The sequence below is a fragment of the Vulpes vulpes genome, chromosome 7 (assembly GCF_048418805.1).
Source record: "Vulpes vulpes isolate BD-2025 chromosome 7, VulVul3, whole genome shotgun sequence".
In the NCBI taxonomy this organism is placed as follows: domain Eukaryota; kingdom Metazoa; phylum Chordata; class Mammalia; order Carnivora; family Canidae; genus Vulpes; species Vulpes vulpes.
In genome coordinates this window covers 59,738,376-59,810,464 of record NC_132786.1, presented here as the reverse complement: position 1 = coordinate 59,810,464, position 72,089 = coordinate 59,738,376, and the positions used below count along the sequence as shown (strand labels likewise).

The following is a 72,089-nucleotide window of genomic DNA, read 5'->3' as shown; positions in this document are numbered from 1 at the left end:
ACGTTAGGGAATCAGCAGCACAAACTAAGTAAGTTGTTGATAAACAGAGACACTCATAAGACAAGAGTGTGGACTGGTCCATTGGTGAGAACGTGTGGCCAGGGAGTGTGAGGAGGCAGCCTCGATCTACCGTAGGAGTCCAAGGTTTGCTAATCCGACATTGGCCGGGCTTCACAGAACATGACCACCACCAACAATGACCCTCAACCGTACATCACAATTCACTAGAATTGCATATTTTGTTAGGGGGACAAAAGACAAAGACCAAGAAGACATCATACGTGTGCAGGTTACTTGATAAACCAAGCAACCTCAGAAGTCCAGCCATGGGTGTACCTTTGCTGACTTCCAGCGTGGAAACAGAAAAGAATCACACATTCTGTTTTTGCTCCTGCCAATTGGCTGCACATGGTTTAGGGATGAGAAATTCAGAACAGATTTGGCAATTTTATACATACTTCCTGCTGACACCAATCACAGCACCTTTTCATGTTTAGTTGCAAATAGATCTTCAGATAAATAATTGGTACATAGTCATGCTAAAGAAATTGTATTTATCTTCAAGCATTATTCACCCTACTTATTGGCTCTCAATATTCAACTCTGTGACCTGAATTGTATATCACACTTTTTCAGACTGAGATTTGGAATATTTTTTAAAAGAATGTATCTACCAGATCGCCACGGCTATCTACTAGAGCTAAGTCTCTTTTGAGGGCTAATATGAAGACTGCTTTCTGGAACTCGGAGGTTAACTGAGCAGGTGGCCTGGAAGGTCAGATAACTAATTACCAAGACCAAGTGCCCAAGGATCACAGACTCCTAGGAAAACACCGATAGAGGGTTCTCTGACATGTACTTTACGGCTTAGTACTCTAAAAAAGTTGACCGCGTTTCATTATGGATGTTTGCCTGTATATCTAGCCTTTGTGGAGATTATTGACGAATTTGGGAGCCGGAGAGACAGAAGAAGTCTTGGTTTAAAAAATCTTGGGCACTAGAAGTAATGTAGAAGTTTCTCAAAGTTGAAGAGAAAGGATGAGCTCTGAGATCATGAAGGCTTCTAGGAGGCCTTAGATCAGGGCGTGGGGGGCAGAGGGAGGATCCACAGAAGGTCCACGGTTTTGTTCTTGAATCCAATACATTTTAAATCTAGTTGGAAAGGACCTTGGATGAATGCCAGCAAGGACGAGCTTCACCCTGTGGGCTATGAGTGCTGATCAGAGTCCAGAGTTTAAAAAGGAGATAGTGGGTATGAGCATCCCTGAGATCAGTCTTGAACTCCTACAGGAACCTAATGATCTCTCTTGAAGGCGTTAAGATCTTACAACTAACTCTTACATTTTCCAGTTGGCAGACGGCCTATCTTCCTGCCGTCACCTACTGACATCACACATCAATGATCCTAACTCCCATGCAGCCTGCCTGACCCCCGAACAATGAGAAGGTGCAATGGATTAATGCCCGCCCTGCTCCTGGACGGCCTCGCTCTGGTAAACACAAACTTTCTCCAAAACGGACTGGAGGTGCAGGTCATTCTTGTCACTGCTAAATTAGGTATTAAAAAAAAAAAAATGAGGAGGTAATCAATCTGCACCAGGGACTGTTGGGTAAGGTCAGTTTCTTCAAGTCCTAATGCCTTAATTAATCGTATCTCGTACTACAAAGGAGAAGAAAAACTACCATTCTTCAAAAAACATAGACAAATTCAGTAACATTCGTTTATTTGAATAAAATTTTTTATGAACTATTCTTAAGTAAACTAAACTTTTATGCTGAAGCCATTCTTAAGGTGTGAAAACAAAGTTTGCATAAATAACCTCTGTTTTACAGGGAAAAAAATACATATATAATAATTAACCAAAAGTTCTATAGCTGGTGGGTGTCAGGGCTTATGCTTGCACGGGTCTATGTCATCGTATTATTTTTGGAGGTGTTTAATGTGCTTGTTTTCAACTCCTGGTTTTGAGCCAGGTATTAGTGGGGGAAGGAGTGTGGCGGGCCACGCGCGAGATGTTCAGGAGACTTGAGGTGTTGTGAGAAGTGCCAGTTGACAACCAGCCCTGAATGACACCCACAGACCTGCAGACACTTGCCCCATTTCAGCACTGGGGATTTTCTTAGCTCCCATTGCAGAACACCTTTTGATAAGAGAACTGCATCCATATCTCACGACTCCTGCATCGCCAGATCATGATGCGTTAGTGCAATGACATGATGTCGTCGAAGAGCTAGAGGGAGAAAAGCCTGAGAATGTTCATCGCAACAATGTAGGCCACAGGCAGGGCCTTTCAACCTCCAAATGCAGTGCCGTCTACGAGGCACCTGAGTATCTCCCTGCAGCCACAAGCATACCTGGATTTCCTGGGTTTGCATCAGCTACCTGGAGTAGGATTTTACCCTCCGCACCCCTAGAGCTGTAGGATTTCTAAGGCCGCCCTTCTGCATGGAAGCATCTCCCCTGAGGTCCTGAGGATGGCATTGCTGAGGGCAGACACCTTCTCCCTGCCACCCCTCCAGCACTCCAGCGCTACCTTCCCCGGAGCACGCCTCCGTCCACACCTGGGTGCCCGACAGGTGTCTGGAGGTGACTCATTCTCTGGAGAACGTTTGCCTCCAGGATGTTTGGGAAAGTCCATTTAAACGAGGCCTCACAAAGTCAGCCTTAATAACCTTGAGGGTATAAATATAGTTTTGTGAAGCACAAAGCTCCGCAGAATTGGATCCTCAACCTGGAGAGAGGCTTGCACACAGATGAGGAGAAGGGACCTCGTGCTAGCCGAGCAAGCCGTTTCAACGGTAATTTTGCCATAATAGGGTCCTTGTGGAAAAGCCTAGGAGAGACTTTGCGTAGCTCTAAGGCCGTAGAGCAGTGTTGAAGAGGATAGAAAGAGGTTTTTAATTAATGTGATGGCAGAAAGCTGTGGTGGGCCTTTTCTTATTCGAATACCCATCTTTGTTTAAGCTGTCGTATTTCACTTTTTGCTAATTGAGAATGGTCATTTTATGCCACAGAATATAAGAATCCTGGTACATCAATAAGGAAAATGTATTGGCTAAAGGCTTCCTGTTACATGAAAGCCGGGAGAGAGAACTGGGATGACGAGAAACATCTAGCAATTTGATTATAGTTATGTGACTTAGAAAGGAAGCAATAATTACTGATTCTGCCCATTTAACACAAATAAAAATCAGGAAGACATTCATGACATTGAGATGTTTCTATAAGAAATTTATTTTTCAGTTGGGGGATAGCTAAGACACTGATATGTCAACTCACATTTCTCTTCTTGTTTTCAGAATTAAGACCCTTTGCCATTTGGGTTTGGTTGTGTCCCACCAAAAATGGACCTGTGGGAATCCTAACCCCCCAGCAACTGAGGATGTGATCTAATAGGCAACAGGGTCTTTACAAAGATAATCAAGTTAAACATGTGGTCTTTGGGGTGATCCGCCACTGACAGGAGTGAAATCCTTAACAAGAGGGGCATGAGGACATAGGCCTGCACAAAAGGACCATGACGGGACAAACGGCACGGGGTGATGGGGCCGCAAGGCAGAGGTGGCTGGGCTTCGCGTAGCTAGGACGGGAGGAAGGAGCCCCTTCCTCAGGGAGTTTCAGGCTCTTCGCCCATCAGCCCTCTGGTCCCAGACGCCCAGCCTCAGAAGTGCGAGACAACACGTTTCTATTCCAAGCCGCCGGTTTGTACTCGCTAACGAGCACAGGGGCACTTAGGATGACCTAGACATGCGTCTTCGTTATGAAAATCATGTATAAAGTCATAGGAGAGTCCTAAAAGCAAGACAACAGGCCCAAAATAGAGTTGCTCAAGCTAAGCCCTATGTCATCAAACCAAGACGTAGTCCTAGTTAGGCCCTCCCCAAAACGGAGCCGTAAGCCAGCCAAGCAGGATCTCCTGATCATAGCCATGGGGGACCACGAGGATGGCCGGCGGCCGCCCCATGAAGGAAATGACCTTGTAGGAACCTGCCCCCGCTCTGCCTGGGACGCCTTCCCCGTCCCCTGGGAAAGTCCTTCCTTCCCTCCATATGCTAGATTAGATGCTGCCTGGTTTGAAGCCATTTTCGCCAAAACGAACTCTTAAAAACGTAGAGCTGTTCTAGCGCCAGGGAGAGAAAGGAAGGGGCAAGGAGCAAGCAGGCGGAGGTCCCAGGCGCCCCAGGACTTCACCTTTCCTGCAGGCACCGCAGGGGCTGCCCTTGCCTCGCCCAACTCCGAGCTCAGCAGCTCTGGTGTGAAAGCTTCCAGACTTCACCTGAGCATCCGTTTTTCTGGATGGGGTCGGACTGACGGGTCCTGGGGTCAGACGGGGTCTGCCTTTAGCTGGGCTGGGTCCAGCGTGGGCCTCACGTGACTCAACGGTGCTTTGTTTTAAGGCTGCACGTGCACGTTAACGTTAGCAAGGATAGTCTTGAATTACAGGGGCCCCCGGGGAGAACTTCCAAGCTGAGAACATGCATCCTTTAGGAGCTGTCCTAGAGCAGATTGGGCCTCAGCTGGGCATAGCCATCAAGGGGACGAGAAAATTAGTTTTCTTCCTCTACCATTTCTGGGGGGGCCAGGATGGGACCTGTGAGGACACTGGCTCCAGAGCCTGCAGACAGGAACCAGGTTTTTTCCCGACACCATTTATTGAAGAGACTGTCTTTCTTCCAATGGATAGTCTTTCCTCCTTTATTGAATATTAGTTGACCATAAAGTTCAGGGTCCAGTTCCGGGTTCTCTATTCTGTTCCATTAATCTATGTGTCTGTCTTTGTGCCAGTACCACACTGTCTTGATGACCTCAGCTTTGTAGTACAACCGGAAATCTGGCATTCTGATGCCCCCAGATATGGTTTTCTTTTTCAATATTCCCCTGGCTATTCGGGGTCTTTTCTGATTCCACACAAATCTTAAGAGGATTTGTTCCATCTCTCTGAAGACAGTCCAAGGTATTTTGTTAGGGATTGCATTGAATGTGTACATTGCCCTGGGTAACATGGACATTTCCACAATATTATTTCTTCCGATCCATGAGCATGGATTATTTTTCCATCTCTTTTGTCTTCCTCAATTTCTTTCAGAAGTGTTCTGTAGTTTTTAGGGTTTACATCCTTTACTTCTTTGGTTAGATTTGTTCCTAGGTATCTTATGCTTTGGGTGCAATTGTCAATGGGATTGATTCCTTATTTTCTCTTTCTTCAGTCTCATTGTTAGTGTATAGAAATGGCACAGATTTCTGGGCTTTGATTTAGTATCCTGCCACACTGCTGAATTGCTGTATGAGTCCTAGCAATCTTGGGTTACTCAGGTTGTACTACAAAGCTGTGCTCATCAAGACAGTGTGGTCCTGGCACAAAAACAGACACATAGATCGATGGAACAGAATAGAGAATCCAGAAGTGGGTCCTCAACTCTATGGTCAACTAATATTCGACAAAGCAGGAAAGACTATGCACTGGAAAAAGGACAGTCTCTTCAATAAATGGTTCTGGGAACATTGGACAGCCACGTGCAGAAGAATGAAACTAGACCACTCTCTCACACCAGACACAATGATAAACTCAAAATGGATGAAAGATCTAAATATGAGACAAGATTCCATCAAAATCCTAGAGAACACAGGCAACACCCCTCTTGAACTTGGTCACAGCAACTTCTTGCAAGACACATCCATGAAGACAAGGGAAACAAAAGCAAAAATGAATTATTGGGACTTCATAAGGATAAAAAGCTTCTGCACAGCAAAGGATACAGTCAACAAAACTAGAAGATAACCTACAGAATGGGAGAAGATATTTGCAAATGACACGCCAGTTAAAGGGCTAGTTTCCAAGATCTATAAAGAGCTTATTAAACTCAACAGCAAAGACACAAACAATCCAATCATGAAATGCGCAACAGACATGAAGAGAAATCTCACAGAGGAAGACATAGACATGGCCAACACGCACATGAGAAAATGCTCCGCATCACTGGCCATCAGGGAAATAAAAATTTGTGCACGTCGGATGCTGGGCTCGGACATGCTTCTTATTTTAATTAACATCTTTATTAAGATGTGATCGAGAGAGAAACACAGCCATTTTTAACGTGCGTGGTGGGTGAGCTTGGGTGGGTGACTATGCGGGACAAAGTACCAGCACCATCAAGGGAAAGAGCAGCCCCGTGGCCCCAAGGGTTTCCTCCTGCCACCGTGGGGGGAGCACAGCCTCGAGGGCGGGCAGGGCTGTCCAGCTCTCTGAGCAGCAGCAGCGCAAGCAGGAGATCCTCCAGGACGGCGTCCTCCGAGGCCGCTGCCCGCCTCTGCCGTGGGTGCCCACTGGCAAAGTCCGGGCTGTCTGATGCCACCTGTCTGCTGTCGCCTCCGTGAACAGGGCTGCGGGTTCTGTGCCCCCCTCCAGCCTCGAGGTAAAGACCTGCACCTCTCACTAGCTTCACCTTGGTTACCCTCCCGCCGTCCTGCATGGGAGCCAAGGTCCCCAAAAAACGTGTCCCGACTCCTGTGCATGCGGCCTCAGCCCCGCCTCCCCGAGCAGGTAAGTGCTGGTGCTTTGAGCGAGCTCTTTCCCGTCGCCTCGCACGAGGCCCTATTTCACAGATAGGAACGCGCTGGGTCTGTGCAACTGTGCGATGTGTGCGGGTGTGTGCGGGATGTGGGGAGGAGACTGTAACGATGCTCACACACACAACCAGAAACCAGACCACAGCGGGATGTCAGTCAACCCTCTAGATGCCTGAGTCTATGCGGATCATACACAGGTCCCGTGACTGTGCACGGAGGTGACACGCCTGGGCTTCAGCACACGTGCTCCCCAGGATGCCCAACACGCAGCAGTCCCTCGAGAAGTGCTCCTGGTTGACACACATATGGGCTCCCCAACAGATAGACAGCTTCCCGGGGCCGGGATCATTCAGTTTACTTCCACGTAGTATCTCAGGTCGCGTTGGTGGCCTAGAACTAAGGTCCCGACGGATATTCATAAAACTTCCCAAGGGACGCCACGGGTCACCATCGCTTTTTGAGCGTGACGGAAACCTCCGGCTTGTCCATTAAGAACTCTGCACTGGCCTCAATCCCTCACAACAAAAATAGCTTCTTCACGGCATCCACGGAGGTCCCCCCTCCGCTCGGCTGCCCCCAGGAGGCAGGTCCCCTCCCTGGGGCTTCACGCAGGTGGCTCCTCTGTGCCAGGGCCTGGGGTGGTCCTCGACCTGCGACTCCCTGCCACACAGGGAGGGTCTGAGCACTCTGATCAGCGCAGAGGCCCATTGCTACCCTTTCCCGTCTATCCTTTTCCTTCCGTTACCTTTATTTTTGCACATAGTAGTCATTGCCCTGCAACGTTCTATAAACTACAATTTTACAATCTGCTACTTGTCTCCCCAAAGAGAACAAAGTGTCCGTTTCCTTTACTGCTCTCGTCCCGGATTCAGAAAATGCATCTACTCTACAGTGCAGAACAGATATCTCAACAAATATTGGACAAATAGCAAGATGGGTAACCATGCTAAGGACCCCAGGGGCCGGTCGCCCCGCAGTGTGCAGCCTGCATCAGCTAGAAGGTCAATAGAAGGGTCAGAGGACCCAAGGAAGGAGCCCGCGTTTTTCTTTTCTTTTCTTTTCTTTTTTTTTTTTTTTTGCTTTTTTCTTCTAATGAAAATAAATTAACATTCTTCTAGTTAAAATGAACTTCTCATATTTCTCAAGATCAGCTTTCTGTGGATGATCAAGAACTTTTTTCTTCCCCAATTCATATTTAGAGGGTTTTTTATTATTATTTAATGTATTTTCTAAACATTTGAAAAATGTAATGTTTGCATTTTTTTTTATAGCAAGATGAAATTACGCCTCTGACAGATTGCAACAGATTTCACCTTGAGGCCATGTGGGCTTTAAGGACGTTGGGGCTGAGGCATTGTTTCTGCACTTCGCTCAGAAGGAAATCTTGGGAGAGAAATCAGATGTAACAAAAGCACATCAGCGGCATAGATTGGCTCATGCAACCGTTTCATTATTATGAATGATTTTTCGAAAAAAAAAATGTATATTCACTTTATGGCTTCTTTCAGAAAACAAAGGTACTAAATGTGTGTATTTCTGATGGCTGAAATAAAGAAACAGAAGGGATGATCCCCTGTGTCTCCAAAATCAACCACCAGCATTCGGACGCAACGTGACCCCTTCTGACACCTGCAGGAAAGGAAGCAAGTTCAGTTCTCATCCTCCCCATGATACGGTCGCCATCCATCGTGCTTGGACATCCCTCTCCTTTCATGGGTTGCGTGCAAGAGGTATTTCTCTCTGCATTTGACTGATCCCCTCTTTATGGTTTTAATGCTGTATGTAAAGAACTCTTCTTGTTTTAGGTCTCTGACCAAATGTTATTTAAAAATCGTATTCATGAAGCCATTTTAGTGACATGCATGACTATTCACCTACCCCTGAAGGAGAGGAGGAGGATGTAACCACTGCAGGAAAACGAATTTCACTTCAGAAGGAAGCCCGAGAAGGGATCTCTCAAACGTCCAATGTCCATCAAATTGTCGGCAGCGATTCGCTCTAGATTGAAATATTTTACATGAGTTCTATGCATGTTTACTTCTTTGCCGATGTTCTGTCCTATGCTTCTTTCCTATAAATTGCACCGTGTGATACACAGTTGAAAAAGAACAAGAAACAAACCAGAAAGGGAAGAGAGGACAGGTGAGGCATTTCTGCAAACACCTGCTTTGTTGGTATGAAAGAGCGTTTCGGAAGGCGCCAAACAAAAGATGGGCAAGAGGAGACACTGCCCTTCCGGCCGCCTGGGCTCTGGCTGCAAGAGGCACAGACGCAAAGTGGCCCCTGGTGGTTCCCACAGAAGCCTTCAGCACCTTCCATCTCTCCTGGTCCTCGGCGACGTGTCCTTGATGCTCCTCAATCAAGAAGTGAAGGCTGTACCTCCTGCAGCGTTGCTGGGACAGAGGGCTCGTGATTCTCTGGAAAAGAAATGTTATGAGATGCTGTCTGGCTCCTGGGCCTACTACAGAGATGGTGATGCGGGTGGCACCTGGTCCCTGGGATCCTAGCACTTGGCCTGAAAGCCAGAGAAAAGATGTCCCAGTGTCCCAAGGCCACCCCCGTGTGAGGAGAGCAAGGGTCTATAAAGGCATGAAGGCCATTCTTGAGTCCCTCCAGCCCACGTGCCCCTGGAGGGGTCCGGGACCCCAACATCTGGGCTTTCTTTGGGCCCAAGACCCTAGGCATTGTGGGTTTGAAGCAAGCCACCCTGCTGCAGCCCCCCGGCTTCCTGACACGGAGTCTGTGAGCACGACTAGTGTTGCTGTTCCATTGTCCCGACCCCGGGGTGGTGCATCACACAGAAATACACGCTGAGCACGTAAGTCAAGCTGGATTAAGGAAAAAGGAATTCATTGATTGATCTCAGTCACTTATCCTGAAGCTTCATTCCGGTGCATCCTCTCCACAGCCAAATGCCTCCAATTCCCTCGCGCCTCGGGTCCTCTTAGGGCTTTCTGTTTTATTGAGTCACTTCTGTACCTCAGATGTGAAGAACTGTTCTCCCTCGTGCCCACCACAGCATCCAGTTCATTACAAATGACTTTCCATTTTGCATTCTGACTTTCCACCGGATTCTATTCTCTCCGTTTCGACACACCGTCAACAGACTCTTAACGACCTTCATCCCTGGATGCGTCTACTCTGCCACCCCTGTCTTGGCTTCCTCGCCACGCTTGCCATAGTCCTCATCACGATGAAGACCTCATCATCTTGCATTTCCTCGTACTCCTCAGTCGCCCCGCTCCATCCCCGCATGGGTACTGACATCCTTGGCAGGACTCACATGCCCTAAATGGAATCGAGCCATCTGTTCAGCCTTGTCTCAGCCTACTCTTGGTGCTGGCTTTGCTCTCATGGGACAGTCCCATGGCCCTTCTATTTCTTGAATGAGTTACACCGTTTCCTACCATGGGGTCTGCATGCATGCTGCTCCCTATGGAGCGCTCCCTTGCCCCTTCCCATAATGGGCTCTTTGACCTGGTTACCTAGAAGTAATCTTTCAAGTCTCAGCTTCTGCTATTTGCTTGGAGACTTCCCCAAAACCATCTCCCTGAGTTTAAAGGAGAACAAAGTAATATTTTATTCACCGAAGACAAAACTTACTGTAACAGGAGAAATAGACCTTATTTTACGAAAGAAGGCTTTTCTTAGGAAAAAACAAAACTGCACTGACATATACATTAACGCACAAAGGAATGCAGTTATTTTGAAGTCGGAGAGAAAATAAGCAGCCGGATTTTGATTGGCTTGCAAGAGGAGGAATGTCTTTCATCAATACTTAACAGCCCACGTGGACCAGACCCCTTTTCTTTGAATCTGATAAATGCTGCTGAAGAAGTTGTTTGGATGAAACTCCTAAAGTAGAAATAGGAACATATGCAAATCTCCTGTGGCACTCAGTTGCGACAGCGCCTTGCCGTGTGGACACTGTCCTACTTCCGCCGCGGGCGCTGACTCCTGCCATCTTGTTCCTCTGCACCAGGAGATGACAGGTGGGCAGCTCTCCTGGGCTGCCGGGCTACCTGCCGCCACAGTGAGCAGGAGACTCAGCGCCATTGAGCTACAACTTCAGGACCAGGGTACCTGACATTTAGTCTAGATCCTGAGCATTCGTGTGGCAAAATGACCTTTCGTGTGCCCAATTCGGGGTTTGCATTTTCATATATATCATTTAATCATTGCAAAAATCTGGGAGAAAGGGGATATGGACCTTATGCGTTAGAGCCACTTGGATCCATTCTGTTATTCGGCAAGTGCTTATCAACCGGCCCTCGTGTTCACGTAAAGCGCAGGAGACAGAAGGGTGCACGTGATTCCTTCGCTGAATTTACAACAATCCAACAAGAACAATTAAGAATATCCATCAAGATGAGCCTCCTAGGTGCTTAAATATAGGGATCTGGAGGAGACATCGTTACATGTGGTTTAAGAGGTTTCTAGTATCAATTGATATGTCAAAGGACATAAATATGAAAATCTTAAAGGATGATATGATTTTAACTAGTAGATTACTTCATCGGTGGTGCTGGAGGATGCTCTCTGGTCCCAGGTCCTTGTTGCCCTTGCCTCGTGTATCTCTTATTCTGTCTGGGTCCGCCCCAGAGTGGGCACTCCCTTGCTTTGGAACCCTGGTGGTGACATGCAGAACAGTTTCTGAATTTCTGTTCACAGTCATGAGTGGCAGGTATTTTTTTTTTTACTATATTATTACTATTATTTTTTGCTTCCCTGAAGTACAAAAGTATCTTGACTGCTTGTCTTATTTATCACCCAAAGAAAGAAACATGGATGTCTCATCTTTGTTTAGTTTTTCACATTTGTTTAAACTCTGGGTGTCTTTTTCAACTCTGTGATGTTTTCCACCCAAATGAGGTAAGAAACGTAACGAGATAGCATTGCACGAACACCAGGCGTGCCTGGCTCCTTCCCCTGCCTGCGTGTGGCCACCTCCCCTGCCTGCGTGTGGCCACCTCCCCGACAATCCCGGGAGCACTGCTGTTTAACCAGAATCATGGGAGAGCGCCCTCAGTGCTCCAGAACCCACATTCTGTGATTTTGTGTGATTTCCCTCGGAGAGAGTCATGGTGTTCTCACAGGATGGTCCAGCCCACAGGGCACACCTCCTTAAATCCAGTGTTGCCCACCGTAACCTTACACGGATTCCCTTTCTGGTGGTCCACAGGAACATAGAAAGGCAAGCTTGACCTCTCTGGGAACTCAAATGCACTCTCTTTACATGCAAGCAGGATGCAGACCATCCTAGGGCACAGAATTTCACTTCGTCTGGGTGACTTTTGGGATGCTTGACCTAGCCTGAGCACTGTGTAACGCATCAATCCTTCGGGTTAGACACAGAGATGGGACCTGTGTGTATGTAGTTACTGTCTCATTCAACATCTTAATTTACCAGATTTTTATCATTGTGTGTGTGTGAAAGGCTTTTTGCTAAATGCCGCGGTGGGTCAGAGGGCAATCGGCAATCTGTCACCCTTCCATGCACTCGCTTTTTGTGAGTAGAAACGTGTATGTTTTGATGTACTTTGTTTGCAATACACAGGTCTCCCTTTTTCCAAGTCGGGTTTAAACGTGGATGAAAGATGGTTTCTCCTTGAAAGAGCTTAAAGGTGTCTTGCCCACGGGCAGGAGAGGTGAGAGCCACACTTCTTGGGGGGTCACGGGCTGGGATCAGGAGGACCTCCTGGAAGAAGCACAATCTGAATGGGCTTTTGGCCTGGGAAACAGAGAGAGAAGGAGGCCTCCCATCCATCCAAGCCCCAAACCAGCCACTTATCTCTCCACGTCTCCATGTGTAGACATGAGCCCCTGGACACAACAGTTCCCAGAAGTGCCGGGGAAATGAAAGAGAATCCAAATAGTGCCTAGTGCTGTCGCTGTGAGATCAAAGGAAATGTGCTTGGAGGAAGCAGGGTGCTCCCGATGGGGATGAGAGGTGCTTCCTGGGTGAGCCAGTGGAGAACCCCAGGTTGTGCCCCGCATCCAGCAAGAGGAGCATATTCCTAAGTGGTAGACTGGGGGCCAAGGTCTCACGTGCATCAGCGTCTGTCTCTTTCTCATTTTTTTTCTTTAAGATTTTATTTATTTATTCATGGGAGACAGAGAGAGAGAGAGAGAGAGAGGCAGAGACAGAGGCAGAGGGAGAAGCAGGCTCCATGCAGGGAGCCCCACGTGGGACTCAATCCCGGGTGTCCAGGATCAGGCCCTGGGCTGAAGGCAGAGCTAACTGCTGAGCCACCCGGGCTGCGCTCTTTTTCAGATTTTAATCAAATTAATATAATACATTGTTTTCAATCCCTTAGTTTGTCGGGACTTGGACTGTCGAGCAACATTTAAAAGTAACCGTGTGCCATTCACAAGAAGGTGGAAGCAACTCAAGTGTCCGCCCACAGGTGAATGGATAAACAAAACATGGTCTATCCCTACCATGGAAGCTCAGACAGCTAGAATTGGATAAAATGGTCTATTTGGTGTTGTTTATATTTTGCCTTATTAAAAAATCTCCACCCCCATGATGCAATGTTTAACATGGACAACAAGGTAGTTATTCTTCTCCTACATCCTCAAAATGTGCTGGTTGATAGACACCGGGATAAAATTAGGGACCTCCAAAGGTGCTTTGTCTCCCATTTGATAAAGGTTATAAAAAAGAGGGGAGAAAAGACCCATCCATGAGTGTTCCCCCAAACTTTCCTGACTTACCATTTGAGAATTTATTTTCCTCTGTGCATAGATTTGTTCTAGGCCATTCTGGGGCTTTTATTTTGCTTATGTGATAAAGTCCTCTTCTTTGGTGATGAGTTAACAGTGGCATTTCTCTCGAGGCTGCTACACCTCCCTTTCTTTATATAATAGGAGAAGCAAGTGTTTGCAGAAGGAACCCATTTCTAGTGAATTTAGGTAAAGATACAAATATGAAAGCTTTGAATGCAGATTCTAGTTTTACCAAAAGTCTGAACACAATAGAGAATCCAGAAGTGGACCCTCAACTTTATGGTAAACTAATATTCGACAAAGGAGGAAAGACTAGCCACTGGAAAAAAGACAGTCTCTTCAATGAATGGTGCTGGGAAAATTGGACATCCACTCTCTTGCACCATACACAAAGATGAACACAAAATGGATGAAAGATCTCAATGTGAGACAAGATTCCATCAAAATCCTAGAGGAGAACAGAGGCAACACCCTTTTCGAACTTGGCCACAGCAAATTTTTGCAAGATACACCCACGAAGGCAAGAGAAACAAAAGGAAAAATGAACTATTGGGACTTCATCAAGATAAGAGGCTTCTGCACAGCAAAGGATAGAGTCAACTTAACTAAAAGACAACCTGCAGAATGGGAGAAGATATTTGCAAATGACACATCAGATAAAGGTCTAGTATCCAAGATCTATAAAGGACTTAGTAAACTCAACATTAAGAAACAAACAATCCAATCATGAAATGGGCAAAAGACATGAAGAAAAATCTCACAGAGGAAGACATGGACATGGCCAACATGCACATGAGAAAATGCTCCGCATCACTGGCCATCAGGGAAATACAAATCAAAACCACAATGAGATCCCACCTCACACCAGTGAGAATGGGGAAAATTCACAAGGCAGGAAACCGCAAATGTTGGAGAGGATGCAGAGAAGGGGAACCCTCTTACACTGTTGGTGGGAATGTGAACTGGTGCAGCCACTCTGGAAAACTGTGTGGAGGTTCCTCAAAGAGTTAAAAATAGACCTGCCCTACAACCCAGCAATTGCACTGCTGGGGATTTGTCCCAAGATACAGATGCAGTGAAATGCCTGGACAGCTGCACCCCGATGTTTCTAGCAGCAATGTCCACAATAGCCACACTGTGGAAGGAGCCTCGGTGTCCATCGACAGATGATGGTTAGAGAAGCTGTGGCCTATGTATACACTGGGATATTCCTCAGCCATTAGAAACGACAAATACCCACCGTTTGCCTGGATGTGAATGTACCTGGAGCGTATTATGCTTAGTGAAATAAGTCAGAGGACAAACAGCATGTGGTCTCATTCATTTGGGGAACATAGAAAAAAATCGTGGAAGGGAATAAAGGGGAAAGGAGAGAAAATGAGTGGAAAATATCAGGGATGGAGACAGAACATGAGAGGCTCCTAACTCTGGGAAATGAACTAGGGGTGGTGGAAGGGGAGGTGGGCAGGGGGTGGGGGTGAATGGGTGACGGGCACTGATGGGGGCACTTGATGGCATGAGAACTGGGTGTTATTCTATATGTTGGCAAATTGAACACCAATAAAAAATAAATTTATATAAAAAAAGTCTGAAAAAAATCCCTCTCAACCCATCTTTGCCTTTATTATCAGACGAAGAGGTAAAAGACACACAACAACAACAAAAACAAAAATAACAACAAAAAGCAAAAAGAACAACAACAACAACAAAAAACGCCTCTTTATTCCCTGAAACATAGAGTAATTCAAGTTTGAAAACCACTTTTCGTGCAAGGATAAGACCCTGGACATAATTCTAAATCACACTTAAACTAACGTGAAGGACAGTGGCCAGTACCGAGGAGGGGGATGTGTTTCTTGTTGCAAACGTCACCCTTTGCCATTGGAGGGAAGAAGCGTGTGTGCACGATCGGGGAAGCACGGCCTGCGCTTCCTGCCCACGTTCGGTCTGTCCTCCCGTCAAACGCCTACATATCAGCTCGCAAGTCAGCGAGGAGCCACGAGGGCGGTGAGCTACAGCAGGAGAACGCACGCAGAAATGGAGTAAATAAGTGTCCAATGCTTTATACTCATCATCCTCTGCCATCCTCGCAGGGATTTCCCAAGGCGGATCGTCTTAGACAAGGTAAAGCCGAGCTCGTCTCACGGGCGGCCAAGCACCAGAGCCCCTGGTTGAACCTAGGTGGGACGGAGCCCAGAGAAAGTCCCCGTCTAGCATCTTCCCAAGAGACCAGCATCGTGGGACGGCCATGGGGCCCCTGGAGGGATCCTGCGCTCGCGCTCCTGATCTCCTACACCCTCGTGCCGAGGTGCGGGCGTGGGCGACAGCTGCCCTGGGCCAGAGACCAGCCTCGAGCCGTGATCTCTTGCTGCCTCCACCGGGACTAATACAGCAGGATGAACAGTACAAAGATGGGGACATTTTATCCCTAAAGAGAACTTCTCAAAATTTGTATTTGTAATATCTGTTCTCTTGCCATGTTGTCATTCCAATTCCATGCTGACGCCTGGGAGTGGTGTGACCTGGGCTTGTATCCACACACCCCTGCCACCATGTCTGAGTAGCTGCTGGTAGGCTGGGGGGGGGGGGCGTTGGGTTCTCCCACGATGTCCTCTTTATAAGGTTGATGTGCGTGGAGAAGCTCGATGTTTGGAAAGGATACACATCCCATCCTGAGTGTGCATTTGACTCCTAGAGGCGCGTGTGAGAGTCGGGCCTTCCTCTCTGGGTTCGTGTGAACCGAGGAGGGAAGCGGGGGGCTTTCTTGGTAAGAAGCTGGGGTGACCACCAGAAATCAGTGGGTCCACAGAACACTCCTCGGGCAGGACGTCCATTAAAACAGGGTCTTGTGGAAACATCACCTCTCTCTTTCCGGAAGACTTCCCGGCCTGGACCTTGCTGCCCTCCTGTTCACTGTTCTCCCATCACCGAGGCTCCCGTGGGAGTGGGCTTCCTCTTGCACTGCAGTCCCCTTGGGACAGACGTACCGAATGCCAAGATGCCTACAACTAAAGACACGACTTTCCATCTGTCATCCCCGTCCGTCCACCGCCGGAAATGGACCCCTCATCAGGCGCTATGAATGCTCAGAGGGCAAAACTCATGACCCGGCTGTGGTCCCACAGTCGTGGAAAATGTGCCCTAAGCTGTGAGAATTACCAGAAGGCTTGTGTTTCTGTTTTCTTTCATTGTGTATTTTGTTTTGCTCTTCTCTGAACCCAGACATTGGGGACATTGTGGCACTTTATCAAACGTGCTATCACTAAATCTAACATTTCAACATTCTTATGTTCTCAAACCTTCCAATAAGATGGTGAAAGATCTCTCAAAGTATGGATTTTCAGATGGTAAATACACAGAATCTTCAAGACTCAAAGAGAAATGCATGTTTACAATTTGCGGTTTTGATGGGAAGTGGTGTTTTCTCATTTGCTTCTCATCATGCCGTTGCATTGCAAATGACATAATGAACCTGAATCACAGCACCGGCGCTGTACTGATAGGATGCGACGGAATCATAGAAAGACGGTCCCCTGTTGCAAGGAAGTGTCACGACTTCGCTGCACCTGGAGATGGCAGTTGGCAATTTGCAACCTCTTCCCGAGTTGAAGATGTTTAACAGATAAGCCAGGATCGCTTCCCGAGGTGAGCTCCCAGGTGGAGAAAATACTTGGCTTCCCATTCCTTCGAGAGGGAGGAAATGGCAAGAAAAGGAAACTCTGAGAGACAGAGAGAGAGAGAAAAAATCAAAAGCTAAATGACACCCGAGAATGGATGTTGAGTCCTTAGGAGCCCAAATATCAGCATTGTCTCATTACCCATATGAAAGGGGACATGAAGCGGAATTATCGCAGCTGCACAGGCTCTTCCAGGCAGCATCCTGGGCTGGTGGTACCTTCATTCAGCCGAGGAAGGAGCTGCCGTCCTGAGAAGGAGCTGTGCCTGCCACTGGGAGGACGGGGATGTGGGGACAAGGCGTCATCCTCAAGGGCTCACCCGGGAGAAGAGCGAGAGCACTGAGCATCCCCTCAGCTGGGGGGATGAGCGCTGAGGAAGGTGCTACAGGAGCTCCTGCAGTTGAGGAGGCTCCTGGGGGCCCCGGGTGTGAGCACCAAGGGTCCGCACAAGTGACACGGAGAGGGGGTGAAGCGCAGAGAGCAGTTGCAATAGGCTCGGAGGGGGGACCGCAGGCCAGGCCCGTGGCCGGGACGCCGTGGTGGGGAGGTAGCTGGCGGGGGCCGCGGGGACCCTCAGGGTGCTGCTGGGGCTTGAACCAGCTTCTGAGAACCAGGGGAGCCGGAGGGGCAGCAGAACCAGCACATCCTGGTCCTCGGGGGCAATCCCGGCGAGTGGCCTTCGAGACGGCCTTCCTTTAACATCCCTCGGTTAATGACATCGCAGCAAGAACCGTGGATAATCCGCCGAGGAGAAATGAGCGTGACGTGGGTCCCGCCTTCGATCTCCAGGGTAGGTCGGCGGGGACTGCGGGCGACTCGGGGCAGCCGCCCAGGGAGGCGCACACGTGGGAGCTCCCTGGGGCGAGGAGGGGCCCAACGCCCTGAGCTTGGGCGCCAGTGGGGCTCAGCCCAGGGACGTGCCCGGGCCACTCGGGAGAGGAGCGCGTTGGGCCGCGCCTCCTGGAGCGTCAGGCCGCTCTCTGCACGTGTGTCCACCTGGGTCTGCTGCACCTGCCGGGGCCCACGATGCCAAGTGACCCTGTGGCCACCACGGCCACTCGCCGTCCAGAAATGGAGCCGCAGCTCAAAAAGCCGCTGTGGGACGAAGGACATGGAGGCGTAGACAGTGCAGTTTTCAATGATGAGCTGCGGGCACCTGCTGGCGCGGCTGCATCGGGGCCTTTCCCGGGACATTGGGCCCCTCAGCACCAGGAGCTGGGGAGCCCAGGGGCTCAGTGAGGAAGCGTCCGCCTTCGGTCAGGCCATGACCTCAGGGTCCTGGGTTCAAGCCCCGCGTCTGGATCAGCAGATGGTCTGCTTCTCCCTCTGCCCTCCCGCCCCCTGTTCATGCTTGGTCTCTGCCAAGTAAATATATAAAATCTTAAAAGAAGCTTTTTATTCCTTTTAAGCAAGTTTTAACTGCGCGGATAGCCGCAACCCTTGCTGCAGGGTTGTGCCCTCAGCGCACATCAGCCTGTCACGGGCTCACTGCCACCTCCTGCGGATGTCCCGACTGCAGCACCATCCCAGCTCCTCCTGCTCAAACTCTCTGCCCCGCAGACAGTGCTAGAGCAGAGCAAGGGCGCAGGCCTCTAAGCGGGCCAAGCGGGACCCTTCCTGCTGCTTCTTCAGCTCCTAGGGGGTGGGGACATTTGTATGTCACACCCCACATTATTGCTTGATTGTTTCCTAATTAAAAAAAAAAAAGGCCCCGGGCCCCGGGTGCGCTGGGCGGAGGAGCTGCACCTGTCACACCCGCGGGGGACCCAGCTTTCACATCGGACCCTCAGGTACCTGTGCTCAGCGAGGCCCCACCCACATCCCCGGGGTCACCAGTGTCCTGTCCCCGGGCGACACTGATTCCATCTGTGGCTGCAGCTCACGGAGAGACTCGTCTCTCTGGCCTCTTATTCCCTTTGCCTTCAGGCCAAGGAGACTGCACGTGGCCTGACACGCCTTCCTGGTCGTGTGTGCCCATCAGAGCCAAATGTTGGGGGGCAGGTGACAGGGAGCCCCAGGCCCCCAGGGGAACTGTGGGTGATGGTTCTCCAGGCCGTTCTCCAGGGCGTCAGCCTTCATCTGCACCGTAACTAACTGAGTTGCACACCCTGCCCTGTTCCTCAGACCCACGTGCTCGCTCCACTCACTTTTTCTTCATTGACTCAAGAGCCCGAGGAGCTCTTCCCTGGCCTGCACATGTGCCTGGGCCGTCCGCACACCCTGGCTCCTGCCTCTGACTTGCCACGCTCTTCAGTGAGTCTTGATAAATGTGATTAATAAGACCAGATTCACCGATACTTTCTTCTGTGGTTAGTACTTTCCAACCCTTCTGTAGGATGCTCCGTATCTCAGCTAATGGGCATATTTTGCTGTGCAAAAATCTAGACCTTTCTTGTTTCGTCTCCACACTTAGACCTACAGACTAGTTGCACGGAATCTCTATGTGCGGTGAGAGAGGTCGTGATGATCTTGTTCCTTGGTGTTGGCGATGACGTCGTACTGCTTTAATCAAACAGCACCTTCCTCCCCGTGCGGCGTTGGGTCACCTTGTGATAAGGGGAGGGTCCTTACGCAGGCACGTTCTCTGATTGTGTTTCCATTGGCCTATGTCAGGATCTTCAAACTTGAGGAACACCTGGAGGGCTTGTTACAACCGTTTCTGACTCAGGGTCTTGGGGGATCCAGGAGGCGGGGATGCTAACCACCTCCTTGGCCAGGGGCAGGCTCACTTGGGGAACCACGGACCAATGTGTCTATCCTTGCTCAAATCACTCTCTTAATGTCTTTACATTTATAAATCTGGATATCCGGTGCTTACATCCCACGTGTTTTGTCCTTGTAGATCACCTTGGCTATTCTCAGCCCTAATAATTTTCAAATAAAATTTAAAATCAGATCGTCAATCCCTGCAAAAAGCACCCTGCTGTGACCACTAATGTACCACAGGGAGCCAGTGAATATATTGGATATTAGATCACATCTAATCTTTCAGCCCATTAACATGACATTCTCTCTCACTACATTCGATTCAGTCCTACAATTTTTCTTGCTATGATTTATCGCTTTCTGTGTAGAGGTCTTTTACGTACTTTGTTAGTGTTATTCTATTTTAAAATAAGTTTTTTTTTTATTCAAAACCTTATTTAAAAGGTTAAAAAATTAAACCTTTATTAAACCTTTATTAAACCCTATTAAAAATGAAACCTCTAATTTTACCTTAGAATTTTAAAAAGTGATTTTTATTCATTTTTATTTTTTAGTTTATTTATTTGAAATTCGACAGAACTTCGTTCCTCACTGAAGCACCAAAGAGTATGTATCTGGCCCAGTATTTCCCAAAGCATGTTCTGCAGAATATAATTAATGGAATTCTAATAAGCGGTTGAGGAAAATGGAACCTATGGTCCATTAGTTTGAAAAAGGCTGATTTAAACAAGATGGTCTGATGTATTCCGTGATGGACTTCCTGAAGTCTTTAAAACACAATAAACTGTGTATCACCAAGAAATGTCTGCCTTTCTTCAAAGCATTGATCGTGTAACCTCCTTTGTGTAAGGAAACGACGTACAAGACTAGCAAACAAAGGAACGACAATTCGGGGAACGGTTGTCTCAGGTCACCTCAGGTATGGATCTGCCTGTTAATTTAAGATAATTTCTATGACGCTAAGTATTCCTGCTTCGTCTAAGAGTTTGTTGGTTGGTTGGTCTGTAGTAATGAGACGGCATTAAATGCCATCGCAAAAGGGCACCAAAATCTATCGAGTTTGCCAGGTATTGATTCCTCTCTAACCCACTGATGACAACGTGTTACACTAGTAATTTTCACAACATTATACCATCTTTAAGTCCAGGAATAAATTCTATATTTTTTAAATGAAGAGTTCTAAGACTCTTTTTTAAATTAAGTATATTTTCTTTTTCCTGTTTTCTGCTATATTCAAAAGAATAGCCTTCTGTGCATCAAGCTCGTATCTAGTTCACTTTTTGAACCAATGAGTTAACAAGTAATTGTTTAATTGTAGATTCTTCAGAGTTTCCCCATATAAATTTCACGTATTTGCAGGGGGTGGGGCATTATTTTCTTTCTTCCTTTCAGTCTTAGAATTTTATGTCTCATTTTTGTCTTATTTTAACAGCTTAGGCCTTCCAGGCTAATGGTCATGAGAAGCGGCAATAACAAATACCCATTTCAACCGTTTCTCGATTATTTTCTTTCCCAAAGTAGCTGTACCGTGTTACATTATTGGTTTTCAAATGGACAAGTAAACTTGCATTCCTGGAATAAACTCAATTTGTCGGAATCTATGATTAATTTTCTGTATTTATTGAGTGGGTTTGTTAATGCTTTGTTTGGGATTTCTGATTCTGTGTCTATCAGAGGGATTCACTTGCAATTTTGCTTTCTTATAATGATTTTGTCAGATTTGGATTTCAAAATTATCCTGATTACATATAGTGAGTCAGAAAAATATTCTCACTTTCTGTTTTCTGGAAAACTTGCTTGGGATTGTTATTGTTCCTTTCTTAAATGTTTTGTAACATTACTGCTGAAGCCTTCTGGAACTAAGAAAAATTTTCTTTTGTGATTAGGATCTTAATTACACATGCAAGCTTCTTAGCAGCTCTCTAATTTGGGTAGAAATCTTTCAGAGGTTGGGAAGGTGGGACAAAACATTAGAGAGTGAGTATATGCAATGCAGAGCAGAAATTTGAGGACCAGAGAGGAGAGAACACCTGGCTGTAGGGAGGCCCAGCAGCTGGGGGTGACGTTCAACACCTGTCTAGTGTGAGGCACTTGTCTGGCGATGTTAACTGGGGAGCACGATGGCCTCTCAAACGTGACCTCGGCAACCTCAGAGCACAGTCACATTTCCTACATGGCAGCTCAGGTCTTCCCAAAGAGGGTTCCATCAACCACAGCAAGGTCACACGGCGTCCAGAGTCAAAGGGAGAGAGGGACGGGCAGCATGTGTCTTAAGCATCCTCAAAGGCCTGCCATACCGGTTCCCCACAACCGCTCTGTGGGTGCCATGCCTCTACTGTTTTCACTGGCTCATGCCCCCACTGCTGAAGGCCCTTGTCCCTTGCGTCTGCCAAGACATTTCTCCTCCCATTCCTTGAACACAGCATTTCCTTCACCTACTCCCTCCTGGGGGCTCAGCTTAAATGCTTTGTCCACAGAAAGATCTTTCCTGGGAGCACCTGAGTGTCTCAGTCAGTTAAGTCCTAGATAACTGAAGACTAAATCTAGTTAACTAACTCTAGATCTCAGCTCAGGTCTAGATCTCAGGGTAGTGAGTTCAAGTCCCACTTTGGGCTCCACGCTGTACATGGGGCCTACTTAAAAAAAATTATTTCCTGATTGGCACACAAGTCCCTTTGCCTTCATTTACCCCCACTGTGATGACCTCTTACAGCTGTATTCTATGTGTCCTTAGAATTTATTAGACTTCAAGAAGGCAGCCCCGGTGGCACAGCAATTTAGCACCGCCTGCAGCCCAGGGCGGGATCCTGGAGACCCCGGATCGAGTCCCACGTCGGGCTCCCTGCATGGAGCCTGCTTCTCCCTCTTCCTGTGTCTCTGCCTCTCTCTCTCTCTCTCTCTCTCTCTCTCTGTCTCTATGAATAAATAAATTTTAAAAAATCTTATAAAAATTAAATAAAATAAAAAATAAAAAAAAATAAAAGGCTTGAAGTTATAATATCATGAGCACATTTACCTGGATATTGTCTACCTCCCTCACTATCCTAGAAGATCCTTAAGTGCACAAATCTTAATTTTTTTCCCACTATAGTCTAACTAATTCCTGCATATAGTTGTTTCTAACAAGTATTTGCTTATATATGAATCTTATTCTCTCACCATGAGTTGGACTTCCAGAACTCTGTGAACCCTGTAAGCCATTCACCTGTGTGTCCCCCTAGGCACACATATGTGCAGGTGCATATGCACATACAACATCTCATCCTTACTTCACACAGTAAGCTCTGTCTTGGTGTGTTTTTTTTTAAATTAATTGAAAGGAATGGCATACTATGAGTAATAGAAAACAAAATGTTATTACCTCTAGGTTTAGTTGTATTTACTTTTTTGAGACCTATGACTAAATATGGAATCATTTGACTAAATGAGCTGTCATATTGGACATAATCTGAGCTTGGAACCCTTTTATCATCTTTCTCTATAACATGAATTTTGTAAATGCTCAATCAAAAATGCAAAAAAATTCAATTCACAAACATAAAAAAACCACATCATGTCCAGGTGGATTGCATTTAAGTTAAAGTAAGCTGAGAAGCAGGTCTATGTTATATGTGTATGTAACGTGTCCTATGTGCTGTGCAGGGCAGCTCGGCTCTCCATGTGGCCGGTAACTCATATCCTGCCATCTTCTACAATCGGTGACACAGCAACAAATAAAGCCCTATCATCTTGATAGTATTAAAATCATATTAACAGTCTGAATTTTAATTGACCTCTGGATTTCAAGTGGTTGAAATCTTTCCCCAAATAAGCAGCATGGTGTTCGTGGCCAGCCTGCGATGTCCCCAGGGGTGGTACATCTAATTCTCAAACCGACGTTTCTCTGGAAGACCCCTTCCACCGTCACTCATCTAAAGGAACTTAGAACATGAGTAGCTGCGCTCTTCATATCCTGTAGTGGATTTAATTTTTTAAATATTTTATTTATTTATTTCAGAGACAGAGAAAGCATGAGGAACAGCAGAGGGAGAGGGAGAAGTAGAGTCCTTGCTGAGCAGGGAGCCCAATGTGGGGGCCGATCCCAGGACCCTGAGATCATGACCTGAGTCAAAGGCAGATGCTTCGCCTACTGAAGGTGCCTCCTGCAGCGGATTTTAGAAGGGAAATCGAAGTTAATGCCTTATCTGCCTGATTCGTGTGGTTAGAGGAGGAGACAAAGGGGCTGCAGATGCTGATGGCTCCTTTAACACCCACACGCACACTTTCTTGGAAATAAGGCACCTACATCTCACAGTTGTTGGCTTTCCTCCTTCCCTCACTGTTCTGTCTGAGCAATAGCAACAGAAGTGCTATGGGCTGCTCCTCTCAGCATAAACGAACGTGTGCCCCATATCATGTTACATGCAATCTAGTATTTTACTACACACCTCAAGCTCACAAGCTAAAAGTGCTGCATCAAAAAATAGTAATGGCAACTGGCAGAAAGTTGGCTTACCAATTATTTTAACAATATTCAAGTAAAATTTCTTATTTTCGTCAAATCTCTGGTCTCAGTACATGGCCGCAACACTATCCGACCTGAGAACTTAAGTACATAAGTATCGATAATCGTTGAGCATTGAAAATTATTAAAAACGAAAACATGTTACTTTGGATGTCTGTTTTGAATTGTCTGCAGTTTTGGTTGGATTAAGAGGCAAAAGCTGCATTACTTTCCCACAGAGCAAGGCTAACTATTAAAAAATTGTCATTATGTCTGGTTAATAAGAGTGACAACAGTTGGTTTATAGAGATACAGCATGAGGGAAAGCAAAGATTTATTAAGATAATTCTTCCCACTTAGTAGCAGCATCATACTCATTTAAACTCAAGCAATTCTGAGATACAGTTGAAGAAGAGGAAAAAAAAAATTATGACTGTGATGTCATGAGACCTCAGATCCTCCCCACTGTCCCACCTGTGGAGCCGGCCAGGTATTCCCAGCCCTGCATTGGCGCAGCCACAGAGGTTGCATGATCAGGATGGATGCTGACAAACCCGGCCTGAGTGGTCCGTATGCTGCACATGAGGGCAGCACCTCGCCTGGGAGCCCATCTACTCTTTGCTTTGAGACTTATGTTACCATGATCCCCATTTTACAGATGAAGAAGCTAATTGCCAATGGCAAGTAATTTGCATGAAATCATAGAGATACAAGGTGGCTGAGATATGCTAAAAACCTAGGGCATTTGACTCAAAGTCTGTGTTCTGTTTCTCAGCAGCCTGGCTGCCTGCAGTTCTGTGCAAGACCCGTGCTGGTGATACAACTCACTGTGCATCGAGAACACAGCCCAGACAGATGATCAACTGCATGTGAAGCCCAATCAAGAGGCAAAACGTTGGGTTATTCCTGGAAGGCGGGGTGTACTGTTTCTTCAGGCCACATTTGCAATAGTTCATAGAAGGGGTTAGGACTTGGAAGGGGTGTCTGCCTCTGAGAATTTGCCCTAAATGCTGGAAACTCCGGAACTCTGACGCCAGGGGCGCGGCTGCAATGCAGACACCCCTCCCTGGCCTTCCAACCCCTTTCCACAAGCCATATTTATTGAACTGAATTGTGAATACACATGCTCCCTGAAACCTCAAAAAAAAACCCCAGAAAATCATATCATGCTTCCACAAGAACTTTAAAAAGAGGATTCTATGAAGGTTGAGGAGAAAACTAAACATCCTTTTACAATATGATCCAACAATCATGCTCATTAGTATTTAGCGAAATGAATGAAAAGCTGTCAATGCAAAAACCTGCACGAAGATGTTTATAGCAGCTTTATTCACAATCGCCAAAATCTACAAATAACCAAGATGCCAATCAGGAGGTAAATGGATAAATAAGCTGTGGTCCAACTGCACAATGGGATATGACCCATCACTGAAGAGAAATGGGCTCCGAAGCCATGAGAAGACATGAAGAATGTTAAATGCACATCACTAAGTGAACGAAGCCCATCTGAAAAGCCTACATGCTTTATGATTCCACTTCTATGGCATTCTGGAAAAAGTAAAAATATGGAGACAGGAAAAGGATCCGTGGTTGTGGGGAGCCACGGAGAGGGAAGGGTGAATAGAGAGCACAGATGATGTGGATCGAATCACCCCACCACACACCTTGAACTTACACAGTGTCTTATGTCAGTACCATCCCAAAGAATTAAAAAAAAAAAAAAAAGAAAGAAAAAATATCCCAGTGAATTTTGGGGAAAAAAAAGACTCAAAGATCCATTGATAAAGGACAAAAAAAAATTTTTAAGGAAAAAAATTTTAAATATCCTTAAACCTTGATATTTAGAAGATTCTCACCTTAAGAAATATACTAGAGCAGAAGACTTCCGATTACAGGTAATCCTGGTAAAGGGACCACCATAAACGACTAGAAAGGTGAGTGGTACACGTGGGGGATGGCCTTTCCCAGCCATGGACCACAGACAACTCGGCTCGGCGGTCCTTTGAAGAGGAGACGAGAAGGATAGGAGCCCCCAGGCCCCCGGCTCTCTGCGGGGGCACGTTCCAAGCTACCACTGGAGGAACGGGGGCTAACTGATGTTAGGGTGCAGCGTGGAGTTCCGGAGTGAGGGAGTGGGAAGGTCCAGCAATCTGCATCTGGGGCTCCCGGGGTGTTTGCTGAGTGTGAAGATGCTCCCTCGCAGACTGACCTCCACGTGGGAGCACGGAGGCGAGCAGGGAGCCACGCGTTGGGAGCCTGCGCAGGCCTGGAATCCTCTGCGTTCCTTCGGTCAGAACGCTGAATTGCACCTGCATGTTCCAGCAGTGGACGCCCTGCAGCTTCTGTCCCACAGAAGCAGACCCTGGCTGTGCCGGTCTTTCCAGAATTCAGGGTGCCACTGTCCTTTGTCATCCCGGTTCTTGGATGGGTAAGGAGAGATACTGAGTCTTAGTTTGACCTTTTTTTTTCTTGTTACAAGGATGTGGGTGACAAACCTCCAAGCTCTTAAAACTCATGAGCTGAATCTGCAAGTCCTTTACTGCTTTTGATCAAAAAAATGCTTTCTGCAAAATACTGTTCGCTGAGCATTTGTCTTGACTCCGTCTCGTTGCCTCCTGTGAGACCAGTGGTACATATCTCCTTACAAAAAGTCTTCTTCAATTATTTTTCTCTGATTGCTTCTAGGAGATTCTTGTCTGTGTTTTGCAATTTAATATGATTTATCATCTGAATGCAGATTTCCAGAGCGACCAAATAATGCCAAGAATTAGCAAAGTAATGGCTGTTGCTTTTTTGTTTTGTTTTTGATGGGGACTTTGATACTTTCCAAGCTTTAGAGAAAGACTGTGCCAGTCGTTAGGAATAATGATATTTTTAATGGTTGTCATTTCATTTTTATTTCCTGGCATGTACAGGTCTCATTCCTTCTATTCTGGTGATTTAGTTTGCCTTGAGGGAGTCATCCCTACCCCGTGCCACACAATCCTGATGGAGTAGCCACTGCAGATACCCCTCGTTTACCTGGAAAGGGGTTGGCCCCGGCTCAAATGATCAGCCCATCTCCCCCTGACATTGAACTCCAGAATGAAGTCATTCTCGACTAAAACTGTGTGTCCTCGATTTATTCCACTGTTCTGTCTGACAAGGACGTTCATTACATACTCCTCTCTGGATTCCCAGAGCTGTTTTGTTTCCAGACCTGTCCAGGGTTTATATGCTCAGCGTTTTTGTGGTCGTGGTCGGTACTTGGAGCTATCGTTCCAGTAAATTACATTATCCTCTTTTTAGCTCATAACCTATTCTGGTGTTCAGGGCATCAGAATAATATCTCCTCTTGAGAGCCTGGTCCCTGCTGTTTAATAGTTATGGGTGTTCATCCATGACTCTTATGTGACATGGGTCTCAGGATCCTCGTGAGGGTTTCATGGCCTTCACCCCTTCACTGATGATCTCTGTCACACATTGTTCTTTTATCATATAGAACAATAAAAAAAATGTCGTCCCCAGTTTTCGAGTTCATCTTCCAGTGGGATTCATAAACATGTACACAGTTTGTTCTCCAAACTATCCAAGTGAAAACTTGAAAAATGACTGACTACACACTTAGCCCGTTCAGTCGCTGGCTTCTCCTGAACCTTTGTCTCCTGGGATTTTAGATACGCCACTGGATTTCCTTCATGTCAGTTTGACAACGTTTTGTCCATTTCATTCCCAACTCCACGGTGGATTCTTGTCCCTACCACATGATCCCCCCACATAAACACACGCAGTATTGGAGGCTGAGAAGACTTGGGCACAAGTTCCATCTGCGCTCTGGCTCAGGAATTCCCCTAGACCTGTTCTTGCCACCATTTAGAATTTTACAATTTAACAAATCCAATCATCCGTTTACTCTGATCACTAGCACAGCAGGTTTCACATCTTGGCTCACCATCCTGTTCCATGACATGGATGAGGAACCTCAGGTAGAGTTACTTTGAGACTGATGCAGGACTTTGATTTGGTAACTGCCCACAAACACTCCTGGTCTCCACCACAGGCTGGTTTCCCAGGTCCGTATGTGACCCGGGTCCATCAGAAGCCTGAATGCATGACCTACACCCTTCTTTACCTGAATTAGAATTATAGTTCTCTCATCTGTTAAAATATAAACACTGTGTCTGACTTTTATTGATTTAGTGAAGAATAACAGTAGTCATCCTAACACTAAAAACACTTTGAAAGATAAGATTGGATTATACTTAAAGAATGTAATTGTCATGCCACTAATGAAAAAGAACCAAAATTAAGATAAAAAAAAACACGGAAGTGTGAGTCAATGCCTTAGTTAATAGGTAAGTGAACTGCTGCTATAAACCAGCCATGGTGACAGGCTCAGGGTATGTAGAGAGGAAGGAAGTAAATTTTTTTCTCTTAAGATACCCACAGTCTCCCGGTGGACGAGAATAGGAATCTCTAAAGACAGAACACTCACATGGTAGATAATACCCAGACTTAAAAAAGGAAAAAAACACAATGGAATTCTATATCATCAGCTTTAAAAGTACCAAAGATATGAACTGTGAACACAAAGGCATTTCCAGAAACAATATTTATTCCTTAAAATAATTTCTTAGCATCATGAGACTAGATACTTATGAAAGAAAGAAAGCATTGAAAGAAAACATGTATTTCTATACACAACACACACACACACACACACACACACACACACTCACTCACACACACACTCCATAGTGTAATTGTCCTGCTTGATACTAAATTGCATTAGGTCATTCCAATGTCCCTTATCAGAGCAAGCATTTAGTGATAAGTAGAGTTGGGTTGTTTCCTTTAAGTTTAGCTGAATTTCTCTTATAAGTTTCTAAGAATCTAAGTTGCTGTAGGTATTGAAGTTGGGACACTATGCTTTCAATAAATCATAATAGTAAAAAAAAATGATTGCACTAGAGATTGATTTTGTGGGCAACCACCATTTTTCTCCCAGACAAGTTATTTTGAGTGCCAATACATTTTATCGTACACAAATATATGGTAGTTTTAAACTCTCTGAGTCAAAATGGATTTTTATCAATCTTTTCAATATCATTTCCGTCACAACTAAATTTTTTGAACAACCACAAAGTACAAACCCCTCCGAATAGATATGGTTGAAGCAAAAATAACTTATCCTAATTGTAGGAATATAAAAGTCTACCATATCTATTTTACCCAATGACTGTAGATAGTGGCATATTTTCTTCCCTTTATAAACTGACTATATTTAGGGAAAAATTGGCTGGAGGGCAGGTGTCTTCCTGGTCTGTGGGGGCATGGCTGTGCATCCACGGGCACTTCTGCTTCCTGGAGGACAAGACTCCCCAAATCCACACAGGGGCTTCCTCAATGATCCCGGAGGTGTGCTGGGAGGGCCTCCATTACGCTTTCTTTTGGGGGTCAGGGACCTATCTAGGGCCATCTGGGCACATTTCTTGCCTGGAGTCTGGAGGTGCATTTGGGAATTGTCTGCCAATGTGTTGCTGACAGCGGGATGGGTGTTCTCCTCAGGACACTTGGGTGGTGCCTGGGTGTGTCCCAGCCCATGGCCCTTGGAGCCAGCCTGGGGACCGTCGAGGGAGACTCTGCAGGGCCTCTCGGCTCTCTGCTGCACAACCAGGCTATGAGCCCTGACACAGGGTTGGCGAGCCGGCTGAGGGGGGTCAGCGGTTGGCACTTCCTGGGCACCAGGAAGTCCACCAGGTGGCCTGAGGCTAACTTTAGGGCTTCTGGGAGGAGATGTGGAATGAGACTGGAGTCTCCTGTCAGGGGTCTCAGTACGTGGCTGCATCAGCAGGGCAGGCTCAGGGATAGAAGGCCTCCTGGTGGTGTAGACGGCATCGGCATGTGTGGACGCTGTGGGAAAAGAAAAGACACAGGACACCATGAGTTTGGCCTCGGCACCAAAGCAAAATGAACATTTGTGCAAGAAAGAGACTAACTAATTCCCAAGACCTCCAGAAACTCCCCAGATGAGGGAAAGACAGAAATGGCAACTGTTGTCCTAAGAGTAGGGAATCTGGCTGGTCTGGAACAAATGCATGACAGGATGCTGTTGACGCACTGTTGACATCGAAGGTCCAGCCCCACATCTATGCTTCCTCCCTTGGACCAGCTCTTCCATCCGCTCTACTCTGGAGGCGATACAGTCCTGCTGCTGGAGACTCACAGTGGCACCTCCTGGTGGGGATGGCCAGTGTAGGATGATGTGTCACGAAGGACACACCTGATCTTCTCTGAGGTTGGTATGTGCTCCAGGAGTGCCCGCCAATGACTTTCACATGCCAACCAGCCACTGTTCTCACACATACAAGGCATAAGGCAACATCATGGGCACCAAGGGAAAAAAGGGTTCAAAGACCACGCTACTCAACTGCCACTGGTCAGAGAGGAAGTGGAGCCCTGTCTCCCCCAGGAGGCCCATGGAGCCAGCGGGACCAGCGGCACCCAGCTGGGCTATTGAACCAGGCTGATAGGGAGAAGGCAGGGAGATGAAGGTGAGGAATGGGGCTTGTGACCCGAACGCCAGGGCTGATATGACAGACCCCGAGTCCGTGTCCATGCACAGTGTGCAGGGCAGCTGCGGGCAGAGCCAGGCTGGGTGAGGCAGGCAGAGGAGCTCCCAGGCTAACAGGGTCCACATTTGGGTGATGGAGCTGTCCCTGCTGATTCGGTGTGGGGTTTGTGGCTGGACAAGTGTCCCTGCACCAGGGAATGTATGGAGCTTGGCACATACCAAGGCAGACCCTTTCAGACTCTGCATGTAAGAAACTGCCTGGATGATGTGTCAGCTCCCTATAGTTAGGATGAGGGGCAGAGGTGGGCGTGGAGTGGCTGAGGACGGAAAGGACCAGGTTGGCCCAAGCCCCGAGCAGGTGTCCGGCTGGAAGTCAAGGAAGGGAGTTCCTTCTCCTTTCCATCCTTTGATTTCTCAAGCAGGCAAGAAGCCGAACAGAGGAAGGCCCTGCTCCACAGGTTCCCCAGGAGACCCCGGGACGGGCAGAAGCGCACCTGGAAGGAAGACATGGAATCTTGTGACTATGTGAGGGTGAGTGTGCGCTGCTTCCCGGGCGGTGCCCTTGGGGACTCCCTGGGCTCCATGGGCCTCCTGGGGGAGACAGGGCTCCACTTCCTCTCTGACCAGTGGCAATTGAGTAGCGTGGATTTGCACGCAGTTTTCCCTTGGTGCCCATGATGTTGCCTTATGCCTGGTATGTGTGTGAACAATGGCTGGTTGGTGTGTGAAGGTCATTGGCGGGCACTCCTGGAGCACATACCAACCTCAGAGAACAGGCCTCTGTCCTTCATGACACGTTACCCCCTGCCCATCCCCTCTCAGGAGCTGACACCGTGACTCTCCAGCAGCAGGAGTCATTTTGCCTCATGAGCAGAGCGGATGGAAGAGCTGGTCCAATGGAGGAAGCATCACTGTGAGGCAGGACCTTTGCGTGTCCCCCCCATGTCGCAAGTGCAGCAGCAGCATCCTGTCATGCCTTTGTTCCAGACCAGGCCTGCAGCCGCATTCCCTACTCCTAGATCAACAGATCCCTTCTCTTTCTTTCTCTGTTCCGGGGGAGGGGGTGGTTCCTAAGGTCTTGGGCGTTTATTGGTTTCTTTCTTTTTTTCCTGAGTGTTCATTTTGCCTTGGTGCCGAGGCCAAACTCATGGAGTCCCTTGTGTTCTCTTTTCCCACAGGGTCCACACATGCTGATGCCCGTCTACACTACCAGGAGGCCTTATTTCCCTGAGCCTGCCTTGCTGATGGAACCACATACTGACAACCGAGTTGTGAATGTCCGGTCCCATTCCACATCTCGTCTCAGAAGCCCTAAAGTTAGCCGCAGCCCACCTAGTGGACCACCTGGTGTCCAGGAAATGCCAATCGCTGACAGCCCTCAGCAGGCTCGCCAACCCTGTGTCAGGGCTGATAGGCTGGTTGTGCAGCAGAGAGCCAAGAGGCCCTGAAGAGTCTCCATCGACGGTCCCCAAGCTGGCTCCAAGGGCCATGGGCTGGGACACACCCAGGCACCACCCAAGTATCCTGAGGAGAACACCCGTCCCGCTGTCAGCAATGCATTGGAGGAGAATGCTCAAATGCCCTTCCAGACTCCGTGCAAGAAATGTGCCAAGATGCCTCTAGACTGGTCCAAGGACACCGAAAAGAAAGCACGGTGCAGCCCCAACCAGCACACCCCCAGGAGCATCCAGGGAGCCCCTGTTAGGATATTGGGGAGTCTGTGTCCTCCAGGAAGCAGACGTGTTGGTGGATGCACAGCTGGGGCTGCCCAGACCAGGAAGACACTTGCCCTCCAGCCTAGCAAGGGCCCCCAGCCCAGACCTGCCACACCTCACCTGGAGATGCTGCAGCCCTGCACGGATCCCCCACGGCCGCCCTCTGTGCGGGCCCCACTCAGCCCCTGAGAATGGTCTTCACCAGATTGTAATGAAGCTGCTGGAGCTCCCTGTTCCTAGCAGCTCCCTCATTCCTTCCTCCCGAGAAGCCAGGCCCTGCTCAGGGCACTCCTGCCCCCACCTGTCAGACAGAGCCTGTGTCTGGCCTCTGGAGTGTCCTCCACGGTGACCTACAGGTGTCTTCATCCTCAGAAGACAGTGAGAGTGAATGAGCCAGCTCCTGGCCTCAGACCCTTGTCCTCCACCCCACTGCACCCTGACGGGGTGACTGCAGACCTGAGGATGTGGCCCCACCTGGACTCATGTGGGGAATCAGCGCTTGCTCAGCTCCATTGTATGGAAATTCCCGGGTCCACAGCGTACTGCCTCTCATGCTCCTGGGGCCGTGCACAGACACCGAACCCCAAAGACACACAATGCACTTTTCTTTAGGGAAATCCGTGTGCTGTGGCAAAGGCTACTCTTCCCTGGGGAATGTCAATTTTCTCTTCTGCAAATAGATTCTCCAAAAAATGGATGGACATGGCCAACATGCACATGAGAAAATGCTCCGCATCACTTGCCATCAGGGAAATACAAATCAAAACCACAGTGAGATACCACCTCACACCAGTGAGAATGGGGAAAATTAACAAGGCAGGAAACAACAAATGTTGGAGAGGATGCGGAGAAAAGGGAACCCTCCTGCACTCTTGGTGGGAATGTGAACTGGTGCAGCCACTCTGGAAAACTGTGTGGAGGTTCCTCAAAGAGTTAAAAATAGACCTGCCCTACGACCCAGCAATTGCACTGTTGGGGATTTACCCCAAAGATTCAGATGCAATGAAACGCCGGGACACCTGCACCCCGATGTTTCTAGCAGCAATGTCCACAATAGCCAAACTGTGGAAGGAGCCTCGGTGTCCATCGAAAGATGATGGATAAAGAAGCTGTGGTCTATGAATACAATGGAATATTCCTCAGCAATTAGAAACGACAAATACCCACCATATGCTTCAACCTGGATGGAACTGGAGGGTATTATGCTGAGTGAAGTAAGTCAATGGGAGAAGGACAAACAGTGTATGTTCTCATTCATTTGGGGAATATAAATAATAGTGAAAGGGAATATAAAGGAAGGGAGAAGAAATGTGTGGGAAATATCAGGAAGGGAGACAGAACATAAAGACTCCTGACTCTGGGAAACGAACTGGGGGTGGTGGGAGGGGAGGAGGGCGGGGGGTGGGGATTAATGGGTGACGGGCACTGAGGGGGACACTTGACGGGATGAGCACTGGGTGTTATTCTGTATGTTGGTAAATTGAACACCAATAAAAATTAATTTATTAAAAAAATGGATGGAATTTCGAATGAGCACTTGTCACTCCAATGGAAATAGAAAGTTAGACTTTAAGCTCTCATTGGCGTACACGTGTCTGCATTTGGGTTTTCAGCATCAAGCACCTGCTCTGGACTTTCCAAATGGACACTGTGTTTTCTGGGCACTGTGTTTTCTGGACACTGTGTTTTCTCCTGAGATGAGTTTTTCTTGACTCCGTGGTGGTAGCTTTGCGGTAACTGTGATTGTCGATATTTAACCCAGGCAGTTCGTTTATTCTTTGCTGTTAATTTATAATTATGTGTAGTGTTTTTCCCTTCGTAAATATTAGCACCTATGAATAGCGTGCATGTCTCTCTTTTGATCTCATTTTGTGGGGTTTTTATTGCTCAGCATTTCTGAACCTCTCCATAGTTATATTATTTCCTCCAGCCATAATTACTTGAGAGGAGACAGCAGCTTGATAGGTTCAGGGGTTACGTGGACTTTGAGGGTCTCCTGCACACCCAGTGTTCTGCGTGAAGTACTACACAGGCAACATCGATCCCTGTGCATCCAGTGTGGGTGCCATGTGCACCACATGGGGCCACGGTCACACGTGGTCTGTAATGGGATGAGTTGATGGTTTCACTCTTTATATATCATGAAACCCACTTCAATGTTGGATCATGATGCCTCCTTTCAGAGGCCTGAGTATGGAGATTCATCACCTTCCAGATGATTTCCTAAGAAGGCAAAGTTTGACTAGTGGGCATGTAATGGTCTAAATAGCATGAGACCCAGGACTGGGTACTTCCCTCAGACTGTCTCTCTTTCTCTCTCTGTCCCTCATTCTCAGGCATATCTCTGAAGGGGGCCAATGGAAACAAAACAGTACAACACCATGTGATACCAAACCAAATGAATCCCAGGGAATCCAAACCAACCGAAACAAAACCAAACCAAAGCACATCCATAGTTGTGTCGAGAGGATTTCTTTTTTTAGGAAAAACAAATGACTGCTCTTTCCTTACTCCAGAGCTCCTGTTTGAGGGTGTTCCCTCTCTCTGTACACATGGAGGGTAGAGGAGCTCCTCGATGTGCACACTGGGCTTTTAAAAGTCAGAAGGCAGAAGAGAAGCTACGGTATGGGAACCTTCTCACGCCCCCAAGCCCTAAGTAACTCCAATTCATGCAATCATTATGTTACCCGGGTCAGAGTCTGATCCCTGGAGCCTCAGGCCTGGGTCTCATCCCATGAACGCTGCCCTATTGCTATCTCATGGCTTCTGAGGAAAATGCAGCTTCCTGGGCACTCAAGGGATGCGTGCAGAAATAGAAATAATCCCTACTTTCTGGAAGCCTATGAAGATCCTGGATGTCCATTGGGGGGAAGGCCTAACCCCACAGGGGATGTCGGGATTGGAGCTAGTGAAGTAGCCTAAGGATTCTTGGACCTGCAGGTATATAGGGCACTGGGGTGAGCGGGCAGGCTGCTTGAGAAAAGGGCCTAATGCTGGGCTCTCCAGCAGAACTGGCACTTCATGTGCATTGGAGGTGATTCTGTCCATGTGCCCAGGGAGATCAGGGAGAAAGGCTAGCAGAAGAAGTCCTGAGCAGGCCGGTGCTCTCCCCTCTAGTCACCTCATGTGTCTTTTGCATCCCTAACATCAAAACACCAAACCAAAGCAAACCAGACCAAATCTATCTTCCCAATGGAAAATCCACTCTCATCCAGATATGGAGGAAGACAGAGTTATCTGGACAAACTGGCATAGGTTATGGAGCAACACACACCTGAGCAAGTGCACCAACCTGTTTCAATTCCATAGGGGAGGTCACAGGAAGGAGCCTTGCATGGTGAGCTCAGACCACCAGAGGGCGACGCTGGCCAGGCCAAGTTTTTCCTAGGCTTCCAGGAGGACCCCACTTTGTGCAGTTGCTCAGGCTGGCAGGTGTGCAGCTCCACACTTTGGGCTGCAGGGTGTGCATTTGCTAGAGCTGCAGAGGCACGATGAATATTGACAGAAGGTCTGGGGACGTGGTATTCCCACCTTGCAACTCTAATGTTGCCACAGCTGGACTCTGCCTGCTGAGGAAAGGTGAAAACCCCTTCCTGTGCTGTGCTTCCAATGCTCCGCAGTCCGTGCTCATCCCCCGTGCAGCCCCTGCACCTGTGGAAACCATGGCTTTCATTGGAAGCCTGGAGGCCCTTCTGAGAGGTCAATGTTGGTTTGGAAAAGAGGAGATAAGATTGTGACCCCGTGAGTGCCAGGAAGTTTCTGATAACATTGCCCTGCTGGTAATGGGTCCTCATGCTTCACCCCTGGCCAGGACCTTCCAAGCAGGGTGGAGGGCTGAGGAATAGCTCTCAAGAACAATGTTACCCCCTATCTATTTCTTGATCGGCTGTTGTGCCTATCTATCACTGAAGTGCCTCCCTGTAATCCATCTCTCCTCCATTATCTCTCCATCATACACCTAGAAATTTCTCATTCCTCACAATGCACATATTCACTTTCACATAACAGGAGATGAGATGATTTTCCTGCCGCTGTGCACCTGATTTCACAGAAACTACTAAGGCAGGACTGTCTTGGCCCAGTACATGGTAGTTTTTAAACGTAACTGTCTTGTGTTTTCAAATGACTTAGCCTGTGAATAAACCCATCAAAAATGACATTGGCACAGGCATGTTGACTCCTATCTCTCCTAGAAAGTCCTGCCTGCAAGGCTGCTACTTCCTGGTGAATAACTCCATGTGCAGCAGAAGAGAAAGTACAGGAGCCCCAGTTTGGACAAATACCACAAAGGTCTCCATTAACCTGGTCATGAACATGTCTGCTCGTGGCCTGGCCCAGAGCCTGATCCTTTGTCCTCCTGAGCGCTTGCCCCATGGCCCATAGCCTTCCCCATCGCTGTGACACAGTCAGCACAACGAGCTGCACTGGAGCTTCAGTTCTGTGAAAGCAAGTGTTCCAGGAGACCTAGGAAACAACCAGCCCCTTCTGGACTCTTCTAAATAGCACATGAGATAGTGAACATGCGTGTCAACATAGATATCATTTAATTTGGATAATCTGTGTGGAGTCAGTCTTCTTGGATGTGTAACTCATGAATCGAAGGGTGAGGAAAAGAACGGTTTTCTGAAATAGCTGCAGTTTTGAACACCTGACCCAGGGTCACAAGGCACAGAGGGTCCCATTCGGGAGCAAATGCACAACCCCAGACTCAGAATCAAAACAGGAGTCCAGACGTAGACCTTCTGCCTCCGACCTTCTTCCATGCAGACCTTCCTTCTTGGGAAACACTCACAGTAAAACACACAGAGAGACACACACACACACATACACACAAGTTAAATAATTTTGTTGAATTGGAAAGAAAAATGGTTTTCCAGATATTTTCCTAACCCATCACTTTTTGCTTCAATGTATTTCCACATGTTGGAGCAAACAACTCATATCGAACACAAATTGAAAGAAGAAGACAAGTTGTTAGTTACTTGGATGTGTCTGTGGATTACTCCGAAAGAGAACTGATGCGGCACATTAGTACATCTTTTTATTTTTTTCGAGAAGCAAAATTAACACTCATCCGATACCTCATCATTTTCTCTTAAAAAGTTCGGCAAGAACAGCGATTTATTTTAACATTAATCCTTCCAAACATGACTCCATGAGTTTGATGGAAACCGGAAGGACAAGGAGATACTTGCCTTCCCTAAATGCATCTTTTCTCCTCATATTAAATGAGATATTACATTGTCTGACCATAGTCACTTCAACGCTCTTATAAAAAGAAGTGTTATTTCTGTGAGTGACTATTTCCTTTAGAAATGTGGAGGTTTAGGATGACTGCAAGGGGCAAGACCAAATCCACTGACCTGGCATCAATAATTGCTCAAATATACGTCCATGTGAGGGCACCCTTGGTGTGCCCACAACCAGTGTCACCCTGCCAGTCATTGCATCGTTATTATCCAAAGCCTTGACTGAGCTGCATATACATTTTGGAAGAAAATTTCCTGGAAAGCCTCGAGAACATAATACCATTGCCTGAGCTTCCTCCAAATCTTTCACCTGAGCTCAGAGCCCAGGGTCCAGCAGTTTCCAAAGTAGCGTCCCCAGGGGGGGAATTCGAGGTCCCCAGATACTCTGCAATTACCCGCTGTCCCCTTAGGGCCCTAGGAAATGCTCACACTGCAGCCCAAGCCATGGAGGTGCAGACCTCCCTCCCTGGGCACCTGCACAGTGTCAAAGCCTCTTGGAAGCTTACGAAATGGCTCTGGTGGCCGACGTCGCCCCTGCTGCTCCAAGGGCTCCTTGTATGATGCCCTGTGGTGACCTCCCTGGACAGCATGAGGCCAAGAGCGTGGACTTCCTTAGGTGTGAGTGGAGCGCACTGCAGAAACTCCCCTGGGAGCTGGGAGCAGCAATCATGCAGGGAGCTGCGAGGATGCTGATGAACGTCCTCATGAGACCATTTCAGTCACTCTGAGCGTGGGCACGTGTGTGTGTCTCTGTGACCAGAGATGTAAGTGCCTGAGTAGTTTGGTGAATACCACAGTTCCTACCAACAGTCCTATATTGGTAGATTTTACTATGGGTTTTTACCTCAGGCCTCATGTCTCCTGATTTTTTTTTTTTTTTTTTTACGTTATCACGATTCTGCTCAATTTAGAGCAAATAACATTGGGATAGACCTACAAATGTGGACACCAAATTAACTGAAAGAGTTATCAGTTTACTAGTTTTAAAATGAGCAGTGGACGCCTGCCTGGCTCAGTCTGAAGGGCGTGTGGCTATTTATCTCGGGGTCTTGAGTTCGAGTCCCACAATGGGCCTAGAATTTCCTTTAAAAAACATAAAAGAACAGGTATTTTAAAATGCCCCACATCAATAAGGCTCCCACCACTCAGCTGGCCCATGGAGGAAAAGGTCTTCCCACCTACTCCATTGGGATGGACCTACAAATGTGGACACCAAATTAACTGAAATAGTTATCAGTCCACTAGTTTTAAAATGACCAGTGGATGCTTGAGTCCCCCATCGGGCACAGAGTTTCCTTTAGAAAAAGAAAAGCACAAGTATTTAAAAATGCCCCACATCAATAAGGCTCCCACGGCTCAGCTGGCCCGTGGTGGGATGGGTCTTCCCACCTGCTCCTTCAGCCCCTGAGCACAGATAGTGCCGGAGCTGATCAGCAGGCCCGATCCTCCCTCTCGGAGCTCATGCTCCAGGGGGGAAGATGGACCAAATCGGAACATCATCAGGAATGAGAAGAGCAATTGCTCCCTAGAAAGAGAGCCTGGTGCTACCTCTGGGTCCTGAGCTCCGCAGGTGAGGCTGTGACCAACTGTGGGGCTTTAACAAATGCAGCAGCTGGGGCTCCGGGGGCCACTGAGGGGAGGAGGTGAAGACCCCAGCAGGGCCACTGCCTCGCCAGGACCACAGCCTGGGAAGGAGGCAGAAGGGGGCATGAAGCCAGCTCTGTGTCCTCCGTGGGCGGGGGGGGGAAGGCTGCCCCTCCCTTCCCGAGGGGCTGGGAAAAGGTTGTGTGGATGGAACTGGCTACAGACGTGGAGATGACCGGGGTGGAGGTGGGCATCGACAGCCCAGGCGGGAGGCATTCCAGCACGTTCCAGGCTAAGATCCCAGGACAGGGCAACGCACTGGGTGCACTGCTGTCCACAGCTCACCCAGTGGAAACGAGGGAAGGCCCGTAACACATGGCAGGCAGGGGTTCAGGATGAGGACGGCCTCACACCTTCTAGGCCAAGACCCGACACCTTCTGTAGGGTTTGCCTTGGATTCAGGAGCCTAGGATCCTGGGAAGCAGTTGTCCATCCCTGCCCCAAGGGGGACTGTCATCTTCTGGGCCTCCAGAATGACGGTACCGCTGCCCAGGTGTGTGCACACAAGACGTCGTGGACCTGGACCCATGTACACACCAAAGAAGAGCATGTGGGTGGAGGTATGTACATGGAACACCTGCCTCTAACGTCATATATATGAGGCCACAATGGCCTGGGGACGTCTGGGTAAAGCACCCGCGAGGACACTCCCTGTCCCACAGACAAGACGCAGAATATCCCCAACGGGGACAACGGCTTCTCCGGGGTCAAACCAGGGAAGAATGGAGAGTCGTGTCTGAACCCAGGCGTGTGTCCAGGCTGGGGCCCTGCTGCACACAGTCCTTCCCTGAGGCCTGTGGACCGGGGTGCGGTTGTGTCCCTGTGTGCACAGGCCATCGCCTGCAGGGAGGGGGGGGCGTCGGTCTCCCCGAGCGCCGCCCCTGCAGCTTCCTCCAGGAGGGGGTCAGGGAGGGGTTCCCAGGAAATGAGGACACTTCCGTGTCACAGAGCCCAATGGAACTTGGAACCCCCGTAACCAGGCACCCGCATCCAGTGCAGCCCCAGCTTAGGCTCACTTGGCTGGAGACATCCGCTCCTGGAGGATGTTCTCTTGCTGCCTTCCCACCTCTGGGGGCTCTGGCTCCCAGGAACCCTGGGGGGGTCGCTTGTTCCAATGCTGTAGGCTTTGGCTCCAGCATAGATACCAATGCCTCAGGGAGGTTATCAGGAGGCGCCGTCAGGTAACACAGCACAGGCCAGGCTGGGCCCCCTGTGCCAGCCATCCTGGGAGCCCCATCCCCTCCTCTTCAGTTTCAGGGAACCAGGGATGTGGGGGGGGGTCGCAGCCAGGCTTGGGATGCTGCAGGACAGCAGGTTCCCCGGGGATTCCTTCAGGGTCACCCTGATGTCACGGTGGGCAGGGGGGAAACAGGGCTCCTGAGGTCCACTTACCTGCCCTGGAGTTACCCTGAGGCCCTGCAGCCGCATCCCTTTGCTCTCCCCTGGGGAGGTAGGTGCCGCTTGGGCTCTGGTGTGTCTGGGTGGAGGCAGCAGGGGGTGCGGGCCAGCCGAGGGGGCAAACCGGCACTGAGGCCTCCTGCCTGGCTGCCGGGCACTGTCTCCACAGAGCTCCACCCGGGACATGGGGTGCGAGCGGAAGGAAGTGATCATCTGCCCCACAGCCTCCAGGAGCAGGGAGGTGCCCTGCGCAGCTAACAGAGGCCAGTGCAGGCTCAAGGTGAGTGCAGGGGCTGGGCCCCGTGACACCCTGGGCCCACGTGGATATGGGCCATGGGCCTGGCCGGAGCCCTTTCATGCTCAAGCCTTCAGGAGGCCCCAGCAGGTGGGGGCGCTTCTCTGGGAGCTGCCCGTGCCCCCACACACAGAGCTGATGGCCCCCGGGGCTCTGGCCTAGTCGGGGTCAGAGGGTGACAGCCCACATGATAAGAGGTCATGTCCACAGAACGATTCATGGGATGCCCCACCCTCCTCTAGTTATGGGTGCATCGTAGCTGCATGTGGTGACAACGTCACGGTCCTATAGTGCTGGAAACTGTGAGCGACTCTGGCTCCTGCAGGAGGGCCTTCCCTCTCCAGGAGCACAGCGAGGGGGCTGTGGGGCAGGGGGAAGCTGCACCCTCACCCTACACATCTGCAATTCCCGTGGGAGGGTAAAAGTCTAAGGGCCCTTCAAGAAAAGAGCAAGGGAGAGCCTTGGATGGGGTGTGGGCTTGGTGGGAGGCACTGGGACCACTAAGGAGACGTTCTCCATGCCCCCCCAACCCTCTCTCTGCCCCACACCTGGGACCCAGAGCAGAGGGGGTGGGGAGCGTCGCACTCCCCAATCTGGTGACACCTGGACCCAGGGGCACAGCAGGTGCTCAGGAGGGCCGAGAGGGCTCCCAGACCAGGTGGCCCCTGCCCCAGTGGAGATGGGAGATTAGAGTCAGTGGAAGCCACCCCGGGGGCCCCTTGTGAAGGAGGCAGCCCAGAGCCACAGGAGGGAAGGTGGCAGTCCTGGGCAGCTCCTGGCAAGGCCTGGCAGGACACAGAGCCCGAGCCCTCCTGGCTTGGACCTTCCCAGAGGGACAGTGTGTGCAGTGAGGGCAATGACAGGTCAAACGCCCCCCGACCGGGCGTCTGCCGGTGGACTCAAGGGGCTGGTGTACAGGGAACAGGCTCAGGAGGGAGCCCTGCTTCCCCAGGAGAGATGATGATGGTCACTCCGCTGGGCGTGGGCTCCCCGCAGAGGCTGTGTGCCAGCCCCTCCTCGGGGAGCAGGCCTGTGGCAGGCAGTACCACCAGGTGGCAGGGGGACGAGGAGCAGGACCGGCCTCCGACACCCTGCGCAGGAGGCCGGGGCCCCGGGTCCTGCAGGGCTTCCCTGGGACACTTGTGAGTGAGGGTGCCCTGTCTTCTGACGCCTGTGCCCGCCTGTGCTCCTCAGGGCCATCTCCTGCCTGCTGGAAATATGGCTGGATTATTATCGGGATGACTTTTGTCAGCTCCCAGAATTTTGCTCCCTGAGGATGATTCTTGAATTCATGAGGTAGCACAAGCCAGGCTCAGACGTGGAACTCTGTGCCCGGCATTACCTCCAACAATTCAGAGGCCTCCATGCAGCAGAGCCAGAGGCTGGGGGTGAGGAGGCCTGGGGGTGGCCGAGCTGGGGACAGCGGGGCCCGCGGTTCCAGCCTCCATGCAGCTTGGCCGGGAGCAGGGGGTGGGCTCACACACCACCCCACAGGCTGCAGGCTGGGGACACCTCTCTGGGCTCTTGCCCTCACACACGTTGAACCATGGGAAGAGTGGCCTTGACTTGGGAGGAACATGGACAGTCCTTCCCGGTGATGATACTTTGTCTTCTTGAAGGTACAGTTTGGCCCAAGGAAAACACCCTGAATGAGCTCAGGAGCATGCCCCAGCTCCGACAGTGGGGCCTGCTGCCTTGTCAGGGCCTGAGGGGATCGAGGCCGTCCTGGCTACTGGGGCTGAGGGCTTGGCCCGCGCTGAGGTGCCCGCTGGGGAGGTGATGCCCCTGCAGATAGTGGTCACTGCTCCAGTTCACTGCTCCGTCCTGGAGGAGCCACCTGCACCCGCAGCCACCCCGGAGGAGTAGGCCCCGGCGCCTGTAGTCGGGGTCCCCAAAGTGCCAGAGCCACCACCTGCCTCCAGAACAACTGGCTTTGACCCCTAAGCAGCACCCAGACCACCACGGGAGCCCGCCCCAGCTCCCACCAGGGGGCTCGTTTTTGGCTGCAGCCCACCAGAGGTTTGCCCTCCCCTGACATTTTACTCTTTCTATATTTTGAGGTTTTTTTTTTAACCTGTATAATGGCTTACGAGTTTTATCATAACAAACGATAAGTTAACTTCACACAAAATTTACTCTGATTTTTTTAATGCTACATTGTGAGACTTTAAGTCCATCCATAGTGTGGCAGACCCATAGTCCAGGACACTGGGGGACACAGCCCATGATCCAGCGCCCCCCGGCACAGGCTGAGGCCAGGAGGACACAGGACAGCCAGGTCACTACTGCAGCTGAGCCCTGACCTGTGCAGATCGCGCCCGAAACCCAGAGCACCCAGACCCCTGTGCACTGGGAGCTGGGGTAGTGAGTGTGGCAGGTGACTCTAGGGCTGGACAACTGGCCGCCGCCACTGTGGTTGTCCTTCCTGGTGTCACCCTGTACCTGGGCCTGAGCAGGGGCCTCACAGCATAAAGAATCCCACTGAACTGTACACCTGGCTGAGGGCTCGGCAGCTCCCCCAGGTGCACACACCTGAGAATCAGCACAGCAGACCCCTCCCCCAGAAGACCAGCTAGAACGTCAGAGAAAAAGCAAGTTATTGACCAAGCAGCACTGGAAAGTTCCAGGGGAAGTCGAGGGATTTACAGTATATGGAATCAAGGGTACTCCCCCTTCTTTTTATTTTTCTGTTTGTTTCTGTTGTTTCCCTACCCCCTTTTTTATTCTTTCTTCTTCTTCTTTTTTTCTTTTTCTCCTTTTCTCAGTACCACATGCTGTTGGCCACTCTGCACTGAGCAAACTGACTAGAAGGAAAAACTCACCTCAAAACAAAGAATCAGAAACAGTCCTCTCTCCCACAGAGTTACAAAATTTGGATTACAATTCGATGCACTCCAAACTGGAGGTCCTAACAACGAGAGTTAATGAGGTAGAATAATGAGTGAGTGACACAGAAGACAGGTTGATGGGAAGGATAGAAACTGAGGAAAAAAGAGAAAGACAATTAAAAGACCATGAGGGGGATCCCTGGGTGGCGCAGTGGTTTGGTGCCTGCCTTTGGCCCAGGGCGCGATCCTGGAGACCCGGGATCGAATCCCACATCGGGCTCCCGGTGCATGGAGCCTGCTTCTCCCTCTGCCTATGTCTCTGCCCCTCTCTCTCCCTCTGTGACTATCATAAATAAATAAATAAGTAAAATTTTAAAAAAGTAAAAAAATAAATAAAAAATAAAAGACCATGAGGATAGGTTAAGGGAATAAATGACAGCCTCAAAAGGAGAAGTCTATGCTTAATTGGGGTTCCTGAGGGTGCCGAAAGGGACAGAGGTCCAGAAACTGTATTTGAAGAAATCATAGCTGAGAACTTCCCTAACTTGGGAAGGGAAACAGGCATTCAGATCCAGGAGATAGAGAGATCCCCCCTAAAATCAATAAAAATCCTCAACACCTCAACATTTAATAGTGAGGCTTGCAAATTTCAAAGATAAACAGAAGATCCTTAAAGCAGCAAGAGGCAAGAAATCACTAACTTTTATGGGGAGTAGCATTAGGACAAGAGCAGACCTCGCCACAGAGACCTGGCAGGCGAGAAAGCGCCAGCAGGATATACTCAGGGTCCTAAATGAGAAGAACCTGCAGCCCAGAATACTTTATCCAGCAAGGCTCTCATTCACAATAGAAAGAGAGATAAAGAGCTTCCAAGACAGGCAGAAACTGAAAGAATATGTGACCACCAAGCCGGCTCTGCCAGAAATATTAAGGGGGACCCTGTAAAAGAAAGAGGATGTCCAAGGGAACAATCCACAAACACAGGGACTGAACAGGTATCATGATGACACTAAATCCATATCTTTCAATAGTTACTGTGAACGTGAAGGGGCTTAATGAACCCATCAAAAGGCGCAAGGTTTCAGACTGGATAAAAAAGCAAGACCCATCTATTTGCTGTCTCCAAGAGACTCATTTTGGACAAAAGGACACCTACAGCCTGAAAATAAAAGTTTGGAGAACCATGGACCATTCGAATGGTCCTCAAAAGAAAACAGGGGTAGCCATCCTTAGATCAGAGAAACTAAAGTTTATCCCAAGACTGTAGTGAGAGATGTAGAGGGACACTATATCATACTTAAAGGATCTATCCAACAAGAGGACCTAACAATCATGAATATATTGTTGAATGAAAGCTATTCCCATAACATAAGAGGTATGGTCATATTTTGTCATAATACCATTATCCTTAATAATAATATTTACAAATGTACTAAGATTTCTGAATTAATTGTTTGACTATTCATGAGTTTCCCTAATTAGACAGCAATCAATTAAGTCTAAGAACCCAGATATTTTGAATGGCTACTGCTGCAAAGCACTGTTTCGAGGAATCAGTGGAGAGAAAAGGATGGAAGGAGAATTGGTTTTTCTGTTGAGTAGATAGTCAAACTGGATGGATAAAAATTCTTCACATACCATAATTTTTGAAAAGCAATTATAACAGGTACCCATTAGTAACTGCCAAGATAATCTTATAAGAGACCAAGTTGCAAGTAACTTCTTAAAGAAGAAAAGGAGTGGGGGTTATAGATCTTCTGGAAGTGCAGGCACCTGAGATGGGGTTTCAGGGAATAGATGTCTAGGCAGAGACATAGAATGTAGGAATCCAGGCAGGAGGACTAGCTGTCTGCCTTACTCCCCGATAGACATCATTGAGGTAACTCCTGATCCAGCAGCCCACAGGTTACTCAGAGGAGCATGAAAAATAGCTTCTTTTTAATGGACATTTCAAACTGAAGTTGATTTCCAACCCTTTCGGAGCTGTAGAACTTGTTTAATCAACTTCCCTTGATAAAAGAGCTGGATTCTAGCAACTATACCTCCTTTATCCTCTCTCTCCTGATGTCTGGAGCCATGAGAATTTTTTTCTTAGTTTCTGCTGCTCTCATTGTCCTTGCTCACATTTTCTCAGGTAAGAGGGAAATCCTAATAGATGTAAGGGTGGCAATCTGTGCTTTGAGAAGAAAGATCAGGTTTTCGAAAAGTGCATGACTCATCCCTGCATTCTAAAAATATCCCAGCACAAAGCAGTTACTAGAAATCTTTTCTTGAGCTTAAACACAAAACTACTGAGCTGGACTATCACCACCCAGAAGGGTGTCTGGTTAATTTACCCCAAAGTTCCACCAAGGATTCAGACTTCTCTTTACATTTAGCTCTTTCCATCTTCTGTAATCGTCCACACAGCTTCAGCGTGTGCCAAAGCGATAGCTCTAAAATGAGAGAAAATTTCAGAGGCAAATTTCAAGCACACTTGTTAAATTAGACAAGTATAGCTTTTATAGCCTATTTGAAACAAAACTTATGTTAAGAGATTCTTAGTATCGTCTTTATGGTTTTTTTTCCTATTTTTATGTTTTATTAGTTGGTCCAAATCTCCTAATCTTAGATTACTTAGAATTTCTTTCTAGTTCTCACATACTAATAGAAAATTATGTCATTTAAACAACTAACATCTTGATTGCTTTGCTTTTATATCTTTGAGAGCTTTGAAATGGTCTCTTTCTGCTTAGTCCTGCGAAGACTCTATCCCTAAGACATTTTAAAAATATTTATTTATTTTAGAGAGAGAGAGAGAGAGACAGAGCTGAAGAGGGGCAGAGGGAGAGAGACAATCTCAAGCAGACTCCCCAGTGAACGCAGAGCCTGAAGTGGTGCTTAATCCCATGACCTGAGATCAAGGCCTGGGCCAAAATTAAGAGTCTGATGCCCAACTGAGACACTCAGGTGCCATCGCTCCCACCAAGAACCTTTTATATCCCTCCCTTCTCAACTATACTTCTGTTATTAAGTCATTACTAGTGGGGGTTCCTCATATATTATGAAGCACTTTACTACTTCATGATTTCTGAATTTCTGAACTTACTTATTACACAATCAGGCCTCAATAGGCCTACCAAACCAATACATATAACACTTAATAAGCAATGGTTTGGGCACTAAAGAAAAAGTACATAAAATGGAGGTAAAAAAGTGTAATCAGAGTATGATCTTGATGCTTAATTTACTTGAAGTTTATTATTTTATTATTTCTGTGATGGTAAAATATAGGTTCCCCAGAATAGTAAATAAGTATTTGATAAATTTCAAATATACAAATAAGTGAATGGGTGAGATGGGAAGATTCATAAAAACTATAACACAAAACAGTTCTCATTAAGTGCCAGAAATGATACAAAATATAAAAGCCATGGAAGTAGAACTGTGGTTCGAACCTGGGATCAGAAGGGCCTGCTTGGAAAGTGTTCTTCACCTTGCACTTTTGAAAACAGGTGTAAAATCATGCCCTTACATTTCAAAGTCTCATTTATCAGGTCAGTTACTTGGTTTCTGCTCCAGCCGTTTCCTGGAGGTCAGACAATGGATCCAGGTAGAGAAACACATTTTAAGCCATCTTCTCCATTCCCATTCAACAAGTCTCTGATTCATTAAGGGCTCCTTGTTCCCAAATTCAGCTCAGGTATATTTGAATCCTAACAACAAACGTAGAGTGGGCTCCAAGTAGGAGCGCCACAATCACCACAACCACGCAGCATCTCAGAGCTGTAATTGAGTTCAATGATCAGTAGAAGAAGTGATGAACACAGATTTTTTTTATACCAAAACACCTGAAGTTGGATCTCAGGTCTAATCCTTCTACGTTGTGTAAACCATTGTGCTTCAGTCTCCTTTCTAGAAGGGGTAATAATAATTATAATAGGATTGTTTGAAAGACTAGGATACTTGTTATGTTAATAAGAGGCAAACTTATTTTAACAAAGACATTTAAAAAGAGAATAAATGAAACAATAGTTTATTTTTCTTTTAAGGAAAAATCCAAAAAACAGGTAAGTTGACCATTATGGTTAGAAAGAAGACTCTTCTCCACCAAGTTACTTTGAGCCTAGGGAGGAAGGTCAACTTTGTGTCCTAAACATGTGTCTTTCATCTGGTTCTGAAGATGCTCTGACAGGAAGGGCTGAAAAGCAAGTAAAGCGTATGATCAAAAAGATTGCACAGAAGCATATACATCATTTGATTTCAGTTTCATTGTCCAAACTTACCCATGCAACCATACAGAGCCACAGGGCCTGGGACTGATGTCCTTTGCTGAGTCTCCTCGTGTTATCCAGAGATTCCATTACTCATTGTTTGAAGTGAGAAGTAACTCCTTGGGGAAGGTTTAACAATCCCTCTGTTTCTATAATCTGCTTAAACAAAGCCAGGCACATCCTCTGTGCCCTGAGAAAGTACACTATTATTATTCTCTGCTTATCATTGTTTTTTAATCATCATTCTCATTCTTATTATCTGCCTGAATTAAGGATTTAAACACCTTATGAGTATTCCATGTCAGTTGATTGGCTAGATGCCTGATGAATTTCCGTAGTCTATTACAATATCCCAAGTTCAACATTGGACTATTTTAAAAATTTCCCCTTACTTTGAGCAGAAATCTAAGGCTGTGCAATTCCTTTCTGTTGGTCTGAGTCCTAACTGGGGTATGAACAGGTTCAGTGTTTCTTTAGCATGGCATTATCTCAGGTATAGGACAGCAATATGTGTTCTTTCTCCTCCTCAAAGCTGTATTTTCCTAGAACAGGTTCCCTTTGGGAGTGACTGCCAGTTCTTTGTATTATTTCTCCTGAGAACATCTATCACCAAAAACTATTTTCAATCACTTCTCTCAAAATACCTTACTCTCTTCAGCTTAATCTTTGTTCTGAAGAAAAACTCGTTGTCCATATCACCCTCAATTCCAGAATTTAACCCATTATTCATTGATATTTCTTACAGAATGGATCAACCTCAGGTTTATCTTTGCACCTAAATCTTGAAACTCCACAGCCACACAGCTGTTATCTATCATTGCATGTGGTCTCTTGTTGACCTGCCTACAGTATAAACAGCACCATCTTTCCCTTTTGTTATATGTCTGAGACTATTAATTTGGAGACATGAAAACAATCACACATTGGAAAGGAATGTTATTGAAATTAGAAAGTAGACTGCCTCCATCCCAGGAAGACATGCTCTGCTTCTAGATATCCTAGAAATGACTATGGCAGAGGGAATTGAATACCCAGTAGGGACACTGTGTAATATGTGCAGGGAATCTGAGCTCCCATACAGCTGCTCAGGTGACATGTGCTTTTTCTGATCGCTAGGCGTGTACTCTGTGTCTGTAGGAGACTCGGTAATAGGGAATTGTGATTTTTGGCCTGGGTGATGTTATGTTGCTTTCTGGTCACCAATTACTGGATAACTGAGGCCCTGCTTTCTTCACTCAGCCCATGGAGCTATACGCAGAAGGTTGCAGTGCCAGAAGATGGATGGTCGCTGTGTAGTTGAGTGCCTTTCCTTTGAAGATAAGTCTGGGGGCTGTAGAGCTGAACTGACACCACTTTGCTGCAAAAAAAAAGGAAGAATAATTAAAAGCCAAGCAGGAGCTACAGAAAGTGAGAAGCAAAGATCCTCTGGCTGTGAGCTCCAATGCGGCAAACATCTCTGCATTTTTTCTCTTGACCTCCAACATGGGCATTCTATGAATGAAGCTGTCAATCCAGCTTCTGGCACTGCAGAGAAATACCCTCTGTCAGCCGTGAGCTGCCTGGGGGAAGGCACTGTGTTATGTTGGCCTTTGGAATCCCCACTGGCTGGTAGAGGCCCCATTAATTATTTTATGGATTGATAAAGTGAGTGAGCAGATTAACAGATGAAACAGGGAAAATGGAAAGGTGGAACCATGGTTGAAAAGTTCTAAAACCCTGGCTGCAGACACAGGTGTGACCCTGGCTCTTTGTCGTTCAGACTCTGGTGTCTATAATATAAGACGACTCAACCACATAGTAAATGGCCCATGTGATTGACACAAATTGTGGCAGCCTTAGCAGTACTGCTGGCTCATGCTTCTCCAGCTCCTTCACAGATAGCTGTTAGCATGGCTTCCCCTCCCTCTTCAATCTGGGACATCAAGTGCCATAATGAAAAGGGCCTGTGTCAAAGTTTAAGCTGGCCAAAGATTGGGTAGCATCTTCATGCTGGCCACTTGTAGTGAGAATGTAGCAGTCATGGTCTCTTCAAGAGCAGGGTTCCTAGAGATAGTCTAATTCAACACCTTCATTACAGCGGAGGAGATAGAGACCGAAGAAGAAGCCACTCTTGCTGGCTTAGTCACAGCAACACTTCTGGCTTTTGGTCTTATGTTCTTAGCATGTCCACAAAATGGGGCCCTGACTGAGAGCAGAAGCCTGAGCACGGAATACTTTTTAGCAGCTCCAGTGAGCAGCTGGGTGGAAGAAGTAGTGGACACAGCTGAGGAAGAATTGGACTCTTTCCAAGATCCCTCCTGTGACCTTGTGATCCTTGCTTGTCCGGGATGATAGTAACGGCATACAGGTTTGCTTTTGCCCTGATTTGCCAAAATTCAGACTCCCAGGTTTCAGGGCTAGCAAGATATATGTCATAGGCCTCTGTCATCCTAGACTGACAGCACACTGCTCCAGAACAGAAGAAACACAGCCCTTTGGCTCTGCTCTGGAGAATTTCCTTACCTATTTGATTAGCCTGCTTTCTGCAGAGATGTAAATAAGGGAGAGCAGAATAAAACACAACTTCCAAGGATGAGCCAATTTGTAAAGGCTGGAAAATAAGAAATAAAAACATGTTTTTAAAAAATGTTCTGTTGCAGCTACATATCTTCATGGCTAATGGGCTGATTTTTTTTATTCTGAAAACCATGCAAGAGCCGAGAGGGTGGAAAAAGCTCTCTTTTTGAATGTAGCACAGGTCCTGGGGTCTTCCCAGAAGTTGTTTACCCAGGCCTCAGATAAAACTAACTGCCTTTGAGAATCTAAAGGTATTTAGTTCTCATCCCCTGTTCTTTCTGGTTTTTTTTTCTCTCCCCTTTCCTTGCAAAATTAACAGTGGTGTGTATAATGTCTTCCTCTGCTTCTCAACTCACAGAAACATCGTCTACCACCTTCATGCTGCTGGGATTTCTCTTATTGAGGAGACCATGACCTCTTACACATGTGTCGGTCACCATGCTCTTTGTAAACACTCCAGGGGCACCCTCAGCAATCGATGGTTGGTATTTTTTGTTACCTTGGTACTTTCGCGAGCATTTCACAATGTGGTCTGTCTCCTCCTTCATTCCTGTCTCCTCTGCCCTCGAAGATAAAAATCTTCCAACTACTTTCTTTCTCTTCTTCCCTGTTCTCCTATGTTCTCCCTTTCCTGGGATTGTGCACACCCTGGATGCATCAACCTTCATATTACACATGTCTCTAAGCAATTCCACGAGCTCCCATGTTTCAGCCTCTCCTGTTGATGTGGCATTACCTACTCACCAGCCCTTCCAGGCTCCAAGTCTCCGTTCTCTACTCCACTCCACGGCAGTGCATGGATGCCCTGCACACTGCATCCACCAGACCTGGAGGCCAGTTGCTCCCCATTAGCCCCTTTAATGCAAGACATGGCAGTAGGCAGGAAATTAAGATATAGGGTGAAGACTCTCCCTTCCATTTTCAGCTCTGGCCAGCAGCACCCCAACAGCAACAGACGGTTGGCTCCCGGCTCCAACTCCTTTTGGCTTTCTCAGCAGCCTTGCAAGATCCCTTGAAGGAACTAGCAGCATCCAGGGGGTGCAGCCATTAGAGGCCCAGCTGGGACATAACCTGTTTTGCTGTGTACCCTGGTTCTCCATGGCCCCTGTTCGGTCGTATCTTCTCCTCAAAAGTCTGAACACTGTCTGCAGGATGTCCGCACCCCACTTGTCTGGGCCCCAGTCATGGAACACTCCTTCCTTAAAGTCTTAAGTATCAGTCATGTGCTGCTCCTGACTTAGAGGTCTGAGCACCAGCTGTGCTGCGTCCCGTACTCATACATCCAGCCTCCACCTGTAGGTAGCTAACACCAGGATTTCGGACCCTGCCGCTGATAGCGCCTTTCCCATTTCCTCCTCCGGGCCATTAGTTATTAACCTCTGTGGACTTTTGACCATCTGCTACCTGTGTAAGCAATCCTTTGCATTGCATTTCGTGTTCGGAATACTCATCATGGTTTTTGTTGACCTAAATGAGCTTGTCTGATAAAAATCCTACACTGTGTTTCCGACTTTAACTTCATGCTAAAGTTTTATAGGGCATTGGTCTTCCCTAATTGGATCTCTGATGGGTACCCCTAAATAACTAGTTTTTATTGCAGTTTATCCCTTCCTTTACAAAACTGAGCTTCAGTTAGTATTCTAGATCTTAGTAAATATTTTTACCACTTACTCAGGCACTAAAGTTAAAAATGACTTGTTCGGCTTACTCTCCTTACAAATCACACAATTTCCTGACAGCATAAATGTACATAGATTATTCCCCAGTATGTGCAAATTGTGCCATAACTTTTCCTCCCTTCTCTCTAACATTGTTCTCATTTACCTAGATTAGGGATTGGATATCGTTCTACATTTCATGCTACATATTATGCCTATATGCACACACACATGCACACACACTCACACACACACACCGTGTTGTTGAATCATAAAAACTATGTATAAGTGTCACATTCATATTTACGAGAATTCTTACAATGTTAAAATTTTAGAGCTAGAAGTGGCCTTGGAGGTAATATAAATCAGGGTTTCCAGAGCCAAATTGATTCTAGTCACCTAGGGATGCCTGGGTGGCTCAATGGTTGAGCATCTGCCTTTGACTCAGATCATGATCCTGGGGTCCGGGGATTGAGTCCCACATCGGGCTCCCCATAGGAAGCCTGCTTCCCCCTCTGCCTGTGTCTCTGCCTCTGTCTCGGTGTCTCTCATAAATAAATAAATAAAATCCTTTTTTAGAAAGTGGATTCTAGGGATCCCTGGGTGGCGCAGTGGTTTAGCGCCTGCCTTTGGCCCAGGGTGCGATTCTGGAGACCCGAGATCGAATCCCATGTCAGGCTCCTGGTGCATGGAGCCTGCTTTTCCCTCTGCCTGTGTCTCTGCCTCTCTCTCCCTCTCTGTGTGTGACTATCATAAATAAATAAAAATTTTAAAAAAACTATAAAATAAAAAGTTGATTCTAGTACCTAGAATATTTTTGAAAATCAGAGGTCTGTCCCCGAGTCTCACACTTTCATATTCGGAATTCTTAAATTAAAAATCTGAATTTTTAAAACCACGTGTCCAGTCAAATCTCCTGCATAGTGATGTTTGGCAACTATAGATCACCGAACAGATGAGCATCTGAGATTTGAAAGTGCCCAGGTTCTGTGTCCCACACTTCCAGTTAGAGGCCAGAGTGGAGGATCAGAACTCAAATCTAGAAGTTCTACTGTTGAGCCCAGTGGTATTTAACCGTGTTGCACTTTTTGAAAAGGGGTGAGGGGTGGGAGATGTGCTTGTCGACTCTGACAGTTGGGGTGGCTGGTCCCTATTCATGGAGCTCAGGTTCCCTCCCCAAGTAGCTCTACCTTCTCTTTTTATCTCCTCCATCTCTATTCCATCCTCATTTCAGGGAGTTAACTGGGCTATGCCTGGTTTTCCCTCTGAACCCCTCCCAGAAACCCTCTCTACATAGCAAGCTGCGGCCATTTCTAGGCATCCTTGGTCCACTAGAACCTCCCCAAAATTTTTAAAGAACACTTGGGAGCCCAGGGATCACTCGCCTCCCTGAAGATGATGGAGAAAGTTATCCTGAACTGAAGCATCCTCAGAATTACCTGCTTCAGCTCAGACACTGAGAACTGATCCTGTCAAAACTTGAAATCCAACCAGGCATCCCATGACCTAACTGAATCTCTAATAAAACTTTATGAGGGCTCCTGTAGGCCCAGATAACTCCTGTGATGAGCTGGAAGACATAGGGATTTTGTTCTTGGATGGTCAGAGTCGTCAAATGTTTCTGAGTCTACTTGGGAACCAAGGAGCAGCTCTTGTCTTCCTGGAGAGGTTTCAGCTGACACCTGCCCAAATATCCTTAGAATTTTGTACTTCAGCTCAGCGTCAGGGAACCACCATTGGTCAATCTCAGCCAACTTGAGTCTCTGGAAATGTTTAAAGTCCCAAAAAACGGGAACTTACCTTTAAAGGCACCGGATGGTGACTGCCCACCTACACCAGCAACTTCAGCACTTTCTAGGTTCACTCAAAAGCAGTATGAAAGTCCTATGCTGGCCCGCACCCCATCCTGGCTCTCCTTCGCTCTTTTCCAGAAGAGGCCTTAGACCTTTACCCTGTCACGGGAATTGCAGATGTGTGGGGTGAGGGTGCAACCGCCCCCGCCCCACAGTCCACTCGCTGCCCTCCTGGAGAAGGAAGGCCCTCCTGCAGGAGCCGGAGTCACTCACAGTTTCCAGTGCTGCAGGACCGCGACGTCGTCACCACACGCAGCTACGATGCACCCATATCTAGAGGAGGGCAAGGGCATCCCATGAGTCATCCTGTGGACACCACCTCTCATCATGGGGGCTGTCACCCTCTGACCGCAACTAGGTCAGAGACCCGGGGGAAATCAGCTCTGTGCGTGGGGCCACGGGAAGCTCCTGGTGAAGTGCCCGCACCTGCTGGGGCCTCCTGAAGGCTTGAGCATGAAAGGGCTCCGGCCAGGCCCATGACCCATATCGGAGTGGGCCTGGGGCGTCCCGGGGTCCCCTGGTCTGGTTGCCCCAGGACACAGACCCCCGATGGACTCTCAAACCTCCCTTTCAATGGGGAAACAGGCCAGCTCAGGACCCTGGTGACAGTGGGGAGGAGACACAGGCCTCGTCACGGGGGAGTAGGACGGCTGCTGAGCACAAGCACAGCCCCTCTGGCCGACTGCCACAGGCCAGGCCCCGGGGCTGCCCTCCAGGACCCCACTAGGGCCTGGGTGACCTCGCTCCAAGCCGGGGAGAAGCCTGAGGCCGGGAAGCTCACACCATCCCCAGCCTCCCCACCAGCAGGTGGCCCACCCCTGGGCTGCGGAGGGGCAGGTGCACACTCGGTGAACAGCAGGTCCGGCACCTAGTCCGTGGTGGCGAATCCATGATAGTCGTCTAAGAAGCTGCAAATTGAGATGACGTCCCTGCGCTGCAAGGCGAGCTGCAATTGTCGGACTTCCTGCTCCAGCAGCTCCGTCCGGCTGGAGTTCATCGGGGCGATCCGATGCCCCTTCCAGGCCGAGGCCCCTGCACCCTGAGTTGGGACAGAGGGGACATGCAGCCTGTAGGGAGCCACCGGGAGGCCAGAGAATCTATTTACAGAAGAGAAAATTGACATTCCACATGGAAGAGTAGCCTTTGCCATAGTGCATGGATTTCCCTAAGGAAAGTGCAAGGTATGTTTTGGGGGTGGGTGCACGGCCCCAGGAGCATGAGAGGCAGCACGCTGTGGACCTGAGAATTTCCACACAATGCAGCTGAGCAAGCACTGATTCCCCACATGAGTCCAGGAGGGGCCACGTCCTCAGGTCCGCAGTCACCCTGTCAGGGTGCAGTGGGGTGGAGGACAAGGGTCTGAGGCCAGTTAAGCTGGCTCATTCACTCTCACTGTCTTCTGAGGATGAAGACACCTGTAGGTCACCATGGAGGACACTCCAAGGGCCAAAGACACAGGCTCCGTCTGACATGTGGGGGGCAGGAGGGCCCTGAGCAGGGCCTGGCTTCTCGGGAGGAAGGAATGAGGGAGCTGCTAGGAACTGGGAGCTGCAGCAGCTTCTGTCCAATCTGGTGAAGACCATTCTCAGGGGCTGAGTGGGGGCCCGTGCAGAGGGCAGCCGTGGGGGATCGATGCACGGCTGCAGCATTCCCAGGTGAGGTGTGGCAGGTGTGGGCTGGGGCCCTTGCTTGGCCGGAGGGCAGGTGTCTTCCTGGTCTGTGGGGTCATGGCTGGGCATCCACATGCACGTCGCTTCCTGGAGGACACAGATTACCTGAAATCCCCACAGGGGCTTCCTCGATGATCCCGGAAGTGTGCTGGCTGGGCTCCACCGACTTTCTTTCGGGGGTTCAGGGTCCTGTCTAGGGGCATCTGGGCACATTTCTTGCCTGGAGTCTGGAGGGGCATTTGACATGTCTGCCAATGCGTTGCTGACAGCGGGACAGGTGTTCTCCTCAGGATACTTGGGTAGTGCCTGTGTGTGTCCCAGCTCATGTCCCTGGGAGCCAGCCAGGGGACCCTCGAGGGAGGTTCTGCAGGGCCTCTTGGGTCTCTGCTGCACAACCAGGCTATTAGCCCTGACACAGGGTTGGCGAGCCAGCTGAGGGGTGTCAGCGACCGGCACTTCCTGGGCACCAGGAGGTCCACAAGGTGGGCTGAGGCTAACTTTATGGGTACTCAGAGGAGATGTGGAATGGGACTGGACAGTCTCATCAGGGGTTTCAGTATGTGCCTTCATCAGCAGGGAAGGCTCAGGGATTAAAACTTTCAGGTAAAAATGTAGATGTCATATAGAGCATCCTATACAAGTTTTTGATTGGACTCCATGGGTACAGAATCAATATCCTAAAACATGGTGGCTTCAGAGATGACACTTTTACTCTTTGTGTCCAGGGATGACAAGTGAACATCAAGAATTCAGCAGGGCCCCAGGGCCTGTGAAGCCCAGTCAGTGACCAAGGCCTGGCAAAATGTTCCTGTTTTTCTTGGCCTCTGGTCAGTAAAGAAGACAAATAGACTTAGGTTTCCACCTTTCCTAAGACTTATACAATTTCCTAAACTTCATTATTCTTCACTATTCTATCCTGCACAAAGATGCCTCCTTTTCCAATGCAAAGGATCATGGTCACAAGTAGGAATGAATTGTCATGTCGATTCAAAAATGTTTCAGCAGACACGACCAATTCTGTAGGCGGAAGAAGCCATAACGACACTTTCAAACCACAAGCTAGCCCAGTGCCCTCCTACCTGCATCTACACCTGCCAAGCCCACAATGTGGAAAAAGGCACAAGCCTACAACATATTCCAACTGAATCAAGAGAATATACAGGATATTGGGGTGGAATTCCCTGAGGAGCAGTTAAAATGAGGCATATAAACACTGGATTTAGGATATAGACTCTTGTAGGAAAGGGAGTTTCAAAGGAATGTTTCACAAAAGCATAAAACCAGCCAGAGAATTTCGCTTGTGAGGGACCCGGGCCACAGCTAGGCAGAAACTGGTATTCATCAAAACCTTCACAATCTTTGTAGATTGGGATCATAGTCGAGAGAGATGGAAGTGTAGAAGCAAAGCAAAGGATGCCATATTCCCAAATAATTGGTTACAGCTACAAACATTCTGGCTGGTGAGGAGAACGTGTTCCTATGTGATACCTGATCTCCTTTGGAGAGTGATCTTCCCTGTCCTAGAGCACTGACGTCAAACACTCCTTGGCTCGCTTGAGGTTACTGAGGAAGAAAAAGGACATTCATAGAGATATCCACTGAACATAGAAACTGATCAAATTCTGTTCAGACAGGAGCAGGGGCAGTTAGGGAGGTTGAGAAAGACCTGAAGGTGCTGTCTGATGAGGGAGTCACGATTAGGACCTGGAATGGCCTGAAAGGTCTCTATGAGAAAGGGACCACACCCAAATCCCTTAATCCAATCAAGCGATTATAGACGATTGGAAGATCTTGCTCTTTATGATATTTCAGTTTTGAACTGAAAGTTAGTTGAGAAAATGGATATAATATCTTGAATAACCTCAAACCCAGACCCCATTTTTAATACCATTATGTCTAAATTGAGCAGAAGTGTTGGTAAAATACCAGTAGTTCAGGAAACATGAGTCCTAAGGTTAATTTCCACAGTAAAATGTACCAATATAATTTCACTTGCAGAAATTCCAATCCCCACCAAATCCGCATGGACTCACACCTCCATTCACAGAGACACACACACACACAGGCACACACACAGTCATAGAAATCGTTCTCATGAGGGCATCCCTAGCCTCCTTGCAGCTGCTGATTGGCTCAAACCCTGCTGCAGCTAAGAGGATTAGGGGGACGTCTTTCAAGTGGCTGAAACGTCACGTGACATTGGGGCAGTATAAAAGTCCAGGAGCAACGGAAGTGGCCAACCTCACTATCCCTCTCTCCCACGGGACACACAGTCTCCTGCAGTGGAGTCTGTCCAGGACCTTTCTCAGCCTCTCCTGATGGGCGTGAGGACCACAATTGCACTTCAGGTGAGTTTTCAGGCCACTGGTCTGACCTTCCCTGACAGAGCAATGGGACAGTGAGGAAATAATGGAGGGATTGGCCCTTCCTCCACGGGTTAAGGACTCTTTCTGGTCTAACATGTTCTGAGGACAGAGAATGAGCCAAGGCATGGCTGTGAATGCCCAAGACACCCGGAGGTTCCAATGCCAATGGAATGGGGCCTCAGGTGACACATTGGTGTGGGGTGGTGGACGAGCAGGGACAGAAGGCCCATAAATGTCTCAGTGGGCCCTGCAGACCTAGAGAACACACAGGATCAGGGCACCTGGGCAGCTCCATTGTTTCAGGGACTGACTTGGATCAGGTCATGATCTCAAGCTCTGGAGATGGATCCAGGTCCTCACTGGGTTTCTGATAACTGGAGTGTGTGCTTCTGCCTCTGTCCTTCCTACAGCTCAGGTGATCACTCTCCCTCATACACACACACACACACATACACACACACACACACACACACACACACACACTCTCTCTCTCTCTCTCTCTCTCCCATAAATAATTGACCTTTTTTTCAATAGAAGGATCACCTGGTTTCCAAGAGAAAAGAAATTCACCTTCCAAAGCTTCGATGGCAGTTAATTGGGGGCACTGCCACGAACACATGGAATGGAAGTGTTCAGATGGGCAGCTTCCCACCGAGTAGAGGAGAATGTGTTTTCCCAATAAATTTGGACTTAACTGTGGCTTCCTCTGGTGTCACAAGGGGCATTCACATGAGAGGGAAGCCCAGTTTCTTGATGCTTTTGCCCTTTGCGAGCTCCATGGTGCATCCCACTGGACCTCAATCGGGAGAAGTCCTGTCCCTGGATTTGCTTCCACAGGGGATGTGGAGAGACTTAATGATAGTGTCAACAAGAGTCGTTGCTTAAGGGCGGCCTTCCTCAGAGCGGGGATGTGGCTTGGCCAGGAGAACGCAGGCAGGAAGGAGGAAAGAGAAGTGACAGGGGGAAAAGTGTGTTTGCACAACTCTCCTGAAGCTCACTAAGGCCTCCTTGGGAAGACAGTACAGGGAGCAGGCCCATGTCATGGTGAATAGGACTCATGTGTTTCTTTTCCCTCAGGCTACCTGAAACCCATCACCGAAGCAGACTGACTTGTCCCCCCAGGATGTGGGACAGATGGTGGCCCGTCACTCCCAGCTTGGGCCCCACAGCCCCTTGAGACCCCAGAAAGGCAAGAGGCCACAGACAGCAGGACTGGCCCTCAGAGTTCCCAGCACAGAGGAGGATCCCAGGGTGAGTGGGGAGGCTGCCATGGGTTTTGAAGCAGGAGCTCTGCCAGGGGTCTTGAGACAGGCTAGGCTCCCGGAAGATCGTGGCCCAGACTCAGTTGTCAATCGTGATATGGGCAGGAAATCCCCCAGGCTATACACTGGGACACTCAGAGGCTCTGAGCATCAGCCCCAGGGCACCATTAGATCAGATTGAGCCTTGTGTTTGTCCCGAGTCTTAATGATGTTTCCACCTGTCTTCAACCTGACACCTCCAAACCCTCTTCCCCTTTCCTCCCTTCCACAGGATGGGGAGTAAGCATCCAGAGGTCTTCACTATACTGACACCTCACTAGCCAGATAGGATGTCCCCTGTCCTCATCCCATGTGCCACTCCATGAGGATGGCCTCCCATTCGTGTGCTTGGCAGGTTCACTGGCATTTGAGTGGATGAACTGAACACTCCCCTTTCCTCCACAGGTAAAGTGCAGGGACTGTGGGGCCTTTGGACACAAGGCATCAAGCACCAGATGCCCCATAAAACACTGGGGCACGACCCTCGTTCCTGTGGCCTTGGGCTGCAGGAGGCTGAAGGAGAATGTGGAGCCGGGGAGTCAGCGGCACCAGGCTGGGCTGTTGAACCAGGCTGAGAGGGAGAAGGCAGAGAGACGAAGGTGAGGATTGGGGCTTGTGACCCGAACGCCAGGGCTGATACGACAGACCCCGAGTCCGTGTGCCTGCACAGTGTGCAGGGGGACTGGGAGCAGGGCCAGGCTGGGCGAGGCAGGCAGAGGAGCTCCCAGGCTAACAGGGTCCACATCTGGGTGATGGAGCTGTCCCTGCTGATTTGGTGTGGGGTTTTGTAGCTGGACAATGTCCCTGCACCAGGGAATGTATGGAGCTTGGCACATGCCAAGGCAGACTCTCTCATAGGCTCTGCATGAAAGAAACTGCAACTGTCATTGGCGGCACTCCTGGAGCACATACCAACCTCAGAGAACAGGCCTCTGTCCTTCATGACACATCACCCCCCTGCCCGTCCCCAGTAAGGAGCTGCCACCATGACTCTCCAGCAGCAGGACTCCTATCGCCTCATGAGCAGAGTGGATGGAAGTGCTGTTCCAATGGAGGAAGCATCGCTGTGAGGCAGGACTTTGCGTGTCCCCCCCCATGTCTCAAGTGCATCAACAGTCCTGTCATGCCTTTGTTCTGGACCAGCCTTGCAGCCGCATTCCCTACTCCTAGGTCAACAGATTCCATCTCTTTCTTTCCCTCTTCCGGGGGAGGGGGTGGTTACGAAGGACTTGGCCATTTGTTGGTTTCTTTCTTTCTTTCCTGAGTGTTCATTTTGCCTTGGTGCTGGGGCCAAACTCATGGAGTCCCGTGTGTTCTCTTTTCCCACAGCGTCCACACATGCCGATGCCCGTCTACACCACCAGGAGGCCTTCTATCCCTGATCCTGCCCTGCTGATGCAGCCACGTCCTGAGACCCCTGTCATGAGACTCCAGTGCCATTCCACATCACCTCTGAGTAGCACTAAAGTTAGCCTCAGCCCACCTGGTGGACCTCCTGGTGCCCAGGAAGGGCTGATCGCTGACCCCCCTCAGCCGGCTCGCCAACCCTGTGTCAGGGCTAATAGCCTGGTTGTGCAGCAGAGAGCCAAGAGGCCCTGCAGAGTCTCCCTAGAGGGTCCCAAGGCTGGCTCCAAGGGTCATGGGCTGGGACACACCCAGGCACCACCCAAGTATCCTGAGAACACCCATCCCGCTGTCAGCAACGCATTGGCCGACAATTCTCAAATGCCTCTCCAGACTCCAGGCAAGAAATGTGCCCAGATGTCCCTAGACAGGTCCCAGAACCCCCAAAAGAAAGCACGGTGGAGTCCCAGCCAGCACACTCCCAGGAGCACCCAGGGAGTCCCTGTGGGGATTTCGGGGAGTCTGTGTCCTCCAGGAAGCAGACTTGCCCGTGGATGCACAGCCGGGCCCCCACAGACCAGGAAGACACCTGCCCTCCAGCCAAGCAAGGGCCGCCAGCCCACATCTGCCACACCTCACCTCGGAACTCTGCAGCCCTGCACCGATCCCCCAGGGCCGCCCTCTGCACGGGCCCCCACTCAGCCCCTGAGAATGGTCTTCACCAGATTGGACAGAAGCTGCTGGAGCTCCCGGTTCCTAGTCGCTCCCTCATTCCTTTCTCCCGAGAAGCCAGGCCCTGCTCAGGGCCCTCCTGCCCCCCACATGTCACACAGAGCCTGTGTCTGTGGCCCCTGGAGTGTCCTCCACGGTGACCTACAGGTGTCCTCATCCTCAGAAGACAGTGAGAGCTAATGAGCCAGATCCTGGCCTCGGACCCTTGTCGTCCGGCCCACTGCACCCTGACGGGGTGACTGCGGACCTGAGGACCCTCATGGACCTGAGGACCATGAGTCCCTACTGGACTCATGTGGGGAATCAGCACTTGCTCAGCTCCATTGCATGGAAATTCTCGGGTCCACAGCGTGCTACCCCTCATGCCCCTGGGGTCTGTGCATGGACACTGAACCCCAAAACACACCTTGCACTTTTCTTTAGGGAAATCTGTGTGCTGTGGCAAAGGGTAGTCTTTCCTCTGGAAAGTGAATTTTCTCTTCTGCAAATAGGTTTTCCAAGAAATGCAGGGAATTTTGAATGAGCACTTGTCACTCCAATGGAAATAGAATCTAAGATGTTAAGGTGTCTGTGGTGTACACATGTTTGCCTTTGGGGTGTCAGCATCGAGCACCCACTATGGGCCCTGCAAATAGACATATTGTTTTCTACTGAGATGAGTTTTTCTAGACTGTGGTGGTAGCTTTGTGGGCATTGTGATGGGCAATATTTCATCTGTGCATTTCGGTTTTCTCAGCGTTAATTTAGAATTGTGTGTAGTGTTTTATTTCCCTTAATAAAATGTTAGCACCGATGAAATGCGTGCATGTGTTTCTTTTGATTTTGTTTACTTTTTTTATACTCAGCAATTCTGAAACTCTCTATAGTTAATTTAATTCCTCCAGCCTTAATTAACTGAGACGAGACAACAGCTTGATAGTTTTGGGGGATATGTAGACTTTGAGGGTCTCCTGCACACCCAGTCTCCTTCGTGAAGTACTGCATAGGGAACATTGATCCCTGTTCACCCTGTGAGGGAGCTGTGTGTACTGTATGGGCCTTCAGTCGCAGGTTGGTCTGTAATGGGATGAATGGGTGGTTTCCCTCTATACATATTCTGGATCCATCTTTAATGTTGGATCATGATGCCTCCTTTCTGAGACCTGGGCAAGGAGATTTTTTACCCTCCTGATGATTTCCTAAGGAGGCAATGGTTGACAAGTTGTCCAAAGAGCACGAGACCAAGGCCATGGTCTCTCTCTCTCTCTCTCTCTGTCTCTCTCCCTCATTGTTCTCTCTCTGTCTCTCTTTCTCAGGGTTATCTCTGATATGGGCCCATGGAAACAATACAACACCATGCCAATGAAACCAAACCAAACCAAGCACTTCCATACTTATATTCAGAGAATTTTTTTTTTTTCAGCAAAACAACTGACTGCTCTTTTCTCACTCCAGGGCACCTGTTTAAGGGTGTTCCCTCTCTCTGTGCGGATGCCTGTAGGTAGAGGGTAGAGGAGTTCCTCAATGAGCACCCTGGGCTTTTAAAAGACAGAGGCCAAAAAAAAAAAAAAAATAAAAAAAAAATAAAATAAAATAAAAGACAGAGGCCAGTAGAGAAGCCACACTGTGGGATCCTTCTCCCGCCCCCAAGCCCTAAGTAACTCCCATTCATGTAATCATTATGTGACCTGGGTCAGAGTCTGGCCCCTTGAGCCTCAGGCACCTGTCTCATCCCATAAATGCTGCCCTATTGCTATCTCATGGCTTCTGAGGAAAATGCAGCATCCTGGGCGCTCAAGAGATGCGTACATAAATAGAAATATAGCCTAATTTCTGGAAGCCTATGAAAATCCCAGAGGACCAAAGGTAGGAAGGCCTATCCTCACGGGGACATGTTGGGATTGGAACTAGCAAAGTAGCCTAAGGATTCTTGGACATGCAGGAATATAGGGCACAGGGGTGAGGAGGCAGGCAGGCTTGAGCAAAGGGCCTTAATGCTGGGCTCTCCAGCACAATTGGGACTTCATGGGCAGTGGAGGGGATTCTGTCCATGTGCACAGGGAGACCAGGGAGAAAGGCTAGCAGAAGAAGTCCTGAGCAGGCCTGTTCTCCCCCTCTCGTCACCTCACGTGTCTTGCTTCCCAGCCATCAAAAAACCAAACCAAACCAAACCAAACACAACCAAACACAGCCAAACCAAACCCAAACCTATCTTCCCAAAGGAAAATCCACTCTCATCCAGATATGGAAGATGACAGAGTTATCTGAACAAACTGGTATAGGTTATGGATATTAGTAATAGATGTATTTAGCACAGTTGAATGCACATTGGGTGAATCCTCCCCTCCTTCATCCGTGGGGGAAAAATGGGGCCACTTGCAGGTGAAAGGATTGGAAGCAGTGAGCAGCCAGCTCTGAGTGTGGAAATGATGCTGAGGACCTGGGGTCAGTGTGAGCATGTCTGACCGTGTCCTCATGCATCCCTCATCCCATTGCTTATCTTCTCTCTATATTGAAAGACCATTTGTCCAAACCAGCATGGGTGGAGTGTCGGCAGCAATGTGTATGGTCATATACAACCAGCACCGATTTGAAAACCCAGAGAGAAATTCTCAACTGAATGAATGTGGGTTTTTAGGTTAACTAATGGTGCTATATAACAATTATATTTCTTAGGAACAAGATTGACTAATGCATTGTTTAAACGTAATTAATGTGTGATTATGCAGATTCTTATGATTTGGGCGGCCATTCTCATGTTGTTTTAAACTTTGGTCACATAAACGTGCATTTAATGTTTCCATTATTTCCTTTCAGAATGAATTATAACATTCACGAATCACAGTTATTAGAAAATAATGTGACATTTGAATTTTGTGGAGAAAATATCAGGGTTTCTTTAAATTTTATTTATTCATCAGACATATTGAGAAAGAGAGCTAAGGGGATAGATCTGTGCCAGCTGGAGAGTGAGATGGAGCCTCTCACTGAGCAGGGATCCAGACTGTGCACGGCAGACCCCAAAACCAAACCACATTGTTGGAAATGTCTTGAAAATGTCTCTGAGTTGGAAGGTGGATCGGACACGAGAGAGGAGGTCAGTGTAGCAAAGTGCAAAGGACTTCAGTGCTTCCCACACCCTGAAATACTGAGTAACACCGGGCTCCACGGATCTAATCGACTTGGATGTGGGGACATAGATGCCAAGACATGAACATGTTTCATTGTTTGTTTCTGTTTAAGATTTGTTTGTTTATTTATTTGAGAAAGGGAGAGACCAGAGAGAGACCACAGAGTAGCTGGAGAGAGGGGGGCCGAAAAAGAGAGGGAGAGAGATTCTCAGGGAGACTCCCCAGTGGCCGTGCTGCTGGATTCGGGGCTCCCTCCCACATTCCTGAGACCCACATGTTTGGCCTTATTTCTCATTTCCAGGTAAGAAGCATGAGACAGCAAGGCCCTCAAGCAGACATTATCTAGGACACTCCAAGGGCAAAAGCAGCCACATTGGAAGGAATTGGCAGCATCGGATTCCCTCCTGACGGCGGGGCTCCTCCTTATCCCCCACTGTCTCCCGTCTCTGCACCCAGTGTCTTCACTCCATGCTCTTCCTCTGTGAGATATTTCTTAAAATTCCATTCTCTCCCCGAGTTCCCTTGCTTGCTTGTGGAGTCTTCAGGTTCCATGTTTCCTTCAATTGTTTGTTTCTGTGTGATCACTGGCATGTGAGCCCCAACATGCTAGAGTCACCACGTGGAAATGATTTACTGAGATGTCTCCAAATGGAAAAATCCCTAATGCAACAAAATGTGTTGATTCCATATATATTCCAAATCATGTATCACACACAGTATCACTAAAACTTTTAAAGACAGCTATGGTTTTCCTTTTAATATTCCCCTGGCTATTTGGGGTCTTTTCTGTTTCCACACAAATCTTAAGATGATTTGTTCCCACTCTTTTTGAAAGTCCTCTCAAAGTGTTTTGATAGGGATTGCATTAAAGGTGTAAATTGCCCTGGGTAGCACTGACATTTTCATAATATTAGTTCTTTCTGTCCGTGTGCATGGAATATTTTTCCATCTCTTTGTGTCTCCCTCCATTTCTTTCAGAAGTGTCCTGTAGTTTTTATGGTATAGATCCTTTACCTCTTTGGATAGGCTGATTCCTAGGAATCTTATGTTGAATAGCAGGGGTGAGAGTGGCCATCCCTGCCTTGCTCCTCATCTTAGGGGAAAGGCTCCCAGTGCTTCCCCATTGAGAATGATGTTTGCTGTGGGCTTTCCGTAGATGGCTTTTAAGATGCTGAGGAATGTCCCCTCTATCCTACTTTCTGAAGACAGGATTAGCTCGGTCCACTGCCAGAAGAGTGAATGCAATGGCTTCTTCTTATGAAACTAAAACACTGTATTGAAACCTTCTCATCTCGCCCTCTGTAACAGGAGCCTAATGTATTTAATGTCCCCTTATCACCACAGGGGTGGGGTTCTTTTCCCATTAAAATGAGCACTTTTAATAATATCACCTTGGAATGGATTGTTCTCATCTCCATGCCTTTACTGTGCTTGATTTCTATGAAGTGGAGAGGCAGAGCTAAGATGTGGTCCATCTGTGGTGTCTTCAATTGGAGCAGCTGGTAATGGGATGATGCACGCCTCACGGGAGGAGGCAATCTCCCTAGAAGCTGTTTCCCCAAGTTTCCTGCCTGAGCTCAAACCTGCCAGGAGACACATGCCCTAGGATATCTCCTGTGAAAAGTCCTGACTTTGTTTTCTCCTGCTGGACAACACAAAACCTCAGGAAGGGGAGTCAGGTAATCCTTCAGCTTACATTCACCCACCATGGACAGGAACCTACCCTCCTTGTCAAGCTCATAGACCATTGATTGGATGTGGCCTCCCAGCTTAAACCTCCATATAGTGCCATGGAATCTAGCCTTGGGGCTATCCCCAAAACCCAGTTTTAGCCCAGATCCCCGCTGTGAAAACAATTCCAGCCTGACATCTTGCCACAGGTTGATGGAGCCAGGACTCAACACATTGTAACCTGGAAACAGGTAGCAGATCTACCTAGAACTTCATCCAGGATTGGCAATTCCGGTGTCCCAGGAAAGAACTAATGAATCTGTTCCGTTGGAGGCTCTGCAGATTCTTTGGTCTGTCCTCATGAGTAATAGATCTCGATATAGAGCGACACCCCTCGAGTGACTAATGGATGCCTGGACAGGATGAGCATTGACGTCCAGACACCTAACCAGAGAATCCATCTGCTGACTGTCCAGCCTCCACAGCCCCCACAGTGTGCTATCCAACCATCTCCCGTCATCCCTCCTAGGGGTCTCTGCTAGCCTTGGACAGAGATGGTGTGCTTCTGGTTCAATCTACTCCCTCCACCCTAACTTCTCAGACAAGCATCTTCCTGGTCAGAGCTCTCATAACTGAAGAGACCCTGAAGAATAATGTCCCTATGTGCCATTGCATTTCCTCTGAAATGGCTGCTGGCGCTTCCCCTATATTGAGCCAGTGAGTCGGAGTGAGAAATTCCCATGGGGGGAGGATATGAATTTGAGCTGCAGGTGACCTAGAGGTGGCTGTGGGAATTCCACTCACGGGAAGCAGGCAAAGAAGCTTCTGTGAGGAGCCAAACTGGAAATAAAATAACTATTTCAAGGTTCTGAAATACTGGGGAGAAAAAGCCTGCACACCAAATCATATGTGGGAATTAATTATCAAGAATAAAAAAAAACACACAACTTTGTAATAACTTTTTAGTGCAAAAACAAACAAAGCAGATGCAATATTCTGCATAACAATTTCAGAAAAATAATATCAACAAGTACAGAAAACGTCTTCTAGGAGAAAACATGGTGTAACTTGCAGAACTCTGGATGGGATCTTTTTCTAAATCAGAAATTCAGATATTTATAAAACAATTTCAGATTAACTTGTTAATTTCTGTTTATAACCAATTTACAAATTGCCAGGATGATTTCCCTACATGTGTTAGAAAATGGATTTCACTAAGACAAACTTGACATTCCGGATTGGTAAGCACGCTTTGACATTCCTATAGATTTACCTAACGCAAAACTGCAGCATCTGTGTAGTGGGGGGAGTGTATGTGTAGGCGCACAAAAGCAGGACCCCCAGCACGTTGTGGACTTGACCGTTTCCATCCAGTGCAAGGGAGGAATTGCTGGTTCACCACATCAGTCCAGGTGGGGACGTATCCTCATTCCAACAGACACCCTCTCAGGGTCCTCTGCTGTGGAGGACAAGTCCCCGAGTCCATGAGCTGTCTCATCCCCTATGACAGTCAGCAGAGGACGGGGATACCTGCAGGACTTCTTAGGGAACTCTTGGCAGGACATGCACAAAGTTTCCCTCACTCTTTACGACACAATAAACTGTATTGGTCAAAAGAAACACTATTCCCAGACAAGAAAAAAACCTTGACACTTTATATCTCGAATCTGCCTTTGATACATGAAAATCTACAAACCAGTGTGATTTCTTCTGCACAGATCCTATTGCCCCTTACTCTCCAGTAAGGGTGGCATGTCCAAGTTTGAATACAGAGTGAAAATAACATTATGATGTGATGTTACAACTGCACATCTATGGTCACACTCAGAGGCATTTGGTGGTCATGCAATAATATCCATTCTACAATAATTTGACAATCTCTTCTGTAAAAATAAAAAGATAACGCAGAGCACCTATAACCTGACCTCAAAAACCTTTTGCTAGATTCATGAACTTGGCACTGTTTTCCAGAGGTATCAACCCAGGTCCAAATTTGAATTTGAACTGGTCTGAAATCCAGAGTCCACTTCTGTGTCAGGAGGTGCCTCAGAGCAGATGGTAGCAAAATAGTCGTAAAAACTTATGTTCAAAGGAGGCTGGGCATTTCCCTTTGGAATACGAGTCCTTGTTAGTTTCCTTCTCTTCAGTGTTAATGTGGGAGAGAGTGAAGTGAACATAATATAATCAACGTGATTCCACCAGGCTGGATGCAGTTATCTCCCCCCAAATAAGCATTTAATTCCTTTCTTACAATTTCCAAGCAATGACCAAAAGCAATGTGTATTGCTAGCAAGACCCCACAAATACTTTTGTTTAGGAAAATATTCTTTCAATATAAATAGAAGAGAAGCAATGGGAAGTGGGAGCATCACGGGAGGGTCAAATAAAATCACTCCAACCCCAGGTCCACTCTCAACCATGACTGCTCACTGCCTCTCACCTGCAAGTGGCCCCCACTCTCCCCAAGGCTGAAGGAGAGGCAGGTTCCTCCATACACCCCGTATGAAATCCACACTATCCCAATATAAGATCCTGACAAAGAACCAGTTTTAAATATCAGTGTCCTCTAGTTTCAGTTGAAGGCCATATCCCATGAACACACCAGATAGATGGTTCTTCCACACACACTGAACACACACTTCACACAACACAAAATATTTCCAGGATGGGACTGTGTTCGGGTTTGGAGTGAGTGACGCTGTGTTTGTGGGTGTGTGCGCCCTTGTGCACCAAAGTTAGGAGGCGCATCCCTGGACTGCTTCCCCAGACCTCTGTCCCTTCTTGCTCGTCCTCTTGGTAGGTCTGGCTCTCCCTGGCACACGCGGGACTTTGGCCACGTCCCCGGCCACCTGAGGTGGGATCATCCCAGCTGCAGTGGTGAGCAGGTCGAAGGTCTGTTGAGGATGATTCTTCGGCATCTCAGGTGTGTATTTGGAGTGGTGAAGGATGACTGCGTCCTCAGGAAGGGCAATTTCTCTTCTCCTGACATTGAGTTCAGGCTTAGGTCGGTTGCGTTCTTGGAGGCATCTCCACTGGTCTAATGTCATTTGTTGCCTTGAGGTCTCTTCCCCACGCTCCTCCAACTCAGGAAGGTTCACGGAGGGATCCGTTGCTGGCTCTCCTGAGGCCTCACCCACCACCGTGGGATCTGCCTCGGGAGATGCGAGTCCTCCCTCGACTGACTCCCTCCTAAGGTCTCTTTCCAGATCAGTCTTCTGCATATAAAAGAGGACATAGGCAGGTTGGCTCAGCGCATAAGTCACATCACAGGCGCTGACCTTAGCATCATCCATTTTATACCACTGGCCATTTCCTGCCTTTACAAAACAGAAGTAATGTCCACTGTGGCAACTCCTCCCAGCATGCACCAGCACGGCATAGAGCACATAAACCAAGGGTCCTGCCCTCTGCTCAGACAGGTAGTGTTGCATGTCAAGGCGCTCAGGATATTGCACCTCCTTAGTCATTTTGTGGCCTGTCAAGTCTGAGAATCGTTTCAAGGCCAGGATGAGGACCTTCGGGGAAGTGTGCAAAGTCAACACCTTGGACGCAAGCACCTTCTCTAGACACTTACTACAATGGTAGGCATTTTCACCTTCCAGCAGTTGGGGCTTCACCAACTGCTCCAAAGCTTGGCTGACACTCTGAGCAGCCCCGATGTCCAGGCTGATGTCCAGGTAAGGTTCCAGAGTGCTCGAAATGCCTTGGCAGTGGAGACACTGGATTTGCGACTTCCAGTACCCCCCAAAGAGTTGCTGGATGAGGGTGCTGTCCTGAGGACGCTCAGGGTCTGAGGACTTGTCCTCAGGCAAGCATGCTTGCTGCATTGCATCCAGAATGAACATGAGATACTCATGGGCATCTTCCTGCTTGCCTCTGTGGAAGGCGGCGAGCAGGAGTGGCAGGGGCCGGAGCACACGTCCAGGACGGCAGAGAACCCGCGTCACGTGAGCCTGCAGAGTACACAGCATGCAGGATGTCTGCTTCCTACAGGTGGTCCCGTGCTGCTGGGACAGCATGTAGCTGGCGAAGGGCTCTGTGTAGGTCAGACACTGCAGGGTCGCATTCACATAGCAAGTGTTGCCCATGTTCTGAAGCCCAGCGCCCACCTGGGAAAGGCTCTTCCAACTCAGAGGCGTCTTGGTGGGAGGCAGCCCTGGTGCTGCGGGAGCCAACGGGTCAGTCGGGGAGGAGAGTGTCTTTGATGCAGGGGATGTCCTCTCGGGCACAGAGGGTCCTCCATGGACTTCAGCACCGCCTCTCCTTGACCAGCATGACTGGGGTTTGGGAGAGGCACTGAACTGAGGCTCCTCTGAGCGGGGGAGGTGGGCAGCCTCCATGCCTGCAGAAACAGTGTCCACAAGATACATTCAACCAGGAGCTTCAGGTGGCAAAGGGATGCTCCTCTCACTGAGCCAGTTTCCAAATGGCAGATTGTGACCCTCACCTCCACCTTTTATGGCTTTTGGCCCTGGGATAAGGCATAAAGTCCTCTAATCCACACTAATTGCTTGATTGGATTATGGGATTTGGGTGTGGTCCCTCTCTGAGGGAGACCATTCAGGTCAGCCCAGCTCCTAATCTTGCCTCCCACAAAAGGCAACACTTTCAGATTATTCTCAACCTCCTTAACTGTCCCTGCACCTTTCTGAACAGAATTTGTTCAGAGTTTCTATGTTCAGAGGAAACCTTTTTGAATGTCCTTTCCTTTGAGTAACCCCAAGGAAGCCAAGGAGTGTTAGACATTAGTGCTCTAGGAGACGGAAGATCACTCTCCCAAAGGAGCTATCACATAGGAACACGTTCCCCTCACCAGCAGAATGTTTGTAGCTGTAACCAATTATTTGGGAATATGGCATCCATAGCTTGCTTCTACACCTTCATCTCCGTCTACTACGATTCCAATATACAAAGATGATGAAGGTCTTGATGAATACCATTGTCTGCCTAGGTGTGTCTGAGGTCTAGAAGTGAAATCCTCTGGCTGGTTTTATGCTTTTGGGAAACATTTCTTTAAAGCTCCTTTTCTGACAGGTCTATATCTTAAATCCAGTGTTTATATGCCTAATTTTAACTTTTCCTCAGGTAATTCTACACCAATATTCTTTATGTACTTTTGATTGAATTGGAGTATGTCGTAGGCTTGCACCTTTTTTACACATTATGGTTTTGGCAGTTGTAGATGCAGGGAGGAAGGCACGGGGTTAGCTCGTGGTTTGGAAGTGTCATTATGGCTTATTCTGCTTACAGAATTGGGAGTGTCTGCTGAAACACATTTGAGTCGAAACGACAATTCATTCCTACTTGTGGCCATGACCATTTCCAGTTTATGCATTTTGAACAGTCTTAGGAAAGGCGGAAACCTAAGTCCATTTGTCTTCTTTACTAAACAGAGACCAAGACAAACAGGAGCATTTTGCCAGGCCTTGGTCAGGGACTGGGCTTCACAGTCCCTGGGGCCCTGCTGAGTTCTTGATGTTCACTTCTCGTCCCTGGACACTAAGAGAATAAAAGTGTCATCTCTTAAGCCACCATGTTTTGGGATATTTATTCTGTAACCACGGTCCAAAAAAAAATTTGTGTAGGATGCTCTTTATGATATCTCCATGTTTAAATGAAAGTCTTAATTGACAAAATGAATATTACATCATGAATATCCTCAAAGTCTGACCCCATTTCTATTGCCATTAGCTCTAGATTGAGCAGAAGTGTTGGTAAAATACCATCAGT

The 72,089-nt window shown here is 48.2% G+C and overlaps 1 protein-coding gene across 1 annotated transcript; it reads right to left on the bottom strand.

Moving 5' to 3' along the window:
- Positions 1 to 55,033: 55,033 nt before the first annotated feature.
- On the bottom strand, positions 55,034 to 70,699 carry LOC140599560 (ubiquitin carboxyl-terminal hydrolase 17-like protein 6). The gene is made up of 2 exons (XM_072762701.1): positions 69,179 to 70,699; positions 55,034 to 55,204 (listed from the first exon to the last, which is right to left on the bottom strand). Exons 1-2 carry the CDS (start codon positions 70,697 to 70,699, stop codon positions 55,034 to 55,036), a joined length of 1,692 nt encoding a protein of 563 aa, XP_072618802.1.
- Positions 70,700 to 72,089: the final 1,390 nt, after the last annotated feature.

Coding starts and splice junctions, on each gene's coding strand:
- LOC140599560 (XM_072762701.1), bottom strand. CDS start 70,699: ATGGAGGCTGCCCACCTCCCCCGCTCAGAGGAGCCTCAGTTCAGTGCC. Junction 55,205..69,178: donor ACGTGGCCAAAGTCCCGCGT/GTGCCAGGGAGA, acceptor GTCCCAACTCAG/GGTGCAGGGGCCTCGGCCTG.